The sequence below is a fragment of the Fistularia commersonii genome, chromosome 8 (assembly GCF_037954325.1).
Source record: "Fistularia commersonii isolate RoL2024-O1a breed Wild chromosome 8, RoL_Fcom_v1.0, whole genome shotgun sequence".
Classification (NCBI taxonomy): domain Eukaryota; kingdom Metazoa; phylum Chordata; class Actinopteri; order Syngnathiformes; family Fistulariidae; genus Fistularia; species Fistularia commersonii.
The window spans coordinates 15,214,645-15,286,733 of NC_141291.1; the positions used below are offsets into that span (position 1 = coordinate 15,214,645).

Here is a 72,089-nt window from a genome sequence, read left to right on the forward strand (position 1 = left end):
ACACTATGTGAGGTACTGTCTTATCTTTTTTTCTTCCTGATTTTGACTGACCTTACTTTTAGAGGTGACATGTTGCCAGCACTCCTGTCAGTTTTATTCCTTTCTCACCTCTCCTACCATTCTGTCATTGTCTGTTCATGGTATGACAATACTGCCGCTCCCACTAAAAGTAATTTATAGTGGAAGAATACTGGGCTGAGCTGACACGTTTTCCACACAACGGAAAAAAAAAAGCTTTTGGTTGTAAAGGCGATTGGATATGAATTGAAAAGAAAACTCTATTTGTACAATAAATAAATTGAAATTTTATAAAAACATCCTGCTTCTATTAATTTCTTTCTCTGAAATCTTCTGAGCCGCATAAATGTATCAGTTCACACAGTTTCAGACCAGAATAGCTACGACTATCTGCTCTAGTCTTATAAAATTTAGACAATTTTTAATTTCAGTCTGCAGAGAGCAAGTCGAATTACATAGGGATTACATAGGCGATACTTATACTAACGATAACACAAAACAGATAAAACAGATGCAATTAAAAAAAACAAACATAAAAAGACCTTTTCTGTTCTTGGATAATTATCAACCATCTGGCGTTGAAAACTCTTGGTTGCAGAGCTGTTGATGACATCGGCGGTGAATGTTAGGTCTAAGAGATTATTAGCAAAGGCAAGTCTTGAGATGTAGGGGGGCAGCCGCACACCCACAAACGCACATCATGGAGATAAACAGTCTAATCATTTGTATCATGAAATAGGGATCAAATAATGCCTTGTAAACATTTTAATGAGTGTTGTGATGATAAATAGCAGCTCTGGATCTCTATTCTCTGTCTCGCTCGTGGTTGAAGGCCCACTCTGTTCGCAAACAGCCCGGCGCTAATTTAGGATAAAAAGAAAAATACCGGCTTGCAATATTTTGCCGGTTTACCACAGATTTCCAAAGGACCACACATGCAGCAGTGAAGTACCGCACACGCTCATTTGACGAAATTAGGTTAGGAAGGAGCCTGTTCTGCGCTTTGCTTCTTTGTGAGCAGAGCTCATGGTGTCGAAATTAAGAGGCTGTATGTGCTTGTGTGTGCTGATGTGTGCATTTGTGTTGTGTATGTGTGTGTGTCTGTGTGAGAGGTTGACTAATCCCTCCACAGTGCTGAAACGAGTTAAAAACACATCAAAGGGAAGCTTAACCTCTGTGAAACCTCACCGGGTTTTCAAGAACAACAAATGATCATTCTCCTCATTGTTTCCAGAGGGACTCTTTTCACCACTGCGCTGCTGACTTTTCCCTCAGTCCTTGGAGTTTTCAAAAAGCCTGTGGTTTCATTTTTAATGACTGTGTCGTTTGTTTAAGAGTGTGTGTGTGTGTGTGTGTGTGTGTGTGTGAGTTTGCGCAAGAATATAAACGCTGCTGGATGTAAGAGTGTGTGCATGCATGTGTGCTCGCACATAAAAGAAGGGTATTTTTAAGTGTGACATGGCAAATGAGAAAAACCATGCTAACAAGGACATGGAGTTGTGCTTGAAATCATTAAAATGTTCAGAATCATGACTGGCTTTCCAGCAGTTATACGGAGCCAATGAGGAATAAACAGAATGTGACAACAGGTAGGGGAGAAAGAGAGAAAGAGGGAAAAAGAAAGAGAGAGAGAGCTGTTTGTGGTCTGAGACCTCTTCTTCCCACAGTTCTCATTTTCACAGTCTCTTTTTTCATCTATAAGTTCCTATTTTTTTTTCTTTTTCTCTGCTTGTGTGAATCAGGAGGTGCTACCTCTCTTGCTCAAACAGTGAGCCAAACACATTTTATATTATGCAAAGTTTTTCATGCCATGCGACATCTTTCTCTGTTATAGTTGTCAGGTAAAGTCTGAGAATATGGAATGCAAAGAGAAAAGAAACGGTTACAGCAATGTAACTCTGTTATCACTGTACACAAGGGAGGGCAAAAGAAAATGTGTCAAATATGTTTTTATGTTTCTGTCATTTCAACACTGACACACAACGAAGGTGAGGAATCAATAAATCCTTTTAAGAATAACTAAAGAAAGCAATGTCTACACTATTAAAAATCTAAAACACTCTATCACACACATAACAAAAAGCTGACAAAGAGGATGTATATAGGATGCGCCTACCGACAGACAGCAGTGTGCAGCGCTGTGGGGGACGGGGCGGGGGGGGGGCACGGTTTGCAGCTGTAGCACAGACTGTGTCTTAAAGCTATGTGGATCAACAGGTGATAAACTGTATATTTCTTGGCCCTCGGTGCAAAACATCCATCAGTAAAAATGAAGCTGCAGTTCTCCCTTTCTTTGCTTAATTAATTTGCATTGTTCAGTGAGAGAGTTTAACTCTATTTGCACTGGAGTTGCAGAGCTCTGTCATCAAAGTGCAGAGCTTAGGTGCTCCAAAATGTCCTTTTTTTTTTCTAATAATTGCTTATGTTTCCAGTTACCACCGCTTACTACATTGTAACAACCCAGAGACGCTTTATAAGTAAGTCCAATAAAAGCTATTAGATTTTCAATTTATAAAAATGAGCATCAAATATTCATGGCATAGGAGCGGAGATCGTTCAAGGTGATTTTTCTGTTTTAGTTTTAAGGGGATTCCATCATTTTCTGGCTCAAGAGCTTCGTTCCCTCCCTCAGGCAATAAGCACTGTGGGACGTGACTTTGACCTGCAGGACATTAACCTCATACTGAGTATGCTCCCACATGGGGAGCTGGAGGTCAAAAGGCCATGACAGGTTAGTGTCCTCTAGAGGCTTTATTTTGTGAAATCCCTGCTTTTCCTCCTAGACCAATCGTCCACAAGAGGAGAAGGGGCTCTGCAGTCTCCTGGTCCAGGATACTTCATCAGTTGCCTGGGACTCACATAGTCTTGCTACACCAGCAGCATGTCTAGGCTGGGTTTAGGATCCCATTACTGTCCCTTGTCACTTGGTCCAGGCTCAGGGGATGAGAGGGGGCAGAGAAGAGAGGGAATGGAGGAGGAGATTAAAAGTGGGCGAGAGAGGGGGATGCGGACAGAGGAATAGCACCGGGAGGTTGGCGGATGTGGAAGCTGTCGCTCCACTTGTCTGCATATGGACCTCTCCTCCCCCAGTTGCCTACGCAACCACTTATTCTCTCCGCTGAGGGCATTTAACTGGAGAGGGAAAGAAAGAGTCATTGAGAGCGACCCAGAAACAGAAGACCTTTAGAGACAAAGAGAATAATATTTAGGAAATAAAACCTTGAGAACGGAAAGAGACAACAAAGTCTGAAGAGGCACTGTTTGGAGGGGGGACTTTCAAGTAGGTTAACTTGAATGTTTAAGCATCCTAATTAAGTTAAGCCTGCAACATTTAAAAAAAAAAAACAACTTAATTTTGAAGTTATCAATAAGCATCATTCATCAAAAGTCAAAAGCCCCTGTGTTGAAAAAATGGCAGGCATCCCATTATGTGCATAATTCATCTTTCACAGTTGCTTTCATGCTTGTTGGAACAGAAATGCAAATGGAAAATTGTAAGGGGATATTCAGGAGCGTATGGTGTTCACAGTTTGAAATGGTTACAAGTGGGAGTCATGTAAAGGTGTCAATTTATACATGAAAACAACCAATTTCAGCGATTATTAGAGGTCGATTTGAGGCAAAATCATCCGTGACAAAAAAACAAATCACAAATCGTCAGAACATGATTGGGTTGCTTGAAACCCAATTATAGACAACCTACATTGATGGTGTATCACGTTTGTTTTTTTAAGGACATTTGGGCAAAAGCAAGGAGGTGTATAGGGTCAAGAGTGCCTTAAATGCAAAACAAGTCTAAAATATTTGCATTTTTTTGCAATTACATGCATAATGCAGCTGTCTAAAATTTGTAATAAGGTAGATATTAGTCAATAAAACATTTGAAATGATTTACATTTAGCTGTCCAGAAGATTAAAATAAAGGAAAAGGGGACAAATTTGGTAATGAAAGTTGTGCATATCCACATCTGTTTTATTTAGTGTATGTCTGCTTGAAAGCTGCGGTTAGAAATAAAAGGCAAATCGACATGTCTGTCTGGCTCCGTGTGTGTGTGTGTGTGTGTGCGTGTGCATTTAAGAGACGGGGAAAAACACAAACGGAGATGAGACAGACACATTTCCGGAAGGTTCTGCTAATATTACCCTTCCAGACACCACATACACACAGAGACCCACTAATCTGATGACTAGAAATAGCAAGGTCTTAGGCTTAACCCTTGAACAGCCAGTGACATGTCGATGTGTCAAAACTGTAACCTAAGACGCTTAAAAAGTATTTAGACTAGTTAACGGGAAAACATCCGACAACATTTTCATTTTAAATTATGCCAAAAGCAATAAAAAGTGTGGATGAAAAACACCGAGGTTGACGTTTATAATTAGCTGCATATTCAAGGGGACCTGTTTAATTTTCCCCGTCTTTGGTGGCTCAGGACACTTTCCTAATTGCAAGGGAGGGGGAAGAAATTAAAAATCACAGCTTGTCTCCTCATTCTTCTCATACATTGTGTGAACTGTTGTGCATATTTGGATGAAAAGGCTGGGCATAAAGTGGGGGAAGAAATAAAGAGATAGGCAGGAAGACACAGAGGGGGGTGTCTTAATGCGGGGGGGATGACTGTGTTTGCACTTTTTCATTTGTACAGCTGCATTCCTATTCAAATTATTAAGATGATTTGTCTGGAAAAAGATTGGTAAAATAGAAAATAACCTCACGGTAGGGGGGGGAAAGTTTCTAATGTGTTTGTATGCAGCGAAGGCTCACTTGGTGCAGGACAATGGAGCCAATAAATGGGTCTTATTGAACAACAGTATATAGGACCTTTGTATCTTGACCTCTTGAGGCCGCGAAAAGGGCTGTTATGAAGTATCCCCCATTGCGTTTCCCTCTAGTCTCCGCATCAAAGCATGAAACTACCGAGTCACTATCTGACACCGAAGAACAATAACAGTTTGTCTAATTCTAATGGAGTTTTGACATAATCCATCTTTTGCCCTGCAGATGCTCATATTTATCATCAAGTGATGAAAAATTCTCTTAATTGGCACTTAATTTTGCATGACACTTTCAAAGTTTGCATGAAATGTACTTGACAGCTGGCTGGAAATGTAGTTCAAGTGTGTGTGTGTGTGAGTGTGTGTAAGAGTGTGTTTTAATATGGGATGTGCCTGTGGGTGAGAACCAAAACAGTTTTTGGACTGTGGAGAAATGAGACTGATCTTAAGTAGAGATGCAAACCTGATTAATATCCCAGTATGTCATATAGATACACATAGACATTCCATTGAGCTTCTTGACGTGTGTGTGTGTGTGTGTGTGTGTGTGTGTGTGTGTATATACATGTAAATGTGTGTGTTCTTATAGTCCAATGTGTAGCCACTCGACAACGAAGAGGATAGCCTTGTGCAAATGATATGTCTATATCCTATTCTTTTCAAATCTGCTTGTGTGTGTATGTGTGTGTGTGCCTGTGTGTGTAGAATGTCCATTTCAGATCAATGAGTGTAATGATTCACACTAGAGATTAAGAGGTGCCATTACACACCCGACCTGTTAAACAACAGCCCCCTCTGCCTGCTCTCCCTCTCTTCCTTTCTTTCTCCACTGCTTTGCCCTGCATCACTTGCAAATAATTCCATTTGCATTTAAGTGAAACAATACTATGTTTAAACTTCAACAAGTGCCAGGTTTCATCACTCCCTGTCAATCAGCGGGCCACTCTACAAACTAACAAAAGTCAGGCGAGCCACTCCTCAGGCCCTGGAGTTTTGGAGAACTGAAAGGGTTGAGGAATACTTTTGATTTTGTTTTCCTTTGGTGATTTGTTGACTCGTATGAAGTTCAACATGCTAAAAAATGTCAGCTTTTCCCTGGAATATTCCTTTGTGTTTTTCCCTCCACATTGTTTTATCACAGCGGGCCATTTCCCTATGCTGTCATGGAGAGATCAACAAGGCTGTATTGATATACATCCCTCTCTAAGTTTCATGAAAGAGAAATCATTTACCAGTGGAAAGAAATGTCAAATTTTTCCCAATACAATTTGCCCCCCCCCAACACACACACACACACACACACGCACACACGCACACACACGCACCCCTACCCATGCTGCTGCCTTTTCACTTTTATCGTAGGAAGAGGAAATGGATGTCTGTCTGTGTTTGTGTGTAAGTACGAATGTGTTTTTGAAGCTTCCTCTTCTGTGTGAGCTCAACAGCAGGTGGGCTGGAGCGTGGGTGTGTTTCTTTCTGTCGAGTAAAAGGACTGTCAGGACAAGTGTGTGTGTGTGTGTGTGTGTGTGTGTGTGTGTGTGTGTGCGTGTGTGTGTGTGTGTGTGTGTGCGTGTGTGTGTGGATGCTTACTTGTTGATTTAGCATTCTGATGGCCTCCAGGTTGCTTTGCAGTCTGGTCTACATGTCCTCGATTTTTCTGAGATTTAGGGACAGGCAACCTTGATTTTTCATTCTGCAACAAGTGTATATCAACACAACAAACAAATAAGAATTACATTTGCCATTTGTTTTTTCCAGACATTGTATCAGTCTAAATAAATAGAACGATGAAACCTTTCCAAGTGCAGTCTAATCCTTAAAAGTATAAATTTGTTCATGTATAAGTCAAACTTTCAAAGTCTATTTTAATGATATGCATTCGCCTGGGCAAAGCAGTTTCCATAGAAATGTCCTTAATATCTAGGGCATAAAGACATTGGCATAGATCATCTTCATTATAGCCATCTTCATAATAACTTATTACTAAACTCAGAGATGGATGAGCAAACGGGATCCAGAAGTCATTAAATTATATATGAAAGCAGATACAAAAACAACATGAACACAACTGCGGCCAGGGCACATTAAGGGTATAAGAATCCATTTAAGATTTCAAGTGTTTATTAAAAACATTTTGGGGAAGGACAAACAAAAGCTAAGGTCCGCTATTTTCAGATCCGGGGCTGACTAAGAAATGTCTATTAAATTAACGACAGTGGATAATGGTGCTCTGTATGGGCTGAGGAGCTTTCTGCCCCCGCTTTACGCTCTTTCTTTCATGCCCCAGTGAACCTGTCCAGTTAGCATTTGAAAAAAGGGGAAAAAAACCTTCTAAATACTTTATTGAAGACTTCTTAGCCCATTAATGTACCGCTGCACCTCTCTAATGTTAATGCACTTGTAAATGGAAAGCTTGGATTTTCTATCAGAGCAGTGGATGGGAAGGCAGTCCTGCTTCAGTTGATAAGATACACTGGCTCATCAAAACACTAATAAATGAGATCATTGTTCCTGCAGATGTGTGTGAGCTGACTCTCTTTTTCTGTATGTCTGTCTAACTGACCGTCTGTCTGTCTGTCTCTTTCCTCTCTCACACACACACACACACACACACACACACACACACACACACACACACACACACACACACACACACACACACACACACACACACACACACACACACACACACACACACACACACAGAGGCCAGAGATGGTAAACGGAGTTTTTCGTCAAAACACTTAGGATGGATATATTTCTGAGCTTTTCAAAGCAAAAGTATAGATTTTTAGATTTTTAGAACACTTGAAGTAACAGCATTGCTATCAGACACTGTGGGCTCTAATATTCCAACAACAGGGAGTCATCTTTTGATTTAAGAGCATGCCTTCTTTGGAAATTTTTATGTACAAATATGCAACTTTGAGTGGCATTAAGCATGTAGATAACATGGAAAAAAATAAAAGGGAAAACATGCTGCATCCCTCTTAAGGTTCAGCCTCTCAAGGACCGTGTATGCTGAAACCTTTCAAGTTTAAAACACTAATTAAACATCTATTAACTTTTTCCTCAAATATGGGGGAGAAAATGACCTGTTTTTTCTAAATAAAATCATAATTGCATGATCTGACAGAATATAATGTGTATAATTTCCCATTAACTGTTTAAGTAAATTTCCTGACCAATGATTACATTTTTGGGGGGAAAAGAAGAAGAAAGCACATTTCCTGTGACACTCATAAACTGAAAATAATTGCAACTGACCTTTCTGATCTTTTAATTTCACACCATAATCATAATACAAAGAGCATTAATAAGCAGAGGAGCTGCAATTACTTTTGATCTTCCATAAAGTGATATTTCAGATGCACATATCACAGGTTTCCACAGCAACAGTAAATAGAAAATAAAATGAACATATGAACTTTAAAAAAACAACCAGACTGCACAAGACCCAAACCGCTGCACCCTTAGACAGAGATACTTCACATGATTTAAACTCTTTCCGAGATGGTAATGTGGTCTTCAGCAGATCATGAAACATCACAGTTGCTGAGACAACTGTGTGAGATTTATGCTCCTGATGTGAGAATGCAGCGATGCGCTGAGTACTTGGCATGACGCCTGTGTAAACATCTGTTCCTGTGTTTTAACGCTAACATGGATGTGTGTAATTACTGACTTAACCCAATCAGTGTGTGTATAATTACAGTCATTAGTGTCAAAGCCAAGCTGCCATGCTCCCTAAACCAGGCAGTAAACTACACGGTTCCTCTCTTCCTCCGATCTCTCTCTCATCTCTCTTATTTATTGCTCTCGCATTGCTGTAAATTTTATGCAAGACCCGATTCTCTTCTTGCAGTCTCCACCTCCTTTCTCCTTTTATGTTGCTCTGTTACTTTAGTCTTCTATGTTTATACAAATCCTCTGCTGTGATCATAGAGTGCTCTTAATTGGAAGCCCATCATTAGTGGTGCAACTGATGATGTCTGATGCTTTATGAGCACTTCCCCCGGATGGGTTATGACACAACCACTGAGTCTGTGGTCCCAGCAACAAAGAAAGACATCAGTTTAACTGTGTTAATTAATGAGGGGCTCCTGCATAGTAATTGCAATTAAGAAATAAAGGGATTTTCATTTCCTCGACTCTCATTGTATGGTATTTGAGTTTCAACAACAAGCCAAGAGACTTGAAACTATAAAAAATGCTCTATGTCAAAAGCCCAGTTTTTGAGGGTAAAAGGTGTTGTTCAAGTTGACCTTTCTCTAAAAGGCAATGTGCATTTCCTCTGCATTTAAAATCTATTTTTTTTTAACTATTGGAGAATGAATATACTGCTTATGAAAATATTGCGGTGTACAGTTAAGTTTAGCTCAGTTTCCAAAAAATATTCCTGCATTAAACTTTACTGATTGGATCGGATTCTTACATATATATATATATATATATATATATATATATATATGTGTACACACACACACACACACACACACACACACACACACACACACACACACACACACACACACACATATATATATATATATATATATATATATCACTTGATAGCCTTTACATTGACAATTGATATTCTATTGTATTTCTTATTCTCCCTCCTTCCTACTATTATCTATTACTGTTATGTTTTTGCTTGAAACTCTGGCACAACAATTTCCTTCGGGATAAATAAAGTTGTTCTCATCTCATCTCATCTCATATATATGTGTGTGTATATATATATATATTTTTTTTTAAATATATATATATATACTCCCAGGCCACTTGATCTAGTTCCTCTGGGGGGATCCTGAGGTGTTCCAAGGCCAGCAGAGACACAGTCTTTCCAGCATGTCCTGCATCGTCCCTGGGGCCTTTTGTGGTTGGACATGCCCAGAACACCTTGCCAGCGAGGCGTTCAAAGGTCATCCTAACCAGATGCCCAAGCAATCTCATCTGACTCTTCTCCACGAGGAGGAGCAGCGACTCTACTCTGAGCCTCTCCTGGATGGTCGAGGTCCTTGCCATATCTCTCAGGGAGAGCCAGGTACCCTGGGGAGAAAGCCAATTCTAGCCGCTTGGATCAGCAACCCTCTTCTTTCGGTCACAACCCAGAGCTCGTGGCCATAGGTGAGGGTAGGACTGTAGATCGAGCAGTAAATTAAGAGCTTCGCCTTTTGGCTCAGCTCATTCTTCACCAGGACAGGCTGGTGCAGAATCTACCTCAGCAACTTCAGCCCCGGATTTAGGGGAGTCCATCCCAGGGTCCACCAACTCTGGTTCCTCATTGGAAGGTGTGTCTTCAGGATTGAGGAGACCTTGGAAGTGTTCCTTCCACTAATCAACAAGGTTCTGAATTGAGGTCAGCAGCCCACCATCTCCACTGTACACAGTGTTGATGGCATACTGCTTCCCCCTCCTGGGCCGCTGGAGCCCCCCAGGCCAGAAAGGCTCGGCAGGACTGCATCAGCTTGACGGCATCCCTCACCACTGTGGTACACCAACAGCTTACGGGGTTACCGCTTTACTGGCACCAACCACCTTATGCCAGTTTGACAATGGAGGCACGGAACATGGCCCACTTGGACTCAATGCCCCTCGCCTCCCCTGGGACGCAGTTGAAGCTCTGCTGGAGGAGAGAGTTAAAACTCTTTTTGACAAGGGACTCTACCAGACATGCCCTACAGTATCTAAACATAGTGTTTGTTATGGGCAGTCCATGACCAGCACAGAAGACTAGTCTTGCCTTTCCAGGTTTTGCTGTTGCTGTCCATGTGAGCATTGAAGTCCCTCAGTAAGACAAGAGAGTCCACAACAGGGGTGTTCTCCATCACCCCAAAAAGGGTGGGTAGCCTGGACTTCTATCGAGAGCACCGGCTCACATAGCAGCCAAAATCTGTACCCACCACGAAGGTGGAGGGAGGTTACCCTCTCGTACACTTGGTTGATCCCCAATATCCAGGTGCCGAATCAGGGGGGCAATCAATATGCCTACCCCTGACTGGGGCCTCACACTGGGGGAAATTCCATAGCGGAAAAGAGTCCAACAGCTCTCTAGAGGCCTAGTTCCAGAGTCAAAGCCATGCATCAAGGTGAGTCCCACAATATCTAGCTGGAATCTTTCAGCCTCCTATGCTAGATCAGGCTCCTCAGGTTCCTCAGGTTCCTAGAGCCATGTCCCAAGGCCTAGCTCCAGGGAGGGGCCCTCGTTAAGGCAAGCAAAACCCAGGCCCATTTGTCTTTTTCATCATTTGGGGGCCTTCTTGAACCATGCTATGGCTGGTCCCTCACCCAGGAGCCAAATACCCTGGGATTATATGTACATATATATAAATATTATTTATTTATATGGTTGTCATCACTTCAAAAATGTGTTTAACAATGCAATTTGAGAAATGGTAATTTGGCTGTCCAGTTTTAGCTACAATAGAGAATCCTCGCATGTGGTTCCAAAAAGAGTAGAATATAAGGGGTCTTTTTTACCATAGGAATTGGTGAGATTATAGTTTCATATTAACTAAAAAGGGAAAAAGGAATTCTCTTTCTGCCATTACCAATAAAATGGGTGGATACAAACTTTGCAGTTTTCAACTTCTAAGGTTCAAGAGTCAGTAATAACTGGTCACGTCAAAAGTAACTGGTTAAATCATACCTGACCTCACAGCAATTGCAAACTTGCCAGTTAACTAGTTATGTTAAAAGTGGGTTTAACTAGTAAGTGATTGAACATTGAGGCTTTCATTCAGTAACTGGTGGAAGAAACAATGGTTTGTTGTTGATAAACACAGTCTTCCCTGATGGGATATAATGCTTGCTGCTTGGTTGTGAAAACAGGACAAAACAATATAATAGGGTAACAACAGCATCTGCTGTTTGCTTCAACCTTTGCCCTCCCAACACATATCCATCACACTTATTGATTACTTCATAATACCGGGGCAAACTAGGTAGAAGCATATTTTGTATTCACATATTTTACATGTTTGACCTCATATTTCTTTTCTTCGATTTACGGGTTTTCACTGTGTGCCCCATAAATGTAATCAATGTGAATTACCTTTGAGACTCAAATTCCATTTCTTTCTTTCAACATAGATGATCTCAACTTCAAAATAAGATGTGATATAACTCGTGAAGATAGTTTATCCAATTTATCTTATTATACTATGAATTAACACATCTATTTTTTTCTTTAATCACATCATCCATTCAATTTTACTTCATTATTTCTAGTTAAAATCAACATTACCACATTTTTTTCAGTGATGTGTAGTTATTTTTCAAGCAGTACTTGAACTTTTCAAATTAGGTGGATAGCTTTTAACTGTTATTCCTTTACTTTGCTAATGATAGCAATTGTACCAGTTTCTGAATCTTGCATTTGACCTTCAGAGATGGTAGTTACTTCAAATAACTTGTGAGATCAGGGTCCATATGTAGAGTGACACAAATGAGAAGATCATTTGGTGAAATGAAAATTACATCTTACTGGTGCTGAACTTGTGAAAGTCTTTAACATTACCTCTGAAGTACTACCAAACTCTTTATGTTCAACTGTGGTTAAAAAACCTCCATCCTTCTGAATATACACCATGTAAGTGAAAGCCCTGGAACACTGAGTGGCAACACAAATGCCATTTCAATCAGATTGTAAAGTTATAAAAACATTTAATAAGAATAATGATTACTGAATAATGACTTTTTACCTGTGCTCCAATTCAGGTAATTTACTTTATCACTCCATTCTTCTTCATCCCACTTTATCGGTAAAAAAAATGCCATTTGCAGCATGAATCTGCGACATATCAGCCATTCTCAAACAGCAAGCCTTCTAATGATAATATATTTCTTTAATAAAGGCATATCTAATGACAAAACCTTCACACTGTGTTGATTACTGTCAGTGATAGACACTGGAAAGACAATGTACCCCCGTTGCTACCTGTAATGAGATTTATAAACTGGAGGGATATGGCCGCCATGCAAATGGCATGGCATATCTGTTGCCTTATAGATGTGTGATTTTAATACCTATGGCATTTCGTGTGTGTGTGTATGTATGTATGTATGTATGATGGTGGGTGGGGTTGTGGAGGTATAATAATGAAATGAAATAAATTAGGAATCCTCATAACAAAGAAAAAGAAGAATAGAGAATGGATTGGGAGATGCTATAGAAGACGCTTTCATTCACTGTTTTTATCTCATTCCATGTTATTATATCCTCTCAATCAAAACCCCTCTTATGCCTACATCTATATGAACTGCCTCTCTTGCTCCGTCCCTGTCTCTTGCTCGTTTGCAATTATGAGAGAAAGACAAAGAAAAGCGATTCATCTTTCTGTCGCAGCCTCTTAATGATATCATTAAAATGACTGACAGCTTTGAATAGCATTGGGAACCTACCCCAGTCAAAACAAATCTGATCCGTTTTGGAAACAGAGCCTGGTGGTTCATTAGGGGAGGGGTGCAACATGAGTGTGTGTAAAACAGGGTGAAAAGCAAAGGGGGGAGTTGTTAATGAGGGAAACCTTAGGGGGTCATGTTGGGGGTATGGGGAGTGGTGCTGCAGGCAGGTGCCCTCACAAACACACGCAAACACACACACGCATGTGTGTATACACACACACACACACACACACACACACACACACACACACACGATCCTACACCCAATCCCATCTGTGCCACATTCATTTTCATTGCCTTAATGAACATAATAAATATATCTTCTCTCTATTGATGAATACTATCTGACAGCTGAGGGGGTGGCAAGCAGGAGAGGATGGGCCCTTGATTAGAGTGTAATCATTGTTATAGGCCCAGCATGAATAACATATTCAAATTGACAAAAGCCATAGCACACACACATAAACGGCCACACACAGGTGGCGAGACCCATAGGGTGTTTCATTCACAACTTGGCACTCCTGTTGTTATTATCACCATCAGCTTTGTTTGGGCAAGATTGTGTGAAAGAGAGAAAAAGCTGGGCAGCCCTTTTGTTCAGTCTGAATGCTAAACTCCAATCAGCTGGTGGATGCCCAAAAATACAGACACTTGCATGTGCAGCCGCACACACACACACACACACACACACGCGCACACAGCCAGGATCAGTTGCACACACATGCTCAAATACTGGTTACTCACATTCTCTCATCTTGCTTTGTGCTCTCGTCTCGGATATTGGCCTGCAAACAATTATAAAATGAAAAACAAACCTGTTTGTGATCTACTCTCTTCTTTCTCCCCCCCATATGTTGTTTATTGCTTCTACTTTCTACCCCAGTTCACCTTGAAGTATTCCATCTCTCTCTCCTTCTCTGCAACCACTTCTTCCAGCCCTTTTACTTCCACCTTCAGTGTGTCATTAGCCTCCTGAAGATGTCTGACACAAGCAAGAGGGAGGGATGTTAGTAGGGATGGAGTTAAACCGAGTAGTATACTCAGCAAGACAGACACAGGCAAAAAAGACAGAAGGCTATAATAATCGAGAGACTCTTGTTAACTTTGCGGGCGAAAAAATACTCTGCTACACAATGGCGGTCCCAAGTTTAGACTTTGTCAAACACACACTACATTCTTGTGAAATGATACAATCCTGGCCCCATTTAATACTTTTTCCTTGTAGCTATTTATTTCATTATTTTGTAGCAACCACTCATAAACACAGCAAACACTATATACATTATTTATGCCATTAAATGTTCATCTGTTGAGCAGAGAGAGAACTATGATCAGGGAAGCAAAGTTTTCAATAAATGATATGCAACTTCATGAATGTCATACTCCACAATTCATGATCCAACACCTCAGCATAACAGAAAGATAAGTATAAAAATGCACACAATGCATGTGTATTTCAAAGGAGAATAACAAAAAGATCGACATTACTGTTGTTGGGTGGAGCGAAGGTGGGAATGGGACCGCAGAAGGTCAGAATGACAGAAGACTGCTAGACCAGTTTGATCTCCAAAGGGAGGAATATATCACACCCATGTCTCTGTATGCTGATGCTGTGTTGCTGTGTGTGTGTGTGTGTGTGTGTGTGTGTGTGTGTATCTGAGTCATGATGCAGAAAGATGTCTGGAGGTTCTCCGTCATCCAGATCATGGTGAATTTGTGTCGAAATCCTCTTGTCTCGGCAACCGGACTTGTATTTCTCTATTTGAAGACACTTCACCCATCATCCGAAAGACTTTTTCAGTTCTAATGACCTATGGGGAGTTTCTGAAAATAACTGCCAAATTTTTTGGCGGGTCTAGATTATGGTGGCTTGTTGTGCAAATGGATTTCTAATGGGGGTGTTGATTGTTGGGACAAAAGACCAATTTATTGAGATTACCTGTATGGGAATGTAAAAAGGTAAAGCTAAAGAAAGGAGTGATACCTGTTGGATCAGATGAACTGAGGCTCATGTGGACGTTACTGGGAGCTGGTTCTGGTGGGGGTTCAGTGAGTGTTGGTTTTCTTTAAATCTTGATGTCCCAGCTTCTGTCCTTTTAGATGTGAACGCAACAGTCCAAGAAGAGGAGTTGGTTGGCAATTACGTCCTCCCTTGTGATGATGTGGACGTCGATCGTGTTGAAGTGACTGGTGAACGCTCCCATTCTTCTTGATCTTGGCCCATATGCCATCTACATACCTTAACCTGCAGGTTGGCGGTATTCCCCTGAACGAAGTGAGGGCCATGCTCTCAACCTCCTCCATGTATCGCTTCGCCACTATGGGGGATACAGGCTAGCCCATGGCAAATCCATGTGGATATAGGTGGTCTGTAGACACACTACTGGACCACACACCGACCTTTTGACCCACACCACCTCCTTGAGCACAAACTGGGAGTAATCAGAACTCTGCACTACCAGACCAAGAACATCCCATCAATCACTGAAGTAAGCAAGACTGAGGTACAACACATAAGGAAAGCCTTGACATCCTTTGGAATGAAGAACAGGAGGAAGACAACAGCAAACGAAAGAGCATCATCCTACTGCAAGTTGATGATGTTTTGGAAAAACTCTGAAGGGTGTTAAAAAAAACACCATATGCCGGTACATTTCAAACCCCACAACACCTTGATGCAAAACTGGTGCACCCTAAGGACAAAATACCCAGATACAAGATCGAGAATGTGGTGTGTGCTGTCACTTGCTCTGAGGAATGTGATGACGTTGACATTAGACTGAACAACCTCTGCACAAACAGATGGCCCAACATAGGAGACCCACCACTTCAGGACAGGACTTCATGGTCCACCCTCTCCTGAAGGACACGGGCCATTTGTTTAAGGACCGCAATGTCCATATTTTGGCCAGAGAAGTCAGATGGTTCAAGAGAGGAGTCGAAGAAGCCATATTTGTCAAAATAGAAAAAACATCTCTAAACAGAGGAGATGGCCTCAGACACAACCTTTCACAAATGTCCAATGCTGTATTGGGATCAACACTCATGGACTAGGCCCATCTGCACCCTCCAAACAAACAACCAAAGAAGGCCCACCACCACTACCAGCCCCCGGTAACGTCCATTTCACATTCCAGTCCAGGTAATATCACTAAGTTGGTCTTTAGTTTCAACGAGCGAAACCCCCATAAGCATAACAAACCCCCTTACACCTAGTTTCTGCAGATCAACTCTGCCAACTCTGATCAACTCTTTGCACAACAAGCCACCATAGCCTAGACCCACCCAAAAACCTGACAGTTATATTCAGAAACTCCCCACAGGTCAAAAGAACTGAAGAAGCCTCTTGGATGAGGGCTGAAATGCCTTCAAGTGAATAAATTTAAGGGCAGTTGCCAAGACAGGAAGATCTCAACAAGAATTCATGATGCAAAAAGACTTGCAAGTGCATGTATGCAAGTCCCACTGAATCCCTGTGAGACATATAGCATCACACAAACTACTACATTTTTATTTTTACATAAAAACAAACTTTCCTCTGGTTAGAGTGTACATGTGATTTGTAGGCGAAGTAGTATAACAAGTACTCACTGATATGTCATTGGAATTACAACATAAAAATAGATCTCCATGGCAAACTCACATTTTCTCCTCAGTGATTATAAGCAGAACCTTGTTTTGGGCCTTCACCTGGGCAACAAGGCTCTTATTGCAATCTCTATAGTGGAAGGCAAGCAAAACAACAGTGCTGATGCAATGAAATTGACATGCAAGAATACTGCAAATTATATTTGATTATATTTGCAAATGCATGAGTAATGCATTCACTAAAATGTCAGTGTGAGTTGACTTACTTTAGTTCTGCAATCCAGTGTCTGAGATTGGTCATGAACAGTTTCCTCTCACGGCAAAGGGTTTCTTTGTCAGAATTAACCATACTCACCTGTTTTAGAAAACCACAGGTTTTTAACAATATTCAGAGCATCTTTAATTTAGTTATCAACAAAGCAACATGTCAGTGGGTATATAGGTGAGTACTGAGAGTAAAGGAGCATTCTATATTTTGACCATAGATGATAAAAAATCTATATTAATAATTTGGAAGTAAGAGGAATGAAACAGACAGCATTTCCAGGCATGTATAGATTGTAATGCTAGGTATTAGATGAGAAGAAGAGGCAGAAGAAGCAGGCTGCAGATGAGATTTAGGGTGAGGGGGGCAAGTTTTGGTTGAAAACAGGGATGGGATGGCACTGGCCAAACTGCTGACTTGTTCATTCTGCTTATCAGTCGGGACCTTTACAGGCCTAAATGCTGGGGAGCCTGACACATTGCCCTTATCGCTATGGAAACACCTTGATATACCATGCTATCTACCCCACAAAGAGTTCGCTGAAAATAATAAATAAAAAAGTGGGGGAAAAACCAAATATGGACCATCATTTATGTATCCACAGCTGCCATGTGATTTACATGGACAAAAAAGTTAAAAATACTAGGTAATGGCTTTTTGAGGATTGGAATAATATTTTATGATAATCATATGTTATAGAGAAGTAAGAGGGGAAAAAAAGACAGAAGACTGATGAACACAAAGTAACATGACTATAATCTGTGTTTCTATAACTGGTGAGAATTCGGTGACAAGTTGAAAAAAAAAAACACAACACTGCGTGTTTTGAAAACACTACATCTTGCCGTAAACTCCAAGATGAGCCAGAGCTCACCTCATTGGTTCAAAGCAATAACAATGATCAGATAAAAAAGATGATTTGTGTATTATTCATTTGAACACTGGAAATGGAAACACTTCAAAGGTTGGGGATTAATTAAATGCTCTCTTAACTTGAAATACACAAAAGAAATAACATTTCTATGTGATGAGATGAAGCAAAGTCAGCCATGCTGTAGAGGTAATCACAGCTACAGATATATATTTGATGTTTATCTGAGGTTTGACTTTTTTGATCAGTAATTGATTTATTCCTGCGGGAAACCAACCATTTGTCAAAATAGTACGACAGCATTTGATTGCTGTTAAAAAAAGGAAATTATCCCCCCAAAAGTGCTCTAACGTGTGACAATGAGAGAAAATCAATCAGTCAAATCGCACAGCGTGAAGACAGATTGCACTTTTTACCTTCGGATTAAAGAAGTACAAAATATCATCAAATGAAAAGAATGAAATTGAATAAGGAAAACCATTCACTTTAAGAAATAAAACGAATCAGTGAATCAACTGTAATTACATCTATCAACAATGAAATCAAGATTGTGAATCCCCTGTTGTTTTCGACACCACTCTTTTTGTCTCGTGCATTGGCAGCTTGTCAGGTGACACAAGTTCAACTGTGGACTTCCTGAGCAAAACCACATACTAATATTCATAATATAATTACATACACAAGAACAAAATGCGACAATTTGAGTGCTCAAACAAAGACAAGCGCGCACACACACACACACACACACACACACACACACACACACACACACACACACACACACACACACACACACACACACACACACACACACACACACACACACACAGGAACATGGGCAGGGTCTGTAACGTGCTGTAATGACAGTAATTACCTGGGGTCTCACATTAACATCTCCCTCCTGACTGTCTGACTGGCTCGGCTGGTGGAGGGATGTAAATCGCAGCACAAGTCTGATGTTGTGATTAGGACTAAATTACACACCATCACTCTGTTTCCAGCATTGTCAAGGGAGGGAAAGGACGACGAGTGTGTGAGGGAGAGGGAGGGACATTATAAAAAAAAAAAGAAGGAAAAAGAACAGAAGGAGCAGCAATTGCATTGGGGGAGGAGTAAAGCAGTAAATCTGCTTAACATTTAAATTGGTTTTGTTGCACAAATATTTTAGCAGATGATGGGGGCTAAAGGGGGCAACAAAATGCATTTGGAAAAACCAAGTCAGCTGATGCCATTGGTCCTTACTGTTATAGGCTAGAAAATTTGACTTGACTACTTCGATAAATGTGGAGAATTTGGAGTCCTTGCAGCACCTGAAACAGTATTTATCGTTTTGATGGTTGAGTCTATCAAAGAAGTAGTCAACTCCACAGTTCACACTTTTCATTAATAATAAATGGAAGATGGATTTTGTGGACTCACACAATCACTCAGAAAGTAAACATCTGGATGAACTTTTCACGACAAAACCACAAAGAAACCTGGAGACAGAAAAAAATAAAAATCACAGGGACTTTAGCAGTTAATGGATTTTCCATCTTTTCTGTTCTCCACGGAGCTATGGACTGGTATCATATTGCACATTAGTTGCACACTAAGGATGAAGTGCAGTTTCACTAAAACAGACCAACCTGCTCAAGGTCGAGGAATATCTAACAAACATAATGTATTTCAAAGTTAACTTTACTGGCTAATGAGGACAAGAATTTGAAACAAAAAAAAAGGAAAAAGAATCGGAAACAGACCGTTGAGATGTTGCCACCATCATCATCAAACTGCCAGAGATGAATATGAGCCATTACTCTGTTCCACTCAGCTCATCAGAGCACATCCTCTCATCAAATTAATGAACACATTTATTGTTAAACACGTTTTTATAAAACATTCATTCATTCTGTCTAATTAAAAGAGCCAACAGAACTGACATCGCTTAAATATGCATACTTATCAGTCACAGGGCCTGAATTAAAGATCCACAAGCGCGGGTGGGTAGGAACAGTATGTGTGTGTGTATATGATGGTAACAGAGAATGAAGATTCCTAAGCAGGTCTTCTCACTCTAGGCTTAATGGTGATAATCATGGCGTGACCCAACATTAAGACTGTGAGTGCATGTGTTTATGTGTGTCCCACTCTCCCTAATGGTGACGATGATGACATGTTCTCCATTAGACTAGTCAGTGGGCCACAGCAGATCTAGCATATTAATGACGCTGATGATGGCTTCTTTAATTACCTTCGTCTGCTTCTGCATGGCCTGACTCCTTTTCCTTGAGTCCTTTCATTACACACTCCCCTATGTATGCTGATTTGTTTATTGGTGCCAGTTATTATTGAAGCCCCCTATCTATCCTGCATGAGGCCAACTACATTACATGTCTCAGGAGAAGTTTCTTCATCTCCTTACAGTTAGATGAAGCTCCCACAGCAAGGAGGTGTCACTTTAATGCAGTACGTATTGAAGTCTTGCAAATCCTGAAAATTGAACCTCAATAACAGGAAAAAAATATGTTCATAGGCAAAAGTATGGAACATAATACACTTTAAGCACCATCTGCCCTATTTAATTGTCTTTCATTTCATAAGGATTATTATTCATAAGGAAGTTCTAGGTGAAAAGAAAATGGAACAGATGCCTTGGCCAATACCTTGGCTTCTTGCTTTTAAAATGGTTATGTCGTAAATTTGAAATGGGAAAATGTTTCTTGTTTGGTATGTATCAATATTTTGATTTAGACATTTGATTCTCACCATTATGGACTTTCTATCTGTTTTGACTGGCTCTTTTTATTTAAGCTCAAATGTTATTCGCTTGCAGTTCAAAATAAGCAATCCTTCATTTGTATTTATATGCAGGGCAGCACCATTACAGTAACTACATGTGCTGTTTGTTGTGTTAGATTTTTATTTTTGATAATTACTTGCTGAAATGGCCATAGAACTTTATGTAATAGCTGTGTTATTTCTCTTTGAATGACTGGTTGAATATCAAGTAGATCGAAACAACCAAGTTTACAGACTTATGTTTTCCTTATGTTGGAACAGAAACAATGTTATATTTCTTCGCACAATATGATCAGGAATGAATATAATCAATAATGACAGCCAGTGCATTCAACCTAACCTGCTTTTCTTTTTATCTTAGTGAACAATGTAGCACATTCTGTCTCTTAAGTGCATAATAATCAATTGGAAGTACATTATAATCTAATTTGGCATTGCCATGTTTTCGTTCTGCAACATTAACTATTTCTGCTTCTTAAAACACAGTACGAGCACCCATGTTAACCTGCTATCAATTTGATTGTAATTACTCAGAGGATTTGTCTATTGAATATGTGATACTTTAAAAAGTATAAAAACAAAAATGAAATGAAAAAATCTCAACACTATCAAATTTTTGTTTGAATACACGTGTTTTAGAAAACTGATAGTAGGTGAAATGATCGAAAACTGAATTTGAAGAATCAAAATGAATTTCTTGCTTTTGATTGGAGATAAAAAGGATGTTTGTATCTGAGTACCCTTCAAAAAAAACCTTGACTACATCAAAACAAAGGTGAACAAATGAGAAGAGAAGAAACTTTGACGACCTGTTAGAAATTGGGGAAAAAACAAATCTGCCGGTTATTGAGGACTTGAGGTATAAAAGGTTTTTCCATTTTGTTATTTTACAATGTTAATTTCACTCCACTAGCTAAATAATGGCATCACGTTTGTTTGTATCCCGAAAGTAGAAATGAAGTTCAATTACTGACGAGCTAAAATGCATTATCAATGGGCATGATATTTTTTTTACAAATTTTCTAAATTGAAATTTGATTTTTTTTTTTTTATTACAGGGCGGCATGGTGACACAGTGGTTAGCGCTTCGGCCTCACCGTACAAGGACCCTGGTTCGACCTTTCGGTGTGGAGTTTGCACTCTCCCCATGTCTATGTGGGTTTCCTCCGGGATCTCCGGTTTCTGCCCAGAGTCCAAAAACATGCAGCAGGTTGGGAGAAAATTGGGAAAAATTACCCTGAATGAGTGACTGATTGATTGCTTGTCTATACATGTGTGGTCCTGTGGTTGACTGGCGACCCCACCTCTCACCCAATAAAAGCTGGGATAGGCTCCAGCATCCCCCGTGACCCCTGCAGGATAAGCGGCAGATGATGGATGGATGGATGGATGTTTGGCTATAAACATGGGTAGTCCCAAAACATGCAGTAGTTTAATTGGAGATCCTTAATTTCCCAAAGTGTGAATGAGAGAGTGAATGGTTGTATGTCTCTATGTGTTGCCCTGTAATCGACTAGCAAATGGTCCAGGGTGAACCTCTACCCTTCCCTAATGACAGCTGGGATAGGCTCCAGACTTTTTGCGAGCCTGAGTGCGGGATATGCAGAATAGATAATGAATCAATAATAGCTCTTTAAAATATCAACAGAGAACGGGCCAAAATCCTACCAAGGAAACGGAAAAAAGACAAGATTCAGGTTTCTCATGTGATGATAGTAACTGTAAACGTTTGCTTTGCTTCTTTTGTCATTTGGTGGCTATATCTAACTAATTTTTTCTGACAATTAATCCGTTTCTTAGGAAACTTCTTGTCCTTGTTTAATGTCCCTGGGGATAATTTGAGAACACATAGAGATAAATAAAAAACTAAGTAACACAGAAAGACTGCTGGGTCCTTGCAACTCAAGGAGAGAAGACTCAAATCCCATTCTGTCTTGATATAGATTTTAATTATCTATCTATATCTATATCTATATCTATATATATATATACATGTTTTTCCTAATCTGGACACTGTATACCACACTGTGGTATTACTGTTCTAGGTTCGACAGTGAGTGATGTAAAATACAATGCTAAAGTTCTTTGATTGCTTTTCAGAGAGATGAAAGCTTCTATTTTCATTTCCCATGATGTTTATCGTCAATGATGTTTATCAAAACAAAACTGTCGACCACTTAATACAAAGCTGATTTGAACATGGTTGGTAGTGGAGTCCATTATTCTTGCTGTCTCTTAGTTTAATATAAGTATGGCAGAGGTCACATGATCGTTACATAAATTGCACACTGGTCTTAAAAGTTTTTGCTGCAGATTCACATTGAAAAGATACTGGTGGATAAAAAAGTACTAAAGTAAATATGTACGTTCATTCATGTCCTCCAATAACAATTTGGAAGACTAGAAGAGTCGGTTTATTAAATATTTTCACATTCCTTTCCGCTACACAAGCCCTGGATGGCCGACGTGTATTCTACCCGCTCTTACCTCCTGAGACTTAGAGGCTCTGCTGATGATGCATTTTTATTTTTCTCCAGCTATTTGGAAGAGCAGGGCCTAAATAGGTATTAAAATAAATCATTGTCTTCAACTATAAAAACATATCTTTATATGTGGACCATGGATTATTTTTGCTGTTACACCAAATAATTTTCTTTCCTTTTTCTTTCTTAAGAAATAGCGCTAAATGCAAAGCCTGTGAATAAGGATCCAGGGTTTGGTGATGCACATTGCAGAGGACAATACCTTGAAAACAGATTATTTGATTTGTCATTAACAAGCTTTTCAAGATGTAAATGGATAATCCTACTCCAATGTTTGACCCAGGGCACTTTAAATACCCGTAGCTGGAAAGTAAGAAAGTGTGTTTACTTAAGAACAAACTAGTTTGGGTAACAAAGTGAAGGGATATTGGTCCAAAAAAAACAAATGAGAAAAATCATGTGCGCTGTCTCAAAAGGATGTCTTAAGTTTTTGATCTGGTCTGGAATAAGCAGCTAATCGAAATTTTTACCGTGATGTAAAACAGATGACAGACTGTGATGAAAGTCTTCCCTCTGGTGATGACTTATATTTCATTTCTATGTGCATAAAAGCAGTGTGAGTTCAAGCGACATTGCAACACCTTCTGGAGTATGACTTAGGCAATATTTCAACACAACCAAAATGTCAATGAAGCACATTTCCTCTGTTAAAATTGCAAAGAAACTGAAGGAAACCTGACTAAAGTGTACAGGTAGACCTAAAACCACGGTGGAATTATGGTAAGATAAAGGGGCGAGTTCCAAGAGTTGGATGACAAGGCTACATTTAACACAGCAGCCCATGCAAAATGTATCAGCTTTAAATGTTAAGAGTAAACTTAACGGTACAAATTAGACAGTAATGTGACCGAGTCTAGGATCTTAGAATAAATATATTAATAAATTCCATGAAATCTACACTGCTCAAAAAATAAGGGGTACACTGAAATAACATATCCTAGATCTGAATGAATGAAATATTCTTATTAAATACTTTGCTATTTACATATTTTAATGTGCTGACAACAAAATCACATAAAAAATATGAATGGAAATCAAATGTATTAACCCATGGGGGTCCGGATTTGGAGTCACACTCAAAATGAAAGTGGAAAAACACATACAACGATCCAACTTTGATGTCCTTAAAACAAGTCAAAATGAATCAGTGTTGCTTCCTAAATGGACAGTTTGATTTCAGAGAAGTGTGATTGACTTGGAGTTAAATTGTGTTGTTTAAACGTTCCCTTTATTTTTTTTGAGCAGTATGTCTTCCCGTCTCATATCAAGGATTAGATTAAAACAATTTTCATGCAATTTACAAAATCCAGGCATTCTAAGACAACTAAAGCCAACAACAAAAGAAAAATTTTAGATTATTATGCTTGCATGACTATCCCACCCTTTTTCTCAAACAATAACAGGAGTGTAAGCTAATGATCTGAGTGAGCTGATGATGTGTATATACATATAGAATATACACAGACATACTCAGAACCAATACCGAGTCCATATCACGGCTAAACAGTCAGGCAATTGGACCACTTCTCTTTATTCATCAACGGCCATTTATCTGTTCTCATTCATCTTTCATATAATCTGTGTGTGTGTGCTGTGTGTGTGTGTGTGTGTGTGTGTGCGTGTGTGTGTGTGTGTGTGGGAAATGATGATCTACTGACAGTCATTCTAAACTAATTGGACCAAGACTAGCTTCTCAACGGTATAATGATGAGCTCTATTAACCGGATTTTCTCAATTTAATCTGTTTTCTGAAACCAACACATTTGCACCTTGCCAAAGTCAACCCATATCACAGTTCTGTCTACAAAGTGAATGATTCAATTTGTCTTATAACATAAAGGTAAGAATTTTTTATTTCTATTTTTCAAAAATCTATGCTGACCTCACTGCTGGAGAAATGAAGAAAATTGAGGAAATATTTTAGTTTGTCCACAATATGAAGTCGGAGTAAGTCAATTCACATCAACTCAAGTCAAGATGGATTAAATCAGGTTAGGTGCGGTCAATCTCACTGATATCGCCGGGTCAAAACAGCCAGAAGGTTGTACAAGATACTGTTAAGGACCCTAAAGAAAAAACAACAATTAAATATTGTTCTCTGGAGGAAATATATCCATGTGTTTGTACTTTGAATATTCTCATATTCTACAAATGATCTTCTTCAACATCATGTTCTTTTTTTACAAAATATACTCAGATCATTTTATTTGGTTGCAGTTGCAGTTTGGTGTTAAAATGATCTCATTTGCATCAAGCGTTCTAGTCTATGTATTTATTTTCATTTTGTATTTATTTATTTTTTCAGTTATTGGATAGCCCTGGTATCTAACCCAACAAATATAGCTGGTAATGATAGATGAAAGCTTGACAAAACTTCCCTGAAATCGGGCAGTTTTTTAGATTGAAATAAAACCTAGCAGATTAGACTGGTAGCTTGGAAATGCCCACTGCCCCCAGAGTTAATAAAAGCCTACTTGTATTTCTATAGTATGGCATCAATTACCGTAAAGTTTTGCTCCAACTAGCAAACATTTATGTGCATGTAAAAATTCAAGATAAAGTTTCACTGTCTGAAAACATCTCTGCAAATTCTCATTAACACCATTTGAAATATTTTTCTCTGTGCTAAAAGAAGTTGTGGTAAACACACTAATGACTGTGAATGTTTGCATTTGTGTGTGTGTGCGCGCATGTGGTGAGGGTGAGGGTGAGGAACGCGTAAGATGTGACGAGTTATGGTTTGCTTATGAAGTAGTCTTCCAAAATCATGTCTTGTGTTTATCATGACTTGTATTTGAACTGGACTCATGCAGAGGGACAGCAAGCAACGTGTGTGTTTGTGTCTGTGCTTGGAATTAGAATAGAATAGATCTTCGTTAATCCCGAAGGAAATTCTTTTGCCGGGCGGCTCCAACGTTACATCCATTCATTTGAAACATGATATTGATTTTATAACTGTCGGGTTTCCTTCTTGCAGGGGCGGAGTTATAAAGTTTGATGGCCACAGGTGAGAAAGACCCTAAGCCTCAGTCTATGCCTGAAGGTGCTCGAGCAGGACCTCAGCACAGCATGTAAGGGGTGAGGCACGAGGTGTTGTCCCTGTTACTGAGCAGCTTCTTCAGTATCCTCCTCTCAAACACCTCCACTAAAGAGTCCAATTCAACTCCAGGGATGGAGCCAACCACTTGATGAGCTTATTTAGTCTGTTAGCGTCAGCTGCTTGCAGTCTCCTGTCTCAAGAAACTACAGCGTAGAAGATGATGCTGGACACCACCCTGTGATAAAACATCTGCAGCATGGCTTTGCCATTAAAAGACCTGAGAGAGAGAACAGGCGCCTGTGACCTTTCTTGTATATAGCATCTGTGTGTCTAGTCCACTGTAGTTAGATGCAATTATTTTGAATAACTGATAACATGTAATTCCACATTGGTGGAAAAAACATTAAGCTGACCTTCCAAAAATACAAACTCAACGATGTATGCTATTTAAACTCAAACGAACATCATTATTAACATTATGCGTTCTAAAATAAACAGCAAGAAATACCGAGCTATCTGAAGTTCAGCTACTGAGCACCGAGGCAATTTGTTATATAGATTTCCTCTATAGGCCACTGTAGTGTACCATTTACCATTTCAAACCCTTTGATTTTTTTTTTCACCAGCGGATAATTCATCTTCTCCTGGTCAATAACAGAGATTGGGACCTAATGAAGGAGTCATAGTCAGATCGGCCATCACACTCCTGTTAAAACACTGGTTGGAGGCCAATTCATTGAAAAGCTCATCTACTGTTGAGATGATGAAAGGCAGCGCGAGTTCAGAGGGAGATACAAAGGACTGCATACGAGTGCAGGCACCAGCCACTGACAACAGATACGCAAAAGACATGCGGTCGGGCCCATTCACGCCCTCTAAAACCATTCATCTTGAATTCTACAAAAGGATCCATTGCCAGAGATATGATATTGATGCAAAACTGAAACCAAAAGTAATTTGCCTCAAAATGAGCTAATAACAGGCAAGCAAATTATAGATTGTTTTGTTAAAATTTACATTCTTTCACAGCATTTATCAGAACCTTTCATCAATAGGAGAAATAATAAAACGGAAATTATCTTCAATATAGAAAGCAAAACTTGAACTGTATGACTGAATTAAACTTTCTGATCGAGTTTCGAGGAGCTGCCAATCATTCCCCTCCTGATGAGAAGCTCCTGTGCCCGCTTTACCATCGTAAGCCAAAGATTCTGCTGGTTGTTGTTACGGTGTCAGTTTGAAAAGTCCCCGAAAGGAATATGCCATTAGATCAGAAAACTGATACTACTCTAGAATGTGTTCCTTAAATATTTAGCTAAGGCCTGCAGCAGGTTAGTTGAGCTTAAAGAGTGGAAACAGGTGGCATAGCTTGCTTTGAATGGTCGGACGGTAACACGGCTATTATTTTGAACAGCAGGACTCCAGCAGTGACTACATAGAATCGCTGTGCATTTTTGAGGGTACAGTGCAGATACACATGCAATAACCCAACATGTAAATTCTAGGATTAAAAAAAACATCGATGAAAATAAGATGACAACTGAAAATATCCCGCAAATTGTGCAAACTGCAAAATACAAAGACAGTGAATGAAGTTTTACTGCGTTCACTTGAGACAATACACGGACTTCGGTCTCACTAGTCAGTATCATATTCACATAACATGAAAGTGATAACAGGTGTCTGTACATAATGAAGTTTGTGGCATATTGCGTTGGCCTTGATTTGTTAAAAAAAGGAGGAAAAAAAAAAGGTTTTAGTTTTCCAAATTTGTCATCACCTTGAAAGATTAGCATCAGTCATTTTGAAGCACATGAAAAACTTGTCTTATCTGGATAATGACTGACCAGTCAAGTCAGCCAGTGTCTTACTAGCCCTCGGCACTCACCACTGTTGAACCCCGCTGTACTAACATGGAAAGAAAAAGAGAGTCTTTCCGTGTGACTTTTTGAAAAGGTGAGGGCAAGAGAGAGAGAGAGAGAGAGGGCGAGTAACACGTAGTGAGGAAGAGAGAGGGGGTAAAGGAAGCAAAGAGCGCAGGAGGGCATGGAACGAAGAAGAAACAGAGGAGAGACAGGAGGAAACTTTGAGAAGAAATTGAACTTAATGCAAAATCAAAATCCAAGAGAGCAGCAGGGTTCAGTGAAGCTTAAGACAGAATTCAAAGTTTGTCGAATCTAAATGAACATCGCTTCCCTCGTTCTGGCTTTACCCTTAATTATCCATTCTGCCTTTGTACAGCGCCGGCTCAGCTCTGACAACTGCTCTCCCCTGAGATATTTTCCGCTCCCAGTCAGAACATTAGGGAATATCAGGGAATATTACACCCAGGAATTAACTCTCTAAATCACCTTGCCAGGTTTAGGTCCTGCATACACCCCCTTCTCTTGGACAAGATAATCCAGGCTCTAGCAGTGGATATATGCCACTAATCATCAAAAAGGTAAAGGGGATGCGGGGAGAGAGAGAGAGGTATAAGGAGGGAGAGGTTGGGGAGACCTTGAGGGAGACCTTTGCATTGGAAAGAGCACAATGAGGGGGGCGAAGAGAGGAGAGCTGAGGGGAGAAGACGAGAGGGAAGGAGAGTAGAAGACAGATTTAGTTCACTAACAGGATCTGAGCATTTGTATCTGGACTAATTGTGTTTAAATATACAGTTTACGAGGCATTTAATTTTCAATTAAAGTGTTATGGAAGAATTAGAGAATTTCATGATGTGAAGATGGGAGCAGTACCTGGTACCTCAAAAATTCTGCTGATGCACGCAATTTTTTTAAAGCAGGATTGCGAGGAAAAATACAGAAAGAAAAAAAAAAAAATCTCATCTGTTTTACATACCTGTTCCCGTAGTTTCTGATTCTCTCTTTCAACCTGCTGAAGGTCCTTTCTGAGCCCATCCATCTCAGTCTCAAGCTTCAGAACCACTGACCTGAACAAAAAAAAAAGATGGTTTAAAAATAAAATACATTTAATACCTATTGTATTGCTATTGATTGTTATGGATCTAATTATCTACTATCTATGACAAAATGTAATATCCAAAAGTGACAATGAACCTGGCACTGAATGTTTTGTTGTGCAAACAAGTGTGTGTGTGGGCGTGTGTGTGTGTGTGTGTGTGTGTGTGTGTGTATGTGTGTGTGTGGGCGTGTGTTTTCATGTGTGAGTGTGTTTGTGTGCATGTGTGTGTGGCAGCCAAGCTAAGGGAATGTGAAGGGGATCAATATGAAGGGGTCTATTCCTGCCACGCAACTGTGCGTCTGTCTTTATGTGAGTTGGTTAGTGTCTGCGAGTGTGTGTACATGTGTGCGTTTGAGTTTGTGTGAGCTGGCTGCCCTGGCTACAGCAGGATCAATACAACAAATGATTACCATTTCCACAAACCTCCCTCCACAGCCTCACTTTGGCCGATCAGTGAGCCTCAACACCCCCACCTACCCCATTCACCTCCCCTCCGCAAGCCTGCATGGACGCGCACACACACACACACACACACACCCACGCACCCACACACACACACACACATACACACACACACACACACACAACAAAACCAGACCAAAACAAACCACATACAATCCAAACCCTCAAAAGCATGAAATAATTAGAAACTCAGCATTTATAAAAATAGAAATATTAGAGTTTCACATAGATAGAAGTTTTTGGCACATTGAACTGAATAAGAATATTATAGATTTTAAAGTATGGAATGCAGGGAAAGACCACAAAGTCAGCACAGGACCGATGGTTTTTATTGGCCTTTCGGCTTTATTGACACATATAAAAATATCAGAAAACAACTGCTTCAAACTAATCTTTATCCCTCATAGTGTTAATGAATCACTTGTTTTTTTGAATACAAATACATTAAATGAAATGTGAAAACACGCCTAGCCACAATATGCGAATATGTCTTGTGACTGGAGTAAAAGGCCATCTTTATTATCTGCAAATAGTATTTATTTGCTTTTGAATTTTTTAAAAATGTAAACACCAATGATGCTTCTTCGAAGGATTTTCAATCCATTGCCTGAGATGAAGAAAAACAGAAAAAATGCAGTTTTAGAAAGCCAAGACAATTAACCATTTATCATAAACATCGGTTTGCCTCACATGCATGCTGAAATTTATTGATTTACAGATTTAAGCATTTGTCATGATAATCTTTGGTGACCTTTCCACCAAAAATAAAATCAAAACAAGCTGGAAATGTAATTATTATACTTTGTGTATGTAGCATCTTGAATAAAAAAAATAAAAAAAAATCAATAAAAATATTACAACAGCAACAAAAGTATCTCAATTTAATGCCAAAACTCTATTTTTGTATGTCTAAATGTTCCAGCAACGGATTTAGGTACAAGTCGACCAATGCAGTAGTTAAAGCTGAAGCAGAAAAACCAGCGAAAAAAAAGGAACGTATACGTCTGATAGATTGGTCCTTGGAGAGAACACATGACAGGATGAACAGAGAAGGAGAGAGAAAGGAAGAAAGAGAAGAGGCATCCCGTGGAGAAAGGAGGGGATTTCCCACAGCACAGATGGAAGCCATTAGTATGGTGTTGTTGCTTAAAAACCTTTCATGTCTTTGCAGTTATTTGATAATACTCGGTTAACAGTAAACAGCATTATTCTGCAAATGGATATAATATGCAGACACAGCAATTGTTTTACCACCCAGTACCTAAAATTGGTTTAAATGTAATAAAATGCAATAATTCAGAATGTAACCTATTAAGTTTCCATGCCTTTTTAAATTGTTGGTTGACGATGAAAATGTTCCATGGCTGAACTTAACCAAGAAACTCCCTGAGAAGGAGACCGTTGGAGTGAGGTCATGTCGAAGCCAAAGCCACAACCGCAACTACAGTATGTGTGCACAAACAGTAACACACACACACACAAACATGCACAAATATATATACACAAAAGCACTCACAGACACACTAAACTAGGCGATACATACTTGCTGATGTCATCACCGCAGCTCTTGTGACACACAGGGGTCAAGCGGGGGTCTTGCCCGTGAACTCTGAACTCCGTGACCTAACATCTGGTCACTTACCGTGTCTCAGTTGTTAAATATTAGTGTAGCAAAACTAAGCTAAATGGATGCAATTGCTTGACATGCTGTGATATCCAGGATTTCTGAGATGATAATTGCATGTATGATAGACCAAAACATTCACTGTTTTGCTTTGAAGACTCTCTTGAACATCATTAAGTACGTCAAGCTTAGGGCTGCTCTGCGCAACACATGTTCAGCTAAATGGCCTACTGTATGCTGCATTTAAAAAGAAAGAAGAAAGAATTGAAATGTTTTTGATTACTGAGCTTACACATGGGAAGATGGGAAGTGGGATAAGGGAGGAAGCTTTCTTTCTCTCTTTCCATTCTTACCTTATTTTTTCCTCTGCAAGCTTTCCCTCATTCAGGCACCCTGCCATACACTTCGCCTCCTGTGTATTGGCTGCCAACTCTTCCACTGAGAACAGAGCGACACATAAACAAAAGTGTGATGAAGAACAACACCCCATCTCAGCATGCTCAGGACTTATTGAAGAATAGCTCCCTGGGAAGGGAAAAATGAAGTTATTATGAATAAAAGAGACAGAGAGCGAGACTATTTGATCATAATTAAGTAAAGTGAGGTAGACAACATGAGAATAATATCTCTGCATTTAAGTAAATATGAAGCTTGAAACTTATCGATAAACTGGTGATTATCGATGTTTGTGAAGTTGAGCAAGACCGGGAAAGTGTGAATTGCGAGTCATCTTCAAAGAAAAAGGCACTGAACGCTAGGGCCAGTTGCTTTTTGTTGAGACAAAACAAGTGCTTCCCGGCTTTGTCAATAGATGGCACTCTTTACCCTGAGCAGTCAACTTGAGCTTGTACTCCTGACTGCAGCCCTTCAATCACATTCCCTTTTCAGCTTTCCCCTACGTCTACATGCAATAAAACCCCATTGTCCTACACTTGGTTGTCGAGCACACTGAGCGGCTGCATAATAAACCATTGGTCAGGTTACTTCCATTGGGTTTGCTTCGCAGGCCCTTTTCAGTTTCAAAATTTAGGATTTCTCTTCAGTCCCCCTTTTTTTGTTATGTTTGCTGTTTTGTGAGTCAATGTTTCTTCATAGCTCCTAAAACCTTTCACTAAATTCAGTATTCATTGAATATAACATAAACTGTCAGCCATCAGTGGCCAAAGCTAGTGAATATTGAGGAGGTGTGTGTACTGAATATGTAGAGGTGTGTGTTTTTGTGTGTGTGTGTGTGTGTGTGTGTGTGTGTGTTCTGAATATTTACAGAATGGACCTTGACTTTGAGAGCATGCATGTGCGTTTGACTGTGTGAAATAGAAGAAAGGAAATGTTTAGGGTATTGCTGTAGGGCTTTTAGGACCACGCACCGTGCTGTAAAAGCAAGACAGACCAGAAAGGAGAGGTTAAAACCAATATCAGAAAGGAGGAAATACCGAAAAGAAAATCTACATTTAATAAAGCTATGATTAATTTATGGGTTTGCGGCATTCAAACTGTTTATACTGAATTCCTCGGAAAATTGAAGTGGTAACTTGAAATCCTACATATTTAATGATGGACAAACACTCATTTTTTTGTGTGTCTGTGTCTCTGTTTTGGTGGATGCAACCTTAGCTATTTCACCTCAAGGTGAAAGTTTGCTATGAATCTCAATAATCAATAAAGCCAAGATATGAGAGCTTGAGATCTGGATCAGATCCACATTCAGAGCATCAGTTACCTTTGGTGACACCTCAAACTATTGGAAGCCACAGAGAGAGCAATTACTCGCACACACCGAACGATTACACAAACACGTCTTGCATGGAAGTAAAAAGAAACATGCAAAGAAAAATTCATGTTGTAAAATGTTGCTGTGAAAATTACCTTTTCTGTTTAGATAGACTAAGAATCAAAAGCAGAGAAAAAGACTGCCAGCACACACACACACTCACACACACACACACACACACACACACACACACACACACACACACACACACAAGCAGACATTCAGACACACAGACATACACACACACACACACACACACACACACACACACACATAAACACAGACACACATGTGTGCACAGGTGTTTACGTTAGACAAACAGGTAGAAACAGGTAAGGTTATCTTGGGGATTGATGACCAAATGCTACTACAATTTTCCACCTTAAACGAGGTCCCACCAGGATTCAGGATTTCTCCACACTTGTTAGTATCCTGAAGTCAGAGGTGCAGTGTCTTTTACAACCTGTTTTTAGTGGCTTCATGACATTATTCCGCTATTTAAGATCCCGGGTCTCACTTTCTTGACCCTTTTATACTGGCTTCACAACTTAAAGTATGACATTAGTCCATAATCTAAGTCTCCCTAAAACTCCCTCGAAACACCTTCATATGAGCTTCAAAGCTCATCATACAGCATCGGTCTATAATCAGAGATCTGCGGTCAAATTACCCAACTCTCGGAGCTCACCTTTAACATGAGAGGGATAAAAACCCAGCTAACCCTGAATCAGTGGTTGGGGCTGGGCTGGGCCCTGCCTGGCCCTCATAAAAGATTCATAAGGCTTCATAGGGGCTTCCTTTGGCTTTGTTGCGGGATTCGTAGTGGGCTAAGGTGCTCCCGTGAGACATCCCAAAGCCTCCCAAAACTCTTTCTCTCTCTTTCTGAAGTTTCAGGGGCTTGCAACACTGCTTTTGGGTATAAGCCAATAGGTGTAGGCACACAGCCGCACACCGTTATGCACACAAATACACCACAAGAAGAAAAAAAGGAAAAATGTGTGCACACAACAGTGAACACTTACAAAGACAAACTAACACATACGCGCACGAAAAGTCTGAAACTCACACCCCAACGCACTCCCCTCTTGCTCTCTCCTCTCCGCTTTATTTACAATCCTCTGGCAGCGGTACAAGGGCCCGGGGCTATAACACACGGCACCTAATGCTCAAACTGCCAGGTAATCTCATGTCTGACATCCCCCTTTGATAGAAACTGATCAATAGACTCTTGTAAAGGAGTCATTTTCTCTGATGTTTCTACCAACCACTTCTCTCTATCTCTATCTCTCACCCCATCTCTCTCTTACTTTCCCTCCCTTCTCTTTTATTAGCCATACATTTATAATTCATATTTCGGTAGGGCTGCGTTTGCTCTGAGACAAAGGGGGGCTTCTTTGTGTAATAAAGAACAATGGTGGTGAAGTGATGGGGAGAAATGCCAGTGTTTGCTGCTGGTTCCGGTGAACAACAGTTTTTGGGATCGATAGAGTGTGAAATGGGATTATAGCTAGTAATAGAGGTGAATTGGAGGAGAGAGGCCTGTGCACGTGTGCTCCGGGGATCCAGATTGGGTAGACACACACACACACACACACACGCACACACATTCACATGATTTTGCGCACACACATATGCGCACAATAATGATTTCATCATCTTTAGGCAGATACACATCAGCAGCACAGAGGGGAGGCAATATCACATTTCTGTTGTAGGGGAAGTGTGGAAATATGGACATTGTGTTTTTGTTTATACAGTTATCAAACAACATATGCGCATTTAATTCACATTACAGCGAACTTTACAGTGCATCTTATTTAAGATGTTAGATGAGAGCATCAAGAATGCCATGAAAATAAAGAATTTCAAAAATAAGTTGGCCCCTGTGTTGGTAGCAGTGGTTGGTGAGGCCATATTTTTGTTAACAAAATAGAAATGCAGTTACAATAAATCATAACTTTTCCTATGATACAGCTCTTACGAAGTTTTCACTTATAACATGCACCCCCGTGTACGGTATTATCTAGTCATGGGCAAAAGTTCCAAAAATGATGTCAAATAAAAGGCTTTTCTTTTTGAATCCAGTAATTCTATCGCACTCCAATTAAGTGTTTACGTCTAATAAGATATACATATGATGTGCTACATTTTCTACTGTATATACACGCATTTGTGCCTTATATAACTCAAGCGCTGACATACATTCTGAAAGTGGATATCCACGGAACAGAGAATCTCAGTGAATCCGCCTGCTGTCAAATGAAACATGACACATACTGTCATTTGTAAAGTTTAAGGACTTTTTTTTCCAATCACGTTATCCTCTCTTGACACAGTGTTTTTGAATCCAGCTGCCGTCAGATCATTCAATCTCATATCTGTGACACTTCCCTGTTCCTTACTCATCCCTCCACTCCCCGTTGCACGGCTTTCATAACTTTCACTCAATCTGGACACTCAATTTCTTCTATAACATTTTAGAGACAAATGTATCGAATAGGACTAAGGTTTGGTATCCAGATGCCAGTTTCCATTTACCTGACGGCAGTTGAAATTTAGATGTGACAATTTCATGATTTGGGAGTAAAAATTGGAACAAGTGTTGCTATCATCTATTACACTGGTCTTGGCTGATCTTATCCTGAAATCCAAGCGCATCTTTACATGCTGGATTCATGACTCTTACATGTCAAATGTTTTACAAAGTGGTCTTTCACTGATTTCTTTAATCTAACGAGTATAGGAAAAATTTGAATCACTTAGATGTGTCTGTAACCACTTGGGCACAGAGCATTGTCCAATAAGATTTTTTTTTTCATTATTTCATACCTTTTCTCATACATCCACAACACATACATCCATAAACACAATTTCCGGTTATTCATATCGAATGTAAAACATCATTATCATGCAGAACTGCTATAATTATTCACAGCATAAACAAAACAACAACACAAAGACAAAAAAAAAAAAAAAAAAAAACATCACTAAAAGCATCAATTTTACAATAAAGAAAGACCCTTTGCAAGGGCTTCATTTTCATGAAAAGATCTTTTGTTCAAGACAGTCATTTCTCAAGCTGACTCTTCACCCAGTCTATTCAGGCCACTGCTATATCCAGGTAAACAATGTACCCTTTGTTATAATAATGCATCTTTATTCTTCTTAAGTCATTACAATAGGCTCTGCATTGCTGGACTGTATTTGCTGAAAGTAAAAGCCAAATAATATGGGGTTTTGTGTGCAACGTAGAGTTGGGGGTGTGCGTTTTGATCACAGACAAAGGCCAAGCTACACAGTGTTGTCCCTCTGTCTCCATCTTGTTAATGAGCAGTGTTCACAGAGCGAGCCAGCGTCTGTCTGCCACAGAGAGAGACCTCAGATTCATCTCTCTGCGGACAATAGGTGATTGTGTGCGTATGTGCACGTGTGTGTGTGTATTTGTACCTCAGACAGCCAGTGTGTATGTGCTAATTAAAGCAGTGGGAGTTGGGGAAAAATGGCTGCGTGTGTGTGAGGTGTTTGCCTGGCGTGACCGTAGACGTGTACGTTAATTCTTAATGAGACATTTCTGTGCCCAGAGAAACCCAGCTTTCACCATTCCTGCACTGACACGCTACTACAAAGGCCACTGCCGTGTGAACGCACATACACAAAAACCAGATCATTACCATACAGCTAAAGCATTGCGCCATTAAATCAAACCCCTATCCACTGAGAGTGTGTGTATATCTGAGTAGCTCTGCGTGTGGACAACTGGCAACCATATCAACACATTGTCGTGCCACCGCTGGCTAATTTGAGCTAACTGATAGAGCGAACATCGGCATGCATGGTCCTGCTACAAAAGACACAAATGACTATATAGCTCCTTTAGCATGCAGCTGGTTTGGCTGAAAACTTCCATTGAGCAAACAAAAAATTGGCAACTAGTGGTTCAAAGAGTAAACCTCCACCACCAACCCACCGAAAACCATGGTAATGATTTGCTTGTGCACCACTCAATTCAGTTGCACAGCTGCAAAATCCTCATTAACTGTGAAATGCCAGTTTTATCCAAAAATAAATAGTGACGCCTGTAATCATGTTTGGATATTTTTGTTGTATGCTATTTCACCTCTACGTGAATGTCCTCCTGTTCGACATTAAACAGAGGAAAAAAAAAAATTATTATTTGATGAGTTTGATGTTTATTTGATGTTTATTTATCCGTTTATTTGTTGACCAAAAGAGACAGGCAGATGAATAAAGGAGGGAACGGATGAACACAGTGAGTGATTGCTACCTGTCAGCTGGCACTTGCTGCGTAGCTCCTTCAGCTCACAGCTCAGGTGCCCCATGTGACTGCTCAGGTTCTCTCTCTCTCTGAGGACACTCATCATCTTCACCTCCTCTTTGTGTAACTCCTCCTGAAGTCTGTGCACCTCCACTTTCTGAACATCCATCTCCCTGCTCCTCTTTGCAGCCTCTTTAACATCCTCCTCTAACTGCCTCTGGAACGACGCAGGGACCTGAAGTGTGAAGATGAGTCAAGGTAAACAGAGTTCTGTGTGGGGTGCTTATGGGCATGTTCATACAGTGTTCATGAAATTATTTCATATCAAATGAACTACATGGTGTCCGTATCTATATTGAGTGTGCTTTCTTTTCTTCTTTAATCAAGAGAGGCACAAAATAAAAAGTGTATTTTTTAAAGAGGGCATTTGACTGAGGAAATATCTCAAAAACATGTGACAGCAGTTTCACACACAACATTGTATGCATTAGGCTATTGATAAGGTGTAAAGGAATTCATTCTGATTCCCCTCTATTTCACAAAAGCAGAAATAATTATATCTCCATACTTTATAAGTTGTCAGGTCTTGACACTTAAATCTGCTTTTGCATTAGTATTCAAGAGCCTAAATGGTACATTTTCTCTAAAAGGTGACAAGCACGTAAAACTTTTTATTTTAAGAATAATGATGAGTTTGTTGTACTTTTGATAGGATTTGAAAGTAGCATATAGTCTTTAATATTTTCTCGTGTTCTCTTAGTATCTTAGCATTAAGTTAGATATTTATGTCACTTTATACGTGGAAGACCATTTGATAATTGGTCTAAGAGGAACTATTAGGTATGTTCATTGGGGAGTTTGAATTTTTTTCATTGTTTAAATCGAATATCAGATCCAGGGTAATTATAGGACATTCTGGGTACAAACAAAACTTAGTTTGTGCATGTCCAGGGGTAGACTTGTTCCTCCAACATGCCATGACATACTTGCTTGTGTTTTCCAAATGAACTCGAATACATAAGATGGGCCATGCATGTAAATGGCTTGGGCTCTTGCATAATTATGTATTTATGAATAATGGTAAAGACTGATCATGACTATATGCATAATGCATGGTGCAAATGATGATGTAGCCATCAATATATGTGTCATTACAAGGCACAAACTCATTATGTGAAGCTCCACAAGCTGAATGAATTGGCAAGACCTGACAGCAAGAGAATAATATACTCTTCCTTTCGTAAGAGTGTATGTGTGTGTGAACATGATCTATCTGTATCACTTGTATGTGCCAGAAGACGCAATAATTAATGTGTTAACTAAAATGTTTCCCATACCACCTACACATTCAAGAGAATGCGCACATGCATGGCCGTGCGCACGCGCACACACACACACACACACACACACACACACACACACACACACACACACACACACACACACACACACACACACACACACACACACACACACTCACTCACACACACACACACACACACACACACACACAAACATGATCTGTGCCAGAAATGCTGGCACTCTGCCAGGCTACAGGCACCACTTTGCTTAATTTGAATATTTAGTGTCCCATTGAGCTCTTAATTGGAGTCAATTTCACCAGCCTTGGCACCATTTGGTGCTTTAATTAATGGTGAGGCAATTTGTTTCTGCGAGGCAATCACGGGACAATCACATGAGTGTGGGTGTGTTGTTTGAGTTTGAGTACTCCTCTTTGGGAAGTTGAATTTAATTTGTTGCTTCTGTTATTGGTTTGAGATGCATTCAGGGGCAATACTGAAGGCGGATGGATCTGGATCCGGCTGAGTTAAACAGTAAAGTTAAAATGAAAAGGGTCAGGTAATACGGCTATCATTACATTAGAGGACAGGTCAGCAGATACATCCATAGCTTTTGGGGGTTTGCCAGCTCCATCTCTAAACGTGTAATTTTCTTTCTCAGGTATGCCACATCTTCTTCAAGCAGCCCATGACTGTTCAAGTGTGCACAGTAGGACACAACTTGACTTTGCTTTGGATTCACCTTTTCTTCTTGAGGGAGCGGGGGATACTATTGACTTGCTAGTCTGTATTGCAGTATAAGCATACAGCAATTACAACCAAACACAAAAAAATAAAACATAACATTTGAATTAAATGAAAAAGAAAAGAAAAAGACAGTTAATTGGATTTTGTTCAATGTTCCATGCAACATAAAGTTAAGGAAGACAGCAAGTGAAGTACAGAAGGAAGATGGATGGGACCTGAACAGACAGACAAGGACAAAACCTGAAAAAACTGGTTATTACTGTCTCTCCAGCTCCGATTTCATCTGAAGAATAACATCTGTGCACTCTGTAAGACATTTAACCCGTGACCTGGCACATTGAAAAGTAGACTTTGGGGATTGTTGTCTATGCCTAACTTGTAATAAGGCAATATGTACTATACCAACAACAACAATAACAACAGCAACAACAGCAGCAAGAGGAAGAAAGCACTGTTGATAACCTAAAGAAGTTGATCACTGTGTGAAACTTGATGTAATTTTGTACTTATCTTCTGAAGATGATGTCTTTGTCAAGCTGGCTGAGATACTTCTCGTCTGAATACGAATGCTTCAGTTGATTAAGCTTTAGGTCTTGTTTGAACTTGACTTTCTAGAGATTCATTAATGTAGCTGGAGATAAATCTAGATTGGTTATAGTACACCAATTTAATGCTACTGTTTATCAAATGTTTTATCAAACTGTCCAGTGAGAAGTCACAGTAAATGGAGCCAGCAAATAGTTGAATTTTAGTGTTTCATCATTCAATAATGAATTAAAATATGACATCAGTTATTTTGTTATTGACAGGCTAATTTAATCTCAGTGGGGGGTTGTAATACTAACAGTTGTCATAACAAAAACAGTACCTCGCAGCTATTAATCATTTTTTATTTCAATTAAACCGCCAAAAAAAAAAAAAAAAAATTATCCATCCTAAATAATAAGCTGGTCAAAAAAAAATTACATGAAAAATAAAATGAAGAAATCTTTAAAAAGGTAAAATAATGAGGCCGATTAAATTTATTTTATTCGGGGTTTCTACAAGCGGTAACCGTGTGTTATTAAAGAGAAAGATTATTCGTAACAAACAAAAGATGTAGCCTTGACGTTTCAAACAAGAATGTTGTATTTTAACATAATTAACATAATATTAACAACTGAAACCCTTCTAGGAAGACCTTGTTCCAGAGTCATTGCATTTAAAGCAGACCTTATAAACCTCATAAAAACGACAACATTTTTCTTTTGCCTTCATGGATTCATTTTAATATATATTAACAGAGATACTACGGTTGCAGCACTAACTTCCTGTTTCTATTTATGTTTCACGAAAATGTGAACAATATTAACATTGATTTAATATTCATATATGCGGTTGTAAACACATATTCAGTTATTCCTGCTTTTAGATTTTCTTGTAAACACTGATCTCAGGGTTAGCTGGAAAGAGGTAGAGAATCAGCAGGAAGTGAGGCTCCATACAAACTCCTAACCTCTTGATAGGCGCCTCACAATCAAAGTCATTAGCCAGTATAATAAAGGGCCTGTGATCCAGCCATTCTTCAACAGCCTAACTCTTTTATAACCAACAGATTAAAGTTGATTGGATTAAAATGACATTCTTCCCGTCTGACCTTGGCGGCAGCAGTTAAGTTCATCCAAATTAAATTTCTCCATAATAAAGATGATTCATTTGTTGCCTGATGTAGTAAATATAAAACAGAAAGAAAGAGGAGAAAAGATTAAGTGACACACGCCAGTGTCCATGTGCACACTTGTACACACGCGCACACACACACACACACACACACACACACACACACACACACACACACACACACACACACACACACGCACGCGCACACACGCGCACACGCGCACACACGCACACAGCTGGGCACTTGCATTTATGAAGGTTGGGAGCCCTGGGATATGCACATGGGCAGGGACACAAGGATGCAAATTTGACATTACACTCAAAGTCAAAATGATCACACTAAAAAAAAACAAAACAAAAAAAACTCATGATCTGTCTGTTAATCATGAAGGGAAGAAATTACATATCTGCACAAGACAGATGACAGGACACTGCTTATAAGATAAAATGGAAATGGTTGTCTGACCTGCTTGAGTGTATTCACTTCCTCCCGCAGTGTACACACCAGGCTTTTAAAATGCTCAGTTTGCTCCTGGGTCTCGGTCAGTAGAATTTGATTGGCCTGGAACTCATCGGTTAACTGGTCCAGGGCCTCCTGCGAGCTTTCATATTGGCCAGCTTTTTCACGGTACCACAGCTTCAGCTCTGCAAGCTCTTCCCTCACTGCATGAGATGCTAACTGGGACTCTCTTAGCTACAAATGAACAGGAAAAGGAATGATTAAGGCAAAGGCAGAATCATACGGTGATGTGCATCTCAAATAAGCATAAAGTAATGGATCTATTAGGAGAAAATGATAATTAAATCCAATTAAAGCACTGTTGATTGCACTACATATTTACCTGTTGTTGTGAATAACATAGTTCCTCCTCCAAAATTTTTATCTGCCCTTGCATCTTATGCAACTTTTCTATTGCAGCTGTGTACTTTTTTTTAAAAAGGGCTAGGGTGTCTTTCAGCACCTGGATGTCCAAAGAGGCCTCTTGCAGCTCTTGCCTGGATCTCTTTAGCTGCTGATAAGGGATTACCATCTCCACCTTCTGCTGGTTAAGGGTCCCTTCAAACTCTTTAGCCTGAAGGAAAATTCAGTCACATGTAGTAGGCATGTAACCACAAAAAACATTTATTCTCCGTTTTGTTATTTTGTAGAATAATTATCTCACTATTATTTATTTACTGATATGGTACATAATATTCTTTGCACATTCTGTACATATGTCCATATACATTCTCATATTCTATGCTGTACATATTCTATTCTATGCACATTCTGTCCATATGCACTTCTGCTTTTTGCACTTCTGATGAGACACTTATTGCATTTCGTTACTCTGTATCCTTACTTAAAGTTCAATGTAATCTAACCTAATAGAAAATATTTGTGCTTTAAAAATAAAATGGTTACAATATATCAAAATACATTAAAGGCAATTTAAGGATACGTTATTGCCAAAAAATGAAAAACAAAACTAATATAGTAACCTTTGCCATGATAAAAGGGGAACCCAGGAAGTGAAACCGGGCTTAATCCTGGTGTTACACAAGGAATCCTACCATAGCTCAACTTTCAAGAGGAGAGGTTGAGGAAGTTAAACCCCCCCTAACACTCATCTTGAGTTCATCCACGTTAATCCTGCTGTAATCTGGATGAGAACATGACGGTTTACAACTAATGACACCTAACTAGTTAGATTTCAGTGGTATACCGCAGCTTGGTTTAACCATGGATTTGCTTGGCCCATACAAGACCATGATTCTGTGGATGGTAGCATGACTCAGCAGGAAACTTGTTCATGTAGAGGAGAAGAAAAGAAAAGAAAAGAAAAGAAAAGAAAAGAAAAGAAAAGAAAAGAAAAGAAAAGAAAAGAAAAGAAAAGAAAAGAAAAGAAAAGAAAAGAAAAGAAAAGAAAAGAAAAGAAAAGAAAAGAAAAGAAACTCTTACTTGTCTACCTTTGTTTTCATAGCTTTCATAGGTGTATATTTGTTTATAGTGACTGCTACATCACTGACTCAGACCATTCGGGTAAACTTGTAACTAAGACTAGTACCACAAATTATACCTCTCTTTTTCTCTCTCTCACTCGCATGCACTGTACAAAGAGTGGCATGATACAACAGCTTTTCCCATTTTAGTCCTTGCTGTCTCCCTGTTGCAGTATTTTGTCTCTATAATGTATCCACTGTCTAACAATCTACACACTAATAGTGGATTTAACATTTCTTTCTGTCATTGGATGAAAGGGCTCATAACAAGGCTTAATGGGAACACCATGGCTTTCTTGTGACCATAATCAGGAGCTTGTGCTTGTGGGAAACAAACATCCCTCATTAAATATGATGGAAGACACATCGCTTTGACCTGCATGACCTGATGATTGTCATCTGGCCTGTTTTTGGAGCATTTGTGGCTGTCACATGACTGGTCTAATAAATGGGGAAATATTTTAAAACTGACTGCAAAGTAAAACTTGTCTGCAGTAGGGTTATTAGACCTGGCAGGAAACTACAACTACTTGACTGTCTGGTCTGATTTACTATAGATCTCATGCACTGGAGCTAAAGTGAATCTGATTTTCCTTTTTATGGTTTTCATTGCATTACAAAAGTACATAGCTTTGCCGTAGCATCATGACACACATGATTGACAACCAAACACATAAAAAATAAGTTTCCTCTGTGACTATGTAATGTTTGGAAGATAAACCTACCTGTTTTTGACAACTAGGTTGTTTCTCCCATGATTGTTGCTTTTCTTTCCTCTGTTTTTTAAGGTACTCCATATTATCCACATTTTTACTAAACTGACTGGCCTCCCTCTGGTAACCTTTGATCCCCTCCTCCAGTGTCACAACCTGAAAAAAAGGATGAAAAGGACAACTGAAAAGAGGATAGATGAAATAGTTCAAGACTTACTTCAGCCTACAGTGAAAAACCATATACACAGAAATTACGGTGAGGGGGCATCAAAAAAAGAAAATAGAAAAAGTGATGGAATCAGTCTTTAGTCAGATAGTTCTAACTTTAATCTCACAGCAGATGGGGATATGTGGACAGGGCTGACATGAATGAGTAACAATTCCCATTTCCTCGGCTCCAACTTTTGAGGAACCGCTGTGAGCCTCCCATTGCTCTAATTCTTCTAAGTATCCCTGCAGTGGGAGAGTGCAGTTGGGATGGGTACTTCCCTCAGGTGAAAGAGGGTGTAAAGAGGGGCACTGGCAGGAAGAATAACTGTAGGAAACACTAAGGCAATTGGTAAAACATGAAAAACAAACACGGGTTGAAGACCAAAGACCCTTCCATATAATATTTGATTTAAATTAAAACTTACTGTAATGCAAAACTGAAAAAAAAAACACTGAAAATGCAACAAAATACATTTTGTCTGCTTGTCACACTACGGCACTGCAAGCAATAGGGATTAAATATCAGTTTTAAATTCTTTAAAATTACTGAAATCCCGTCATTGCTGTATCATGCACAAAGAAATATGAGCAATTGGAAAAAATACAGAATAAAAAATTAATAAAAGCTGAGACCAGCACCTGTCTGTGTGTCCCTTGATACATCAAGTCGTTTTTTTTAATCTGAGCTCTCAACTGCAAAATTAGGCGATCTCTGCTCCGCACCTGAACACACAGGAAATCCAGATCAATTATATATGTTGAAACTTTACCTGTTATGCTGATAAATTGTAGTACTTGGTTGTATAACATATCAATAAACTCACACGCACGCACGCACCTACGCATGTACACACAGACACACACAGACACACACACACACACAAAAACAGACATGACCACTAGCTTTGAGGTGTGCAGTTTCTCATGGCTCAGAGTTAGCTCCCCTCCTGTTTCTCTCAAGTCCAGGTTCTCCAACTGAGCTCTCAGGTCATACATTTTCTCACATATTCTCTCTAAACCCTTCTCTTTTCAGCAGCAACCTATGTGAATAAGTTATATCTGATATGCAATAGAAAAAGGTGTAAAATCAGTCTGCTAATATGAAGTTAAAGACAAAATCGTAAAAACAAAACAAATTTTGTTAAATGTAATAATCGAATGATTAAAACCCCCCACTTCAATAACATTATCCAGTCATTTCAGTTTTGACTCTAATATATGATGAAATCCATAGATGATGAAGGAAAAAAAGGAAATTTTATCAACATGAATGAAGAGCATTAAAAGTAATAAAGCCAGATATAAAATTTTTCTGGCCATCAGTGTAATTCTTTATTTCTATTTCTTTATTTCTCAGAGACCTCCCCGACAAGAGCATACTTCTTTGCTTCCCTGCTTTTGATCCGGCAAACAAAAAATAAATACACTTCAAAGACACTTTATCTTTAATTTTAAAGTACTGTACATCGCTTTAATTTCCAGATGAAGATGGTCTTTGTTTGTTTCTACAGTTTAATTTTTTTGGTCTCTGGGGCAAAAAAAATGCATTTCTTCTTTTAAGGGAAATACTCTGGTTAAAAGATAGCTGTTTTATTGTGATGTTGGCAGATGGATAGGCATTGACACTAAGGCTACTCCTCCATTATAGTTTGCTTTGTATAAACTTATGTCCGTCAGTATTTTTCCTTGTTGACTCAACATACTTAACCACCTGAGCTCTACACTGTCTGTCCGTCTCAGTGTGTGTGTTTGTCCACAGGCTTTTATGTGTGATTCCTCATGTTTGCTCAGAAATGTTATTGATTTTACTCCTTATCCGAGTTATAAGTGTCTGCTTTTGTAAAGGTGTCCCGTCATTAAGGCTAAGTCAAATGACTTGGCATCAAACCACGTATGAACAATGCTGCTGATATTTTGTTGTTTCAAATATAGAAGATAATTTGCCCAACTCCAAAAAGCAGAGCATATTTAATTTCTCTACTGAACATTGGGCATCTAGTGATCCATTAATATATTTCAGTCTAAATGTTCAGAAAAAAGAAAAAAAAATCCTATGTATATAAATGTGAAGAAAAAGAAATGTCTTCTTGTTGAATTAGTGTACTTTGGAAATACATGTTTGATCAAAAGGGCAAACATTTTCAGTTTTTACCTACATTCTATTATAAACTGAGTCATTTTTCTTTCTCTCTCACCCTCTTTCTCTCTCTCCATCTCCCTCCACCTTTATTCGGAGTTGTGTGATCCTGGGATTGTTGTGACTGGAGTGGAGGGCTCATTTGTAACTGTCCAGAGGGATTGATGGAGTTAACTTGGCTCTTTCACCTTTCACCTTTGGCTGTCAGCAACCAGGCTTGCTAAACACACTAAACCTGAGTTACGTCAAGGGGAGAAGGGATAAAAAAAAAAAAAAAAGAAAAAAAAAAAGTATACACTGACAAAAAATATGCTCCCTAAATTACAAATGAGTGATGATGTAAACACACAAACTTGATGCAGTAAAAATAATGCAGTGTGTAATAATCTACAGGGTTCAGAGTGAATAGAAGCCTGTTGCCTGACCAGAGCTTTTCTTCTTAATCTAGCACAGCTCATTCCACCTATCCATTGCAAATACAACAGTCATTCCTTGCCAGTGTTTAATCTTAGCTCGGTATATCTTTTTGTGTTTGTGTGTGTGTGTGTGTGTGTGTGTGTGTGTGTGTGTGTGTGTGTGTGTGTGTGTGTGTGTGTGTGTGTGTGTGTGTGTGTGTGTGTGTGTGTGTGTGTGTATTCCCAATGTGAGCCTGTGATAGGCAGAATGGATGTTGATAAACACCGGAGGATGTCGTGTCAAAACAGACAACTTGTCAAAATGACACGCTAACTAGGTCAATCACAAAGTTGAAGGAGAAACTTTGGAGTAGAGCTTTGGTTTATGCATATCTCTGCGTGGATGTCTATGTGTGCGATAAGCTCCTGAACGAATCGGCAGGAGGGGACCTCCAATATCGGAGGTATTTTTAAATCAATGAGCTCTTAAGTGTATCTCAAGTCTCAATGTGTTCGCACATATGCACGCACACAACACTGAGTGCGGATAGAATCCCTACTGACAGGCAATGACAAGATAAAGAGAGGAAGAAAAAAGGGGGTAGAGGACGACAGGAGGAGGTGAAATAATATTTGTACAGTTGTGGCTTGGGGATGATGACGGGGGGGATGAAAGAGAAAAGTGGCAAGGCACGAAAAGAAATGAGCAATAAGTGAGATCAAGAGAGAAGGCAGAGAGAGAAAGAAATCAGTAAGATGATAGTTGTAAGGCTTTGTGAGCAGGACCAATGTTTGTCCAATCCAACCTTGAAGGCTTCAACAACCTTTCACAATACTGTTTAGTTCCCACTGTACCGTTCCTTCAGTGTCCTTTGATTATTGTTTGCTTTCTCCCTCCCCCAGAGACTCTAGTCCATTTTCAAACAATACGTATCTCAAGCATTGTAGCCATCGTTCTTGAAAGAAGAACTATGATTGAATACTTTGAACCATTTAATGTCCCTGTGGCTCAACTTCTGTTGACATAGAATGACATGGGCTGACAACAACTAAAACTGCTGGGCCACAAATCACATTGTATTTTTACTCTCATAATCTTATTAATATCTCATAATACTGAATATACATTGAGTTGAAAATAAATGACCCAACAAAAATTCCGACACAACATAACAGAACCGAAAACCAGCATTTAATCATAATACTGGTAACTGTACAGGTAATACATTAGCATTGTGCCCAAACCGGTTTTCTTTGAATGGACAACACAGCCCTCAGGAAATATTTGTATTTTTCATTTTCAATAATGGCATTAAGTTTAAAAGACAAGCTCAAAGAAGTTCCTATTCGTTCCCGAAAGTTCCTGAAAAAAGGAGATTTGGAAAGAAAATAAAGAAAGACCTCACGGAGGCCCACATAATATAGTTGGGTGTTTTGCTTTTGCAAATGATAACAAAAAAGTTGTCTTAATGGGTGAAAATTAAAGCCACCTGTACATGCTTTGTGCTGATTATTAAATGCCAGATAGATCCACTACCAAGAATTAAAAGCAATTTAAACAAATGACACACATGAACAAAAGAAATTGAACTCACATGCTTTTTCTATTTGGAAATGATGGGTTGACATGTACAGAAATCACCCTCAATATATATATATATATATATATATATATATATATATTGTTTTTTTCCAAGGAGATTAAATATTTTCTACCACCCAAATTTCAATACCAAGAAATATGTATCATTTATGTAAATGTAGTCTAATTGAATATTAAATGATCTTTTTGTCCTTTTTGCTCTACATGTATGTGAGATTGTGTAAACTTTCTATGGTGCAAATGTTTCCAAGATGTGTAAAACTCTTCCAAAGGCATGTGAAAATGTTTCTAAGACACGCAAACAAAGCCAGGCAACTTCTTCTGTCCTCTGCTGCCTGTCAGTTAGTAGATCCCTGCAGCTTCCCCCAGAAAAAAAAAGAATCAAAATAAATGTGCTCAATCAGTACAGAGAGACAAACATTATTTCAGAGACATCAAGTCCAAGTGAGAGGGTGGGGGAAAAAAGGTGTGAGAGTGAATCAGAAGAGCACTTCTTCAGATGAAGAAGAGAGTGCTGACAGTATTTGTTCAGCTGTTCTAATGTTAGGACATGTAGAACTGTGAAGGAAAATACTTACAATGAATTTCTCTCACACTGCAACCACTGTCCATGCAGTGATGGAGTGAAGTGGACATAAGTGAATGCAGGGCTGTGCGTGTGTGGATGTGTGAGAGAGAGCTTGTAATAGATCAGAGAAACAGCACTTTTCTGCATAAAGCAGGACCAGATGTGGGGCAGAAACCGGAGCCATGGACAAAGAGTAACGGTCCATTCCCAAACTTCACCACTCCAAACATGAAGGACACGTTCCCACTCATATGGTACATCAGGTTTTCCCAAACTTTTCTAGCCCCGATACTTCCTTAAAAGGTCCCAGAGACTTGCCCGTATGAGCCCCAAAGGACACTAGTACATAAAGCTGTTGCTAAAATACATAGTGAAATAAAATGTCTCAACCATAAGGCATATTCCCACAAGATTAATTTCACATTAATTAAATGCAAATATAGTCTTAAAATAAATAAAGTGAAAAATGATTATTGCATTTGAGATATTCATATCAAAAACACTTTAAAACGGATTCATTTATTTTTTACTTCACTCTTAAGTATGATAAATCCAAGCAATGAGAGCAAATTTTTCATACCTCTTAAATTTAACTCTAGTTGTCTCCTTGTATGATTATATGTAAGCTAGAATCTTAAATTTGTTGGAAACCATCTCACAATGCCAACATTTGTGTGTCATCTCTTCCAGGGTTGGGGGATGTGGGGTACTATTCCTGACTTCTGGAAGCTTCAGCAGAATATGCACGCAAAAATGCTCAGCAAATATCCACATTCAAATGAAGAGACAAGGTCACGCATGTGGGTGCAGGTGCACTTGAGCAAAATTAAACCATCCCACTTTGTTACCTATTTGATAATGAGTTATCCGGCAAGACTTAAGGAATGAAATGCAAATGGTGTTTTATTTCCTACTTGAGGAATGACAACTGACTTAACATTCAGTCCTCCACAGTGAATCACAAGAGGTCAAACATATGCTCTAAAATTTGAAATTAAAATTTTTTATTTTACCAAAGGCCATTTTCTCTCCTAAAGAGTGAGCAACTGAGTGTATGCCCTTTTTTTAGATTTCACAAAACTTGACTGTTGATGACTGACCTTAACCATGACCTCAAACATTTTGTGAAAATAAGGATTGTCAGTGAAGAGGTTTCAAGTGGGAAAGTTTGGAAACTTGTGTGTCACTTCCTTTTTTTGACAAATTAAAGCACTTGAAATTCACAGATGGCCTAGGCCTTAATGGAAAGCTAGATATAAAACATTAAGGGCCAAACATATGGTTGTAGTAGACAGTATCATAAAAAAGGGTCAGTGCTTACAAAAAAGCCACTGCAGCAAATGTTATTTCTGAGTTTTACTATAGCAATGGCCAGGGGAGAAAAAAAAATCCATCATCATCAAAAGTGTGTTTTCCATAAAGCTCTAAATATCAGAACATCCAATTACCCATTATCTAAAACCTTATTATCAGCACCATTGTAGAAACAGACAATACCTGTCACAGTGAATATCACATTTGAAAATTGAATATTTAAATGAGTCGCCTCACCTGCACGACCCTCTTATCAGCCACATTGTCAGAAAAGACAATGCATTACATTAAAGAGAATATTATATTTCATCTCCATTCTGTAGAAATTGCGTATTTCTATTTAATAGTTTGACTGTTATTTCGCTCAGTGTCCAGTCTGTGCTGAAATAAAGGTAACCTTGCAAGTTAGTGACCTCGCTGAAAAATATCAATGTCAACATTACATGACAACAACAGGGATGAGAGAAGCACTTGTCACAGTGTCTTCCTGAGCCGGTCCCAAGCCTGGATAAATGCAGAAGGCTGTGTCAGGAAGGGCATCCAACGTAAAACTTTTGCCAAAACAAAACATGTGGATGAAACCTAATAATCGAATAACAGATCAGTCGAGACCCGGGTCAACAACTATCGCCATTGATACTGATGACCTACAGGGTACCCAAGGAAACTGGGCTACTGTAAATCAAAGAAGGGGAGGAGGAAGGCGTGTTTGGAAGCAAAGAGAAGAGGAAAGGCAAGAGTCTGGGACTGTGGGTAGGGACTTTGAATGTCGGGACTATGACAGGAAAAGGTAGAGTTGGTCGACATGACGCTGAGCAGGAAGGTGGATATACTCTGCGCCCAGGAGACCAGGTGGAAAGATAGTAAGGCAGAAGCTTAGGAGCAGGCTTTAAGTTGTCCTATCATTGTACTGACAAGAAGAGAAATTGAGTAGGAGTTATCCTAAAGGAGGAGTATATTAGGAATGTTCTGGAGGTGAAAAGAATGTCAAATACACTAATGAGTCTGAAACTAGAAACTGAAGGCGTGATGCTCAATGTTGTTAGTGGCTTTGTCCTTCAGGTGGGATGTGAGTTTGAGGAGAAGGAGAAGTTGTGGAATGAGTTAGATGAAGTGATGCAGAATATTGGCAGAGGAATATAGGGTAACTTATAGGAGTGGAGGTAGGAGCATGCAGTTAGACTACATCTTGTATAGATGAGGTAACCTGAAAGAGATCAGTGACTGCAAAGTAATTGTAGGCAAGAGTGTAGCCAAACAGCATAGGATGGTAGTTTGTAGGATGACTCTGGTGACAAGGAACATCAAGAGGACAAAGAAGTATGTTATACTGGTGCAGGACATGTACCGGTATGCTAACTGTAAGACAGTGGCGAGGTGTGCTGTAGGAGTAACAGACAAGTTCAAGGTGGAGGTGGGACTCCATCAGGGATCAGCTCTGAGTCCCTTCTTGTTTGCAGTGGTGATGGACAGGCTGACAGATGAGGTTAAACAGGAATCTCCATGGACCATGATGTTCGCAGATGATATTGTGATCAGTAGTGAGAGCAGAGAACAGTTTGAGGAAAATCTAGAAAAAAGTGTCAGGGGTACTCTGAGATAGAAGACTATCGGCCAGAATGAAAGGAAAGGTGTACAAGACAGTGGTGAGTCCAGCTATGCTGTATGGACTAGAAACAGTTACAATGACGAAAAGACAGGAGGCAGAGCTAGAGGTCGCAGAGATGAAGATGCTCAGGTTCTCTTTGGGCGTGACCAGGATGGATAGGATCAGGAATAAGTCTATCGGAGGAACAGCACATGTTAGATGTTTTAGAGAGGTCAGAGAAGCCAGACTGAAATGGTTCGGTTATGTACAGAGGAGGGATAGTGAATATATTGGCAGACGCATGCTGGAATTGGAGCTGCCAGGGAGGAGGTCTAGAGGAAGACCAAAGAGAAGATTTATGGACGTAGTGAGAGAAGATATGATGTTAGTTGGTGTGAGAGACGACGATACAGATATAGGGTTAGATGGAGAGGGTTGATTTGCTGTGGCGACCCCTGAAGGGAAAAGCCAAAAGCAGACGAAGAAGAGCTAAGGTAGTGAGAATGACGTAATTACCCTTTTTGTTCAGTGGTGTGACGATATAGAGTAGATCTTTCTGCAGATGCTCCACCTCTTTGTTGATGATTTGACTGCTCCTCGTTCTGCTGCCTACACTGCTTCGATGTATTCAGACTGGTATTGGCCTGTTTCAGAGCCTCACTAATGTCAGTAACCATGCGCTCACTTGTCTGTAACTGAGATGAGCAGAAGTAGATGAAGACATGGGAAGAGATGAGAGAACAAGTTCAGTATGTCTTGTCTATGGTTTGAACTCCCAACAACAACTGAGAGAAGGGCAGGAAACACAGACAGCTGTTCAGACTGATGCAAATGAGCTGAAGCACAGAAGAAGAATGAGTCAACCATTACAGCTACAACAAGTCAGAGATGAAAGTATAATTTAGGGATGTTTGCCTGTGCTCTGTCTCCATAGCAGTGAAAAGGAACATCATAAAGGCATTGTGACAGACTGGGGAACCCTGCAGTTACTGCTTTGACTGTGGACCAATAAAACTGCAAGTCAACAAATCATAAAGTCCAAGAACTTAGACTGGTGCTTCTCCAACCTTGGGGCAAGACTTGCACCAAGTTGCTGTCTTTCTTTTTTTCAGTTGGCTCCACATCACACAGGAAAAACTATATACTTTGATTCATATGGGTCCATGGAAAACACAGCATTTCTTTCCTATTATTTTCCTTCTCCAGATTTTAAGCAAAGCTATTGTGTCTACTGATACAGTGCTTCCAATTTAAAGTCAACACCATCACAGAAAAACACTTAGATTATTAATACATTGATATGTCACTCATAATATTTGAGCTGCGCTTAGGGATAGAATTTGTGAGTTTTCATAGATGTCACTTTTATTATTGATCCTTCTTATCAGTCTGGGTTCCTCAATTGTCACAGTTTGCTCAGGCCAGTGTGTGATAAGTTAAACCTTAACTGTTTCATAGAGGTGTTTTTTTTTCTCTGTCTTTCTTCTTTTACCACAGCGAGCCAGTACAAACACAACTAAATTTCTCAACAAGTATATTGTGATATCTTTCAACATGCCTATGTTTAAAGCAAGGGTGCTACAACATTTTGAACCAAAATCATGAGGTTACTGACATCTATTTGAGATGTGTGGAAATATGTTTTTTTTTTCCTTCTCATATTTCAGTCTGAGACTTTTGATAGTCTCAGAGATTTTTAATAAAGAAGGAATGTATCTACCTATATATCTGTATAACGTCACAAAAGGTAGCCAAGGTAATGATAAATCAAAATCTGTTTGATCCAGTGTTGTACAGTCAGATGTTGGTCCACACCACTACAGCCAAACAACATAGTAACAAAATATAGAATCTGCCTCGGATCTGACCTTGGTGAGACAGGCCAGAGGCTTCAAACCATCAGAGAACATTTTGAGAACCACACATCTAGTTGACTCTGACACATTAATTTGCTGAGACCCGGCAACACAGCACATTATAGTATGCGGGTAGATTGGTTAGTTACAGCGGGAAGCTTAAAAAACACACACACACACACATGCATGCACACGCGCACATACAAAACAGGGAGAGAGAGAAACAGACGGACAGACATAATGACATGAAAGAGAGTAGAAGAGAGAGAGAGAGAGAGAGAGAGAGGGAGAAAGAGACAAAGAGAGATTTTTTTCCTGAAATAAAATTATCAGTGCCATTAGAATTTCTGCAACATATTCAGATTAATATCTAAGAGGATTCTCAGTCATCTAGGTCATGGTGCTTATTATCCACTCTTGTGGTATTAACTGGACTTGTTTGGCCCCTTCAGGACATTTCAATTCTCATCCAAGGATTCTCAAAGATTCCAAATAACTATGGAGAGCTCCTGGTTGCAGAGATGGTGGCGCAGTGGTTAGTGTTTCAACCATACAGCAAGAAGGACCCTGGTTCTTTTCCCCACACCATATGCAGTTAAACAAGAGTATAATGTTAGTTTTCTTCTAGTGTTAAAAGCAAACTTTAATTCAGGGGCTACTTAGAGAACAACGTTATAGTTGTCATTTCCATGGAGAGAGTTATCAAACTGGTTTGCAGTAAGAGCATTCGGATAAACGCATCACTCAAGCTGATTAGCTGTTTTCAGCAGGTGAACTCACCATAAAGTAGGTGCGGACTCTCAGAGATTATCTTAATAATATCACAGTTTACTTTAATCTGCTTCATATTAATGTTAAAAAAATCAGTGATGATCCCCGTTACTTAATCTTGAACATATGATCCGATCACTGTTAGCAAAAACCTTATTGCATGTCTTTCTCAATTTAGTGCAGTGTTGATGTGATGGTGTACTGAAGACATGCTTGGAGCCATTCCCCTGCCAAGGCTGCTTTTCTGCTGTTCCAGTTGAATGGCTTTGTCATGATTTAAATTGCTGAATGATAAAAGAATTCCAACATTTAGAAAAAATAATCTAAAAAATAAACAAACAAGGACATGACAGGTTCAGAGATTTACAGCTTTTAATTGGTTGGAATATTTGACATCCTATACAAGAGGCCTGTGACCTATACTGCACAAACATAAGCTTCTCGTCTTCCTGAATTAATTTTAACTGTAAAATAACAACATGGGTATTAAACAGCAAATCTTGACAAAAATATTACTCACAATACAAGGGTATGAGGAAATCCTGAAATACTTACTAATAAGTTTACCTGACAGGCTTTTAATTGAGAGTGGGAATCATTGTCCCATTAAAATGCAAACTCTGTCATAGAAAATCCAGAGTATATAAATCTATTTTTATCTCTTTTCAAAAAGTAACATTAGGACACAGTGATGTTTTCTGACAAGGATCTTTAAGTTTCTATTTCGCGTTGGCCTTTAAAATATTTGTGATCTCAAATAATACTCATAGATCAATTTCCCCAAAAAACAATTTGGAAACACAGATCTATGTTGCACACACAGTCATACAGACAAAGGGAATAAAAATAAAAATAAAGAATTAATATATATATAATATATATATAATATAATATAATATGTATAGTATAAATAGTAATATACATGCCATAAATATCAATATATATTGATATTTATATTAATATGTATACATCATAATATAAGAATATTAATGATGATAATAATATACTAAATAATGTATTTAGTTTTCGCAATGATGGGCCAGTAATTCTTTTTAATCCACCATGTTCTTCAGACATTCTGTTCCATGATAGATGACAAGTTGCTCTGTCTGCCATTCAAAAGTTTGTTTTTGAAAGGAAATGTTGCTATTAAAATGTCTATAATTTTTCATTACTGTTAGCATCACTCGACAAAATTCCTTTCATCCCTTCGGTAATGAGGTGGGCGCAGAAATCTCAGGGCCTGACAAAACAATACAAAGGCTTATTTCTTGTGCTGCAAGTTCAGTTTTTAATAACTGAGTGAATCAATCCCTTAAATATAGTGTAAACACACAACACTGATGAAACTTGGGAACATTTCCTGCCCATCACAACTACCACACACAAACAGCAAGAAAAAAGCCTACAAGAAAGAACAATTTTTTGACAAAAGGCTTGAAATTATTACATTCAAACTGTTACCATTTCCCAAATATGTATATGAGGTCAGTTGGGATAGTCTCAAAATGTCTATCAGAAGTAAAAGCGTTGAAAAATGAGAGGGGGTTGAACACACTTGCTGTGTAAAGTGACGACCACGATTTTATGGTTAATTTACGGTGGGCACCTGGATCATTAAAAGACTCGGGGCAGATAGATGACTTGGTTTGGTCAAGGACAGAGTAAGTGGGTTAATTTAGGCCTAAAACAAGTCACTATCTCGTGCCACTTTGACATACCTCGAGGGGCAAGCGAAGGAGGAAAAGGAGAGGAACAAGTGCTGTGTGATGGTGACAGAGGGAGGCAGAGGATCATACGACAGACAAAGAAAGGTTGGTGAGAGAAAGCTAAAGGCCATTCCATTCATCATGCGTATGACTCTTAATGTTCCCATTCATTACCAAAGATTCTCATTCAGGCGGGGGCCAGACTGGACAGAGACAAGAAAGGAGAAAAACCAAGAAAGTAATCATTGGGATTAAAACAATCAATGGACAAAAGAGAGAAACAAAACAAGATCGGACCCCTCCCATATTTTCAGTCCGTCTCTAGGCTAAGTGATATTTATATGAACATGGTTCCTTATTGTACAATGAGCAAAATCTCAGTGGAGGAAAAAAAGGTGGCAATGAGTTATTAACTATGGAAAGAGGAAGGCAGAAGAGGAGGGGAAGAAGAAGAGATGATTAACTGTGAAGGAAGTAAAAAATGAGAATTCCCAGATGTACCTGACTGGATTTGATTCAGAGAATGTTGCCCAAATCTGTTCCTTATTTAAGAAAAGCTTATGTGCATGTGTGTATGCGAGTGTGTGTGCGTGTGTATGAAAATGTGTGTGTGTGAGTGTGTGAGTACTTACTTTGCTCTGCAGTGCAAGCAGGCAGTCTTTGAGCTGTGTGTTTTCTTGAACCGACTGTTGTGTGTGTTTCTCCTTCATAGCCAGGGTTCTCTTAAGAGAGTCCTGTGTGGCTTGCAAATGAACCATATCCTAGTCCAGGTGCCTCACATGTGGGTCTCACTCTTTTATCTGGCAAGCATGCATACGCACATGCATGCACGAACACACCCACACACACATGCATACATGCACACATTGACATAAAGATCAAATAGCGTGAGGAGGCATATTCCTTGTATTTTTCTTTTTGCCTAATTTTTCACCATTATCAATGAAATGCGCCACCCTTATTTGCTTCTTTTTACATTTTTTTTTTTTTTGCTGTTTAGATACTTATTTTTTTTTAGTATTGCTTCACTTGTGAGCAGAAAAATATCCCATGCCAAAGATCGAGCCAAAAAAGGTTAGTTTATGCTGTGGCTACCTTTAGAATAAGACTATTGTATGATAATAAAAAAAAATACTCATCTTGCTCATAATCCAAATATGAGCTTTATAAAGCTTTTTTTTCCACATCATCAATCAGTGGTAACAATTTTGTCATATATAACCAATGTTGTTACGTTGTATGTCTGCTATAAATGCAAGGGGAAGACTTAATTATGTGAGAGTCATTTGAGAGAAAATGAAAAAGGAACTTAAATTAACAACTGAACTCCTCAAATTATGAACTTGACTGCGAGTGCGCTTTTAACTGAGATTCCTTTACTAACCCAAATGCCTTTATGTATTAGCCAATTTAAATTGCTTTATTAAATGACCAAGGTGGCCACCCAAGACACGCAAATACAAATACATTATAGCCAGCATATCTTCAGTTGTTTTTAAAATATTAATTTTTCATACTTATTTTCACATGGTGACCCACTCTTAAATTGGTTCAGAGCTGTTGATTTGGGACAAAAATTAAATTAACAAAGATTAAAAAAAACACTAAATAGAAAGATTGAAATCAACCTGCAAAGCATAATGTTCTGTTTCAATAAAGTAATCGCTATGTATTGCACAAAAGTTAAATCTTCCATTTGTTAATATCAAATTATAAAAATGTATAATCTCAGCTATTTTAGAAATACTTAGAATTATCAGCTGAAGTCAGATTGACCTCAGCTGATTTGGAGAATATGGGGGAAATGTGTTTTAGTGATGTACTTTTTATAGGTCTAATAAATGGATTCTTCCAAAAGATATTATGGGGAAAGAGAAAGTAAGTAGCCTGAGTAGCAGTATTAGTAGCAGTAGATGAGCAAACTGAGAGTATAATCAGGTAAACAGTGTTGCAAGTATTTTCATCACAAGGGGTCAAGCAAGCCTTTTCCAAATCATAAATTGAAAGTTTCCAGTCTGTACAAAAGCTGAAGTATTTGATATAAAAAAAAGGTATGAAAGTTCAAGAAGTGAAATAGCAATTTATTATCTGTGATTTTTTTTTAAACAGAGCATTGCTTTAGGGTTAACAAATAATGCAATATGTAGTAAAAACAAAATCAAGTGTCTTTTCATATACTCTGGGAGCATTTTTCATGTAAAGTACTGCCACCATTAAATTATTGATTTAATGAATCAGGATGCACAATGAAGAAGTAGGGCTTAAGTCTAACGCACTTGTGAGGCAGAAAAGCAAGCCATAGCTTACCTTATCATTGTAAACATCTTCATTTACAATGATTCAATTGATTTATCAGGGTTTCATGTGTTTGTTTACTTTGTATTGAATGAGTCTATGAGCTATAATTCTGCTATTTGTCAAAGCCTTGCTGTGGTAAAAGATGCAAAAAGAAATACTGTTATAAAAGAAGAAAAAACAAAGATTTAAAATCTAGGTGTCTGCTGTTTCACTTGTACATTTCAGGTAACAGTGTGTGATTTCTAGCCCAGTGACAGACCCTACATGTGATAGTGACCTGTGTGAGAAAAGGGCTATAAAAAATGACTAATACAGCCTTTATCAGTGATGCGGCTGGTTAAAGAGCTCGACATCGAAATTTCTCTAACACTGCAAGGTCCTTACAGCACTGACTTTGAGAACTCCATAATATTGTTCCATAATTAATATATCTCCAAATCTGTCACCATCAGAGTTGATTAAAAGTTCCCATGTGGGCCATGAGAAATCCTAATTCTCTAATGGGGGAGTATGAGACCTTGGCAGAAAGTGTAGCAGAAAGAATATCAAATTTGTGATTTTATTTCAAATGAGTGCTTAAGCTTTGGACTTTTATATTAGTAGAGACCCTATTGAGAGCAAAATCTCAATCTGATCAAGTCATATTACTTTGGCAATCAAAGTTTCACCCTCGAGGGTCCTCCCCACATGTCCTGATCTCCGCCTCGGTCTTTTCTCCTCCAATCTCCTTCGCTTTTTCACCTATTCCTAGTCATCATGTTTTAGCCAACAAGGCGGAGAAGAGAAGAAAGGGGGAGAGACTTGCATAAATCCTTGATTGGCCAAAGTCTATCCTCCATCAAGGATTACGAATAGAAATGGAACATTTGAGGACAAAGGAAGGAGGGGTGAGATGGGAGGAGAGGGAGAGAGAGAGGCCGAGTGTGAGGGAGAGATGTGCATTGCAGAGTTATGGGCACACAGAGAGAGAGGATGGCTAATATAATTGAATTAAAAAAGATGGAGCGGGGCCATTTCTAAGCAGGTGGGAGTGTGGAGTGAGAAAGAGCAGGCGAGATATTAACTTCTAATAAAAGAGAGATTAGAAAGTGGCTTGGACGACTGCTGTCTTTACCTGTGGGAGTGACGGCCCCCACATAACCTTTCACTGCAATATGCACACTGAAATCAGCTACCATATTTGAAAGCATACCATGCAGAGATTGACAAATGCTTATACAATGCACATATATTCACATGCACACCTGCACAGGAATATACCAACACAAACATTCAGATTGCATACAGGGATATATGAAATTTAAGGGTGCAGCAGAGCGTGAGCAGTCTAGAACACAATGAGATAAACACTGCATTCTCAGCACTCATCCAGTGATCAAACAGGTGTCAACTATCGGATAATAAAAATGCAGCCCTGTGAGAAGCCGCTGCTATGTAGACAATTAATTAACTAATTGGTCTAACAAGCTCATTAAAGACCTGCTTTTTCTGGCAGCAGGCGTGAATACATTAACAAGGCTAATTGAATTAAACAGGTGCAGAATTTGCAGCTGCCTCTTTCACATGCAAACGCACGGAAATGCACGCACACCCACACACACACACACAAATGCACACGCATGCATGCGCACACACACACACACATGCGCACACACACACACACATTGATAAATCCTACAGGTGTTGCATACATGTTTGCCTCATTTGACTCTGATGTCTTTTTCAGCAAAACCTTGGCATTCGACCAAAAGCATAATCATATGCAAATCAAGTGCAATGTGCTTGATTGTGTGTGTATGTGTGTGTATGTGTGTGTTTGTGCCTCAACGGCTCATGTGCCTTTGATTCTGAGCTGTTGCTCGATATGTTCAAGAAGCATCGGTAATCTGTATAATTGAAAGGGTACGGTCTAAAATAAGTGGGTGGGAATTCATCAGAGCCCTATACAGTTTTGTTGTATTAGTGCTATCCCAGGGGCCAATCAGTAATATCAGCTGCAACTATATAATTTTCTCTATATAAGTAATAGTGCAGGGTAAAAAATTAATATGTGACATAACATAATTCTGTAAAAAGCCAAACAGCTGCAGAAAAAGTTGGGATAAAGATGACCACCTGTCTGTTGACCACACTAATACTCACTTGACACATCATAAGGTGCAGTTAAGTTTGGAAAATGTATGACATATTCACATCATTTTATATTAACATTATTTGGCACACTTTTATTGTCTGGCTAAAATGAATTCCTCTTTACAATTAATGCATAGCATCTGGTTGACCTGACTGGTAGACTGGAATGGTGCCTTGCTATTGGATTTGGATGCAAGGCATACATCGAACAGGCCGTATTCCAGGATAAAGATTTTCATAAATGTATCAGGTACCAGAAAATCTTAGGGCAAAGACCTCTGATCAATGTTGTAGTCATGGCTGAATTTCTAAGACACTCATAATCAGAGAGGAGGTCAGCAGTCAACGACCACCTGTTAGGAAGGTGGATCATGTGATGAGGAAGCAAGACAAACACAAATGTTGTGGTGAAATTTGAACAAAGGTTGAATGGTCCTGCCTGCAAGGCCTTCTCTTCAAACCTCTGGAGGAATATTTCCTGCCTTCCATGGAAGTCAGGGATACTGTATCTGAATGGTCCATTCATTGTGGGAGTGGTTTCCCATCGCTGAAGCCAGAAGGTCATCAGTACTGAATGTTACAGAAATCTGAGAATCCACTGGTGAACAAGAGTCCATCAAGCTTATGAAGGAAGTCTACCAACAATGCTGAAAAGTAGAGAACCAAGGGGACAGATTTGGTGGTCATAGAGGCAAAAACTCTGGAGTCTGGAGAAACCATGGAGATGTTGTTTTAGTTGGTCGCAAGGAGGTTCTGGAAAACCCTCGGATGAAAAGTAAGCTGGCTTGGACCAAGCTGTTAGTAGCAGAATATAAGACCTGTTGATCTTCGCTCAGGACATGATTGGGCTTGTCCGAAAGATAAAACGTCCATGATGCATACAGCTGGAATGAGTTACTGTAACCCCTTGGTGTGGTTGGCCTTAGCCTCTGAGGAAGGATTAGGTGCACAAATATCTTGTGGATTCTCTGAGTGGAGCTGCCGCTTCTTTACAATTGAAGGAATCAAGTGAGGTTGTTCAAACATCTCGTAAAGACACCTCCCGAAAGTCTCGCATGAGGGGTTTTCCGGGCTTGCGACACTGGTTGATGATCCTATTATATTTTCTTTCTGGTCTTGGAACGTCTCGCTTCCCCCAGATAGAGCTTGTGAGGGAATGTCTTAGCTAAGCAAAACAGCGCGCTGCCACAGCAACCTGGCCTCAGATAAACAGGTAAAGATAAGAGATGAATGGAAGAATGAGGGAATTCATGTTGACCTCCATTATCCCACCTGTCCAACATCAATGAGGCTGATGGTTACTTTCATGAGGAAATGGGCTAAAACAGAAAAACTAAAATGGGCTAAGTAGTTAGATATAGCAAGCAAATAGGAGTACTTATTTTCTAAATTCTTCTGATGATATTACACAATGCATTACTACACTCATGAATGGTGCTTGTCTTGGGCAATCAACTAAATTCAACACACAGTGATCATATATATGACGTTCTTATTCATGAATATTTATTAATTCTTATACATTTATGTAATAAAAATGTGTAACCCCTAGTAAAGAACAGATTTGGTTTTTTTCTTTCTTTTGTTTTTCCCTAAAAGTGCTAACTTAAAAGCATACAAACAGGGAATGGGTCACTGAAAACCTGAATCATACCGGAGACTAATATGCTACATGTGTCTTTGTGTGGACGGTTTTGCGATCTGTGATTCGGTGGGTTTGGTTTGTTATGACAGCAGCTTCAGAGATGGGTCTCTCATAGGCTGACTAAAACGCTGAAGTCAGTGGTTAGTGAAACTCCCATGGAGATGATACCACTGATTAATTTCCTCCATCTTTATCGCATTCACACCTCCCCCTTCCATAGGTCTGTGTCTTCCCTTCCCCCAGCACCCTCCTCTGCTACTGTTGAATATTAAATTAGTCCCTCTTTTTAATTTCTGGATAACCACAGTTCATTTCTCTCAGTGTCATATAGATGTGACAGGCTGTAAAAGTCTGCATAGGCAAAGACACTGTGAGTTATTGTTATCATTTTCTATTTATTTATTTATTTAGTTAGTTAATTTTTTTATTTATTTCAATTTACTGCCCGTGTACCTAGTACACACGATGTCTGGAAGTCATTACCTAGACATGTGCAGAAATATCATATAACACCATTACTGACTTAGAATGAAATTTCCTACCTCACCTTACGGACTTGCTAATGAAGTGCAGAATATTATCAAGGTCTTCAAAGCATGATTATTTTCACAATAGCGTTCGTTTTTTTTTTTTTGTCTTTTGTAGTTAAAAATCTTTGTATTTTTTTCTCAATGTTCTGTTAATGTCTGAGACAAACAGCTTCCTTGAAATTTAGATTTTTGGCAGATTTTTAAAAGGTAAGTGGCAAAGAGGTGATATAAGAGAGAACAGTACATGTGATTTTTGAATCTGAGGGGCAATTCCTGTTTTTTGTTTCATTGAACTACTTTTCACTAGAAAATAACTGGATGCCTTAGATTTTGTTATCTCACCTGCCTGCCTTTTGTTTTCATTTCTTTTTTTTCTTTGGCTTTCCTACAATCCTTGTATGTTCTCCCATACAAAAATTTGAGGATGTGAGAAGTGATTTGGAAAAATGATGTAAATTAAAATTACATTAAAAAGAAAAGAAGAAAAAACAGTAATGAATGCAGAGATATGATATAAGGTAATATGTTAACCCAATCAGTTAGCTGCCGACAGTATAATCAACATATCGGCCTAATGTCATTACTGCTATGTGAGAAATAATATTGCGTGAAATTATATTATGTGCTATGTGCATGCCTGTGTGCTGCACACATGGACGAGTTCACAATAGATGTATAAATTCCCTGCCACCTTCCCGGTATATAGACACATAGTTGACTGCATAAAAAAATGATTTATTTATATATACAAAATTACTTTAAACCATGCTTTCGTCTATCATGATGAAAATAGACAACAAATAACAGAATGAGAGAAATGCTTTATCAGTACAAATAATTGATTGCCTGATGACTGATTGGATAAGCCGATATCAAGTTACCACACAGACAATTTTATCCATTTGGAAAACCTTTTAAGACCTAAAATCCAGTGTACAAGTAGGCTTGATCTGGTAAAATCATTATTTGTACTTCACAAGTGCACACAGACAGATCTGCATATTCACGAAACAAGACTAGCCAATGATTCTGAAACAAGAGGATATTAGTTAGTGTGCGGATTCCATATCCTGGAAGCATAAGGTCGCTGATGGCCTCTATTGATGGACACTGGCGTGAAGCCATCACTCAAGTTATGGACCTTTAATTGGAGACAGCATAAAACGATAAACCAAAAAACATGCATGGCTGAGCAGCCCAATGTAAACCATTAATCATAGCGCAGGGAAAGACAAGTGGCCACCACATAAACCCGAGCACACATGCCGACAAGCGCATACACACAAGAGTATGCACACAGCTGAGGCACACAGACACACTTTTCGTGTACCACACACCTTGCAATTGTTCACATTAGAACACATACACAGAGTTTGGCAGAGACAAGTGTCCTAGTCACATATTCTCATGATAGATGACCCATTTAACTTTGATTTCTGAAAGAAATGAGCTCACCAGCAATACAGTTAGCACACATGCACACACACACTTACATTATTCTCACCCATTCATAACACAAATAATACACATTGGCTATATAAATATGAACTCAAAATCTACAGTTTAGATGCAAATGAAAGCTCAGATTATCTTTTAGCTAAAAAACCAAGTTGCTCCTCCTCCTAAGCACATACACATACATAACGGCACTCATTTGCCTGGGATTTATAATGAGTATTATTGTGATACACTTTGTCGCTTATGATTTTTAAAAATCAGAAATGAAGCCTTCATAAGTGATGTCTAAGATGCATCAGAATGGTTTAGAGAAATCTGTACAGAAAGAAAGGAGAATAAACCAGCTGTTGTCTTTGCTTTTTGTTTTTTCATTTATTTTATTTTTTGGGGAGAAATCGATAAATACATACTGTCTCACTGAGCAAATATCATAAAATACAAAGAATAAGATGAACTGAAAACCAGTGAAATTTTCTGAGGTTAAATGTTCAATATAACATGACGATATGAATTTGAATGGACATGTATTCTGATTGGCTGATTTCATATCGCTGTAAGCCTTTATTTTTTGAAAGTTTGCATAAAAGGTGAACAACTACTTAATGATCACTTTTAGAGTAAAATAATTTTTTAAATGTGGTTTGTCCTGCTTTTGATTTTTCTTTCTTTTCAGTGATAGAATTAAGAATAAAAGGAAATTCTATAGTGGTAAAAGTGACTTGAAAAAAGACATTAAGTGGGTTGGATTTTCCCTTTGCACTATAGATGTGATGTCAAAGAAAATCCAGTAAAATTTTAGGGTCATGCTGGGAAAGCGGATGAAAAAAATGCAATTTTTGAGGTGAAAAGAGATTTAGCACATTCACAGAGGAGAACTGATGAGTAGTATATTGAAAAGGTGAATTATCACATTAAAAAAGGTGATGAGGGATGATTGCTACCCAGACTGAGGTGAGAAAGTAATGGATGACAAGTAGGCAGGCTGAGAAAGCTCAAGGTCTTAGTGCCAGTGGGTTGAACAACTCATTACGCTGGAATGAAACCTTCTGTCTGCACCATTTTCCTAAAGAGCAAAGCTGGAGCAAAGGCTTCAGTTATAGCTTTGGCCTGAAGAGAAATTCATTTTTGTCAATCAGTTGGAGACATTCAAATTATCTTTTTTTTTTCTTTCAATATAAGTACACATCATTGTACCAATTCACTTTTGAGACATTGTTGGTTGGTAGACAAATAGATGATCCAGGGTGAGTACCTTCCCAATATGCACAAGCATGATGAGCATGCACGTGCACATGTTCCACAGAGCAGCTGCAGACCCTCAGCGCTCCTCGGTCCTCGCATGCTTGGTTTCTCCATCTAATTGATGCAATTTGTCTGTATGTATGTATGTGTGTGTTTGTGTATGTGTGGGTGTGTGTATGCATCTCTGTCTATATTGTATCTAAGCCAGTGCCTCTCATGTTGCTTTGTTTTGCTTTTTTTTTCATTTGCTTCTTCCATGATTCTTTCACTGTCCATTTACAAGCATCTTTGCTAGAAAAGACGTAGAAGATTTGAGATTGTAAGTCTGAGAAGAGAAGCACAGGAAAATGGAGATAAAATACACACAAAAGTTTGCATAGATGGGATTGTGGGAACATAGTTGGGACCTTCCACTACAAATTAATCCGTCCCTTAATAGGGACCTTAACCAGAACTTCAGAAAGGACTGAAATGAGAAAAGTCAGTTAATTTTATTAGTTGTTCCACCCAAAGTATCCTTGGCCCGATTCACGGACACAGCAGTTGGTGAGCAAAACCATTCATAGATCTGGTGGAGCTGTATTATGATGTAGAAAAAATATAATTCACAGAGATGAAATAAAAACACTGCACCTGCACCAACAGAGCAGGATTCACTCAGGTTCTATTCACGTTCACGCATATGTGCATGCATGCACACACACAAAGCCAGGAGAGCACTTCCTGTATTATTATGGAGAAAGCCCTGATGGTATCCTAATTTTTGTGTGTCTGGGTTTTTTCTTTTGTTTTGTTTTAACAAGTCTATAAGTCAAAATGTTCCTACAATAACCTTAGTGCTGTGCCTGTATTGTGCCCAAAACTCATAGCGCAGCTGGATTTTCAAGATTGCAACATGGTGTGCTATTCCATCTTGCAAGGCCTCAAGTTATGTGTTTCTACAGCACCAAAGGTGGCAAAGAAACAGCCAATCACTGCCAGTTTTAATTGTTACAAAGAAGCAAAGCATCCATGGAAGAAGAGTAAACAATAGCAGAGGTCCCTGAACATAATAGAATTAATAACAGTTACTTCAGAATTGGAAAAAGGAACACTCCTATTAAAGAGTATAAACTATGGCAATGATGATGAAAAGATGGTGACAAACAATATTACTATAGTTTAACCCTTTGATGAAATACACTGACAAACTACCCCTAAACCTGACTCTTAAATTCACATAATGAAGATTCATTATGAAATGGTTTGTTCACAATATCAGTGTTTTATATGTTCATCCACACTTGATGTAATGTTATTCCTGTTGTCAATCATATAGCTTGCTTGTTCTTTGACCTCCCTTGAAAAAAATGTTAATCTCAATAAAACTGATTTAAGAAGATTACATAAAATCTGTTGCGTAAGATAAAGCGAGTAGTGTACTGTTGTTTTCTTTGTTATTTATCTAAATATGAAACCGTGTCTTACTGTGCATCACCCCCATTATAATCAGGTCCATCTATAGTACACACACACACACACACACACACACACACACACACACACACACACACACACACACACACACACACACACACACACACACACACACACACACACACACACACACACACACACACACACACACACACACACACACACACACACACACACACACACACACACACACACACACACACACAAAGCTGGATCAGCTTCATACAATTCAGTCCTCAAACAGCTTTTATGCCAGTCAGTGGTGTGAAACTGATGTATGAGCGCATTGTCCACTGTGTAATTGTTAATGTACAGCAACGTAGTCAATGAATTCCTGTAATTGCAAGTTTGCTACAATTTGCACAAAATATATTTTTTTTCCTGTTCTCATGCATCATGTAATACCAATAACAACATTGTATTAATTGTGGTATGTGTTGTGTTAAAATATCTTTCCAGCATTGAAATACTTAAATTTGATTAATATCTGATCTTGATATTTCCTTTGCTCAACAGATGAGTCTGATTGCATTTTCAGGGCAATCAAGAAAATATACGAGAAGGGATGAAAGCTCCTTATGTCCTGTGTCGTTTGAGTGTGCGTGGACCAAATTACATTTCTATGACCATGTGCCTGTTTGTGTTTAATAAGATGGTCTTTTACGTGTGCTTGTGTGTGTGTGTGTGTGTGTGTGTGTGTGTGTGTGTGTGTGTGTGTGTGTGTGTGTGTGTGTGTGTGTGTGTGTGTGTGTGTGTGTGTGTGTGCGTGTTCAACATGATAATTTGTCCGTTTATGTTGTGAGGGGGCTAAACAGATAAGCAATCCACAGCTCAATCCTTCATCCTGCTCTGATTATAAATCAGCTGGAGCTCTCAGAAGCAATCAGCAAGAGCAATCTGCAGCCACCACAGACACCTTATCAATCAGAGGGGACCATCACACTGACACACACACACACATACACACAGACAGACACACACACGCACACAAACCAGCTCATAAACTAAAAAATTACTCACATTTTGTATAGGTGTGCAGCCTTCCTCACAAACACACACTGGTACAAAAAAAGCAGGTATAGCCAATTGCAATTCTACATATCCACCCTACAGCTTCTTTTCTCCCTGTAAAACTTCTATTTTCTGTTTTTGTGTTGTGAAGCAGGATCAGAGACTAACAACCAGAGTTCCATTCAGCTTGCTGCCTAGCAGCCACAGAGCAACACAGGGATAGACGCATCACTCCTAATTACAGCCTGATATTAATAACAGAGAAATATTAATCTTGGAGGTAAACACTAAGCCGCTTAAAGGAAAATTGCAGATAAATCAGATTATCTTATAGGAATATCCTCGGAATGGGCTGAGGGGGTAATGAGAAACCTGGCCCAACCTCTCTCTCTGTCACTTCACACTCGTTCTCCAGTGGGATTGAAAAAGTGTGATTGTGTGTGCATGCTCGGATGTGTGTTTGCAAGCACATCTGTGAATTTATAAAACTGCAATGCAACCCCTCCCCAACCGCCGCCACCGCCATCACTGCCGTCACCTTCCTCCATCTCTCTCTGCAGCTGTATTCATTTTTCACCTGCAATTTTATTTTTTCATCAGTTGGGGGGGGGCACCGCCGAGCAGATTCAATTAGGTTCTGTGATTGGGCCGCTGGCATTCAGCGGGGTCATGGAAAGGTTAAAGAATTCAGCGGCACAAACATGATTATGGCTCTGTAGCTTTTGATCAGAAGTAAGGTTTGTCACAACAAAGTGGAGCCCTCTGTTTGCGGCGCTGGGACCACTGCTTTGGACTGAGTGTGATGTCAGAGCTGTTCCACATGTTGGTTTAGTTCATTCTTCCATTGAATGATAATTACACGCTGAAAAAGCTGCATATACAGTGAGTAACAAGAGATTCATAGATACCAATGTGTGTGCACAGGTGTGGCAAGCTGCGACACAAGAAACCCGGAACACACACCAATACACAGACACACACACATAAACACGTCAGGGGAGTAGCAGAGTAATAAAGCCCACCTTTGCAGTGAAATTAAAGCTAGTCAATGACACTGCGTGCTGAGTACACACTAAATCATTTTTATATCCAGATGAAACAGTCAACATAATACCAGCTCTGCACATGTAATGTCTCCAATATCACCTGGAGACTGGAAAAAAAAAAAAAAAAATCAACAACTAATCAAATATTGTATTGGATGTGTCAGATTCTTGTCAGAACAAGAGATAAATACTAAATATAGGAAATATGGAACACGGACGCTGTGAGATATTTTTATATTCAAAATGACCAGGCAGGGAGCACATTATGAGATATTGGATTGATAAACCGGCTGGGTCGCTGTTGTTCTGTGAATATAATAGAACAATAACGCTGCTCCTGGGTTAGCAAAGATTGCATTATGATTTTAATGTGTTTTACAGGCACGAGCCCTTCACTGAGAGCAAATTGTGACAATAAATAAGCAACCTTATGTTTTGAAACAAAGGGAATCATAGTCAATGAAAAGTATAAAATTATGTTTTTGTACTATCAAATATATTATGCCACACATCCTGGGATGCATAATAATAATTCATGGTGTGAACTCATAAACAAAATGTTTTGTCCACATTATATAAGGGCACATTTAAAATTAACATAAAACATGCTGTTTTCTATTCCGTTGCTACATCTGTTGACCTTGGCTGATTGAAATTGTTAGAGATCCCACCAATATAAGTCCAAAGTTAGACAAGATTTCAAGTTACGAGCTTATTCACAATAATAAACATACATTTAATATGAAGCTTTTGGAAAAAAAATGTATTCTATGTAGATCGTTAATGACATAGCTAAATATTTAACCATAAACTATACATAAATACGTATACAAATGCTATTTCTGTTCATACTTGCATGTATTTCATTAATGTATAGTTTTATGATGATTGAATCTATCAAGATACATTAACCATTGTATTATTATGCTACAGCAAATTAGTAATCATAAGCCATGTCAGAAACCCTGAATTTAATGGGTGTTCTTCAGATTCATGCGACACGGTGGCGCACTGGTTAGCGCTGGTTCGATTCCAATGAGGGGACCTTTCTGTGTGGGGTTTGCATGTTTTCCCCGTGTCTGCTGGGTTTCTTCCGGGTTCTCCGGTTTCCTCCCAAATTCCAAAAAACATGCAGCAGGTTAATTGGAAAAAATTGAGAAAATTGCCCTGAAGGAGAGAGTGAATGTTGTCTGTTTTTAGATGTGGCCCTGCAGTGTACCCCGCCTCTTGATGACAGCTAGGATAGGCTCCAGCATCCCCTGTGACCCTGAGTGCAGGATAAGCAACACAAGACGGATGGATGGATTCTTCAGATTCATTCATTTTTACTTATTTTTTTACATGGCCTAATCAATGGAACTGTCGCTGTAAGCAATTTTGCAAATTGCAAATGGAAGAGGCTAAGGTAACATTTTCTATGTAATCCTGGCCCACTTTTTTTGTTTCAGTAATACATATAATTGATATGTTAAATTAGCCGGAGAAATGTATCTTCAGGAAAGAAATATCAGAATTTTAAAATCAAATATCATTTTAGCAGAGTAAAATCAAATCTGGTATCTATAGAGGAAACTCCTTTTGTTAATATCCACTAGGTATTTTAGATCTACATCCAGTAAATAAGAACTGCAAAAACAAATCTAAGCAGTGTCTCTGAGCATGAAGGAATGTTACAAAAATGGAGTAGGGGAAATTTCAGTGTAGTTTTCGGTGCATGATTGATTTGAGTCAGATTAGTCATATTGTGGCAACCTGACTTGTGTAACGGATCTCTTTAAGATGTTCCACCTGTTGTTCAAATCCCGCCCTCATTTCTGAAGATATATCAGCCTTCATTATGTATTGGTTCCAATAAACTATTAAGGTGTTTATTTTTGTGCACAATCCCCCCAACAGATCTTTGTTCCATCAAAATCCTACCACTGCATTTAATCCATCATGGATAAACCATGAGCAGGTGCCAGGGGAGCAGTTAAGGGTTCAGTGTTTTGCTCAACAGCACTTCAACAGGCTGGGAGGAGCCTGGACTTGAACCAAGAATGTTCGGTTCCAAGGACAACTACTAACCTCTAATAAACAACCAATAATTCATTGATTTATTTTTAATCAGACAAGTCAAAAATGACTAGGGTGCAGATAACCTTGAATTCAATGTCCTCATGTCAGAAAGTATGTTTGCAAGATTCAAATGTGTAAAGCATTTATAGATAGTTTAATGTTCAAAATAGTTTAAGCAGACAAGCTCTGCCAAAATATTCTCTGCATCCGCACAGATGTACGGAATATACATAATACACCACTGGCCTGAATTCCTTGTGAGAAGACCTTACATTTGAGACATTTTGTTTCCCTCAAACCCAAATTAGCATATGATTGAATTCAGTTTGGCAGTGAGTGTCGATCGTTTAATTTTTAGAGTATATGTCAGTCATTCCCTTTCTCTCATATCACTGAGGCCACTGGGGGGCTTTCCTCTCTACGACTATATGCCACTTCAGGTGTTGCACGCCAGACATCAATGGATATCTGGTTCTCCAGTTTCCTTTTGCGGTCTAATTAAAAGTGCAATACTCAAATGTGTCCACGAGTTCCCTATTCCTATGAAGCCCCACCCCCACTAAGCAACCCCCTTTCCATACTCAAGATGGATATTTACATGCCCCACACCGCAGAGAGCAAACAAGCTCATTTAAAAGTTCACATGCTAATGTGTGACATTTAATCCAAACTTTACACGAGGAAAAGGACACGCAACAATAGATTTTGATTCCTTTCTTGTCCATGAATCTAATCATCTTTTGGCTTCCATATTTATAAGATGAAAAAAAATAGGAACCTTAGAGAGGATGACATGAAGGGACTGGGAGTTTATAATTTTTAAATATGGAATGGTTTGTGATATTTGGAATCCACACTTTGTTTTTATTGCTAATATGCACAAATTACTACTTCATTTTCTTTTGGAAAGGGACATGACACTTTTCATTAGAGGTTCATGGAATAGTTGTTCGCTGGCAACTGACTGCAATATCAGCTGTGCTCAAACAGCTAATTAATGTGCTGTACTTAATTTCAAGAGTCAAATCAAAAAGTGAACCTATTTAACAGATGTCGGGTAAATTTACTCTGAAAAGCAGTGTTTGCACACTCAGTCGCAGACGATTTTGCAGTGATTCACCAATCAGTATGTGTGTATGTGCTTGTCTGGGGCTTTGTGCATGTGCGTGCATGCGTATGCACTAGCCTGCATGCGTATCTCTGTGTGTGTGGGAGATCGCTTGCTGTCGCTATTGCATGTTTTTTCTCTC

General features: G+C 39.0%; 1 protein-coding gene across 1 annotated transcript; it reads right to left on the reverse strand.

The window, feature by feature from the left end:
- Nucleotides 1-2,925: 2,925 nt before the first annotated feature.
- LOC147232089 (uncharacterized) lies at nucleotides 2,926-56,738 on the reverse strand. The gene is given in 22 exon segments (XM_086151639.1): nucleotides 2,926-3,150; nucleotides 6,385-6,487; nucleotides 9,572-9,671; nucleotides 9,790-9,849; nucleotides 9,996-10,134; nucleotides 10,205-10,287; nucleotides 10,544-10,658; nucleotides 10,700-10,811; nucleotides 13,951-13,991; nucleotides 14,095-14,188; nucleotides 17,061-17,149; nucleotides 29,133-29,223; nucleotides 31,695-31,779; nucleotides 37,398-37,623; nucleotides 38,905-38,956; nucleotides 39,268-39,414; nucleotides 39,697-39,807; nucleotides 39,986-40,047; nucleotides 41,562-41,789; nucleotides 41,938-42,168; nucleotides 44,635-44,724; nucleotides 56,575-56,738. Coding segments are annotated over 22 exon segments (2,610 nt in total). The 5' UTR covers nucleotides 56,701-56,738.
- Nucleotides 56,739-72,089: the final 15,351 nt, after the last annotated feature.